Here is a 72,089-nt window from a genome sequence, read left to right on the forward strand (position 1 = left end):
ATCGTGGATGACTACTACAAAGAGATGGAGACTATTGATTAGAGCCAATCTTGTTGAAGAGGTGAGGTGACTATGGCTAGATTCCTTGCTGGCCTAAAGCCTGAGATTGCAAATCGAGTTGAGTTACAACACTACATGGATGTTGAAGAGATGCTTCAAACCGCACTTACTATTGAAAAGCAATTATGAAAGCATGAGACACCGAGGGGTGCTAGTTCAGTTTCTAATCCTGCTTGGAGAGGAAATTGGCAAAAACAAGATGATAGATTGTGGAATGGGAGAGATGCACGGTTCAAGCCAAATGAGCCTAAAACTTACTCCAAAGATAGAGGTATGCCTAATTCATTTAAAGGTTCTACTTCTACTAATCGAGCTCCATCTTCTTCTTCTACTTCTCCTAGTGCCATTAAGCAGCCAAAAGATATTACCTGCTTCAAATGCCAAGGAAGGGGTCACTATGCTCGAGAATGCCCTAATAAAAAGTCTTTGGTAATTCGAGAAGATGGCGAGGTTGATTTTGAGTCTGATAACGAAGATGAGATGCCTCCTTTGGAAGATGCTGATGATGTGCATACTCATGATGAATATGAAGAATACTTGGAGTATGGTGAGAAAGCACTTGTTGCTCGAATGGCTTTAAATGTCCAGTTTAAAGAGGAAGGACGTGAACAAAGAGATAACATTTTCCACACGAGATGTTTGATTGGTGGACAACCTAGTTCATTGATCATCGATAGTGGAAGTTGCACCAATGTGGTGAGTTCTTCCCTTGTTGAGAAACTTGGCCTACCTTGTGTGAAACATCCAAGGCCATACCGCTTACAATGGCTGAATGATAGTGGGGAGGTAAAAGTATCTAAACAATGCTTAGTTTCATTTTCTATTGGTAGATACTTTGATAAAGTTTTGTGTGATGTTGTTCCAATACAAGCTGGGCACATATTACTTGGACGGCCATGGCAGTTTGATCGACGAGTAAATCATGATGGTTTCCTTAACCAATATACTTTTGTGTTCCTTGGAAAGAAGTTTACTTTGGCTCCACTTCCTCCTCAAGAAGTCTACAATGATCAACTCAAACTTGCTAGTGAGATGGGTAAGGGAAGTGAGGTAAAATCATTGAAAAAGGCTGAGAGTAAAGAGGCCCTTAGTGTTAAAAGCCAACTTAAAGGCCCAACATTGGTGAGTGATTGCACACACAAGTCACGAGATGAGAAAGTGAGTTTATTCGCTAGGTTTCGAGATATCAAATTTGCTCTTTGTACAAAACAAACATTTGTAATTATTAGGTTTAGGGAAAACTTTATTTTGACTAACCCTAATACACATTTGCCTAGTTGTTTTGTTGATCTTTTGCAGGATTTTGAGGATGTATTTCCTTCTGAAATGCCTAAGGGATTACCTCCTTTACGAGGGATTGAACATCAAATTGACTTTGTGCCTGGTTCGAGTATTCCGAATAGACCAGTCTATCGAAGCAATCCTGAAGAAACTAAGGAGTTGCAAAGGCAAGTTGAAGATCTCTTAGAGAAATGGTTAATTCGTGAGAGTCTAAGCCCTTGTGCGGTCCCTGTACTTCTCGTCCCAAAAAAAGATGGTTCTTGGAGAATGTGTGTTGATTGTCGTCTTTCACAACAAGATTGCATGAAAATATCGATATCCAATTCCTCGATTAGATGATATGTTGGATAAGCTTAATGGTGCATGCATTTTCTCTAAAATTGACTTAAAAAGTGGTTACCATCAAATAAGAATGAAACAAGGTGATGAATGGAAAAGCGCTTTTAAGACTAAGTATGGCCTATATGAGTGGTTAGTTATGCCATTTGGCTTAACTAATGCTCCTAACACATTCATGAGATTAATGAACCACATACTTAGACCTTTTTAGGAAAATTTGTCGTTGTGTATTTTGATGACATCTTGATTTATAGCAAAACTTTGAATGATCATGTTGGGCATGTTAAATTAGTATTGGATGTGTTAAGGCATGAACGACTCTTTGCTAATCTTGAAAAATGCACCTTTTGTATGGATAAGCTTGTTTTTTTGGGTTTTGTGATAAGTTCTACAGGAATCCATGTGGATGAAGAGAAGGTAAAGGCAATTCAAGAATGGCCTATCCCTAAAACTATTTCTGAGGTAAGGTCTTTCCTTGGGTTAGCCGGTTTCTACCGCAGGTTTGTTCGTAACTTTTCCACAATTGCTTCACCTTTGACTGCACTTATTAAAAAGGATGTATCTTTTCATTGGACAGATAAGCAAGAATTAGCATTTAATGAACTTAAAGATAAATTGTGTAATGCTCCTATTCTTGTTTTACCTACTTTTGAAAAGACCTTTGAGATTGAATGTGATGCTTCTGGTGTAGGTATAGGTGGATCCTCATGCAAGATAGTAAACCAATAGCCTACTTTAGTGAGAAACTTGGTGGAGCACATTTGAACTATTCGACCTATGATAAAGAGTTGTATGCCTTGGTAAGGGCATTAGAAGTTTGACAACATTACCTTTTACCAAAGGAGTTTGTGATTCACACTGACCATGAATCACTTAAGCACTTAAAGGGACAAGGTAAGTTGAACAAGCGACATGCGAGGTGGGTTGAATTTATTGAATCTTTTCCTTATGTTATAAGGTATAAGAAAGGTAAAGATAATATTGTGGCTGATGCTCTATCAAGGAGGTACACTTTACTTAATACTTTGCATACTAAGTTATTAGGTTTTGAGTATCTCAAAGATTTATATGCAACTAATTCTGATTTTGCAAGCATTTATGACGCATGTGAACATGGTGCATTTCACAAATTTTATAAGCATGATGGCTATCTTTTTCGAAATAATAGACTATGCTTACCAAAGTGTTCAATGCGAGAATTGTTGGTTCGAGAGGCTCATAGTGGTGGTCTTATGGGTCATTTTGGAGTCACTAAGACTTATGATGTTTTACATGAGCATTTTTATTGGCCTAACATGTGAAAACTTGTTGAAAAAAATTTGCTCTACTTGCATTACTTGTAAACAAGCTAAATCCACTGTGATGCCTCATGGTCTATATACTCCTCTTCCTGTTCCTAGTTCACCTTGGACTGACATTTCAATAGATTTTGTAATAGGTTTACCAAGGACAAAGCGTGGACGAGATAGCATCTTTGTGGTTGTGGATCGATTTTCTAAAATGGCTCATTTCATTCCATGCCATAAGACTGATGATGCAACCCATGTTGCCGATCTATTTTTCCGTGAAGTTGTGAGATTACATGGAATCCCTAGGACTATCGTTTCCGATAGAGATGCAAAATTTCTTAGTCACTTTTGGAAGGTGTTATGGGGTAAGTTAGGTACTAAACTACTTTTCTCTACTACATGCCACCCTCAAACTGATGGTCAAACCGAGGGGTAAATCGAGTTTTGGGATCTTTGCTTAGAGCCATAATAGGTTTTACTCCTTTTGAGATTGTATATGGCTTTAATCCACTTACTGTTTTAGATTTGCTTCCTTTACCTTTGAATGAGATTGCTAATTTAGATGGTGAAATGAAAGCTGATTTAGTGAAAGAGATCCATGAGAAGGCTCGTAAAGCCATTGAGAAAAAGAATGAGTCCAATGCACATCGAGCTAATAAAGGGCGAAAGCAAGTCTTGTTTGAACCTGGAGATTGGGTATGGGTGCATATGAGGAAGGAACGATTTCCTTCTAAGAGAAAGAATAAACTTGATGCACGAGGAGATGGACCATTCCAAGTACTCGAGAAAATAAATGACAATGCTTATCGCATTGATCTTCCTGGTGAGTATAGTGTTAGTGCTACTTTCAATGTTTCTGATCTTTATCCTTTTGAATTTGATGCAGGTTCAGATTCGAGGACGAATCTTCTTGAAGAGGGGGAGAATGATACGAGCCAAGGAGGTGACACTCAAGGGGTTGTTTTTCCTAGTGGTCCAATTACTCAAAGCAAGGCACGACAATTAAAATTAAAGATGAATGCTTTTGTCCAAGACTTTGTTGCTACAAATTAAATTCATCCTGTTCGTGACATTGACAAATACGAGAATGCAATTCACTGGACCAATCTTGGAATAGTGAAAGCCCATAAATTGGTGGATTAATCTTTTATGTATATTATTATTATTATTATTATTTACTTAATTCTCATTGGTTGGGACACATCATTTATGAGTTAAGTAATTTTATTGGTTAGGTTATTATTTATTTATTTTCTTAGATAATTTTAAAGAGTTTTATTAGGATTCAATTACTCTTTAAAGAGTTTTATTAGGATTCAATTACTCTTGAAAGAGTTTTATTAGGATTCAATTACTCTTGTAATTTGCCTATAAATAGGCTTGTTTTCTACACATTGAGGGAGAATAAAAGAAAAGTATTTGTTTTCTTTCAAATTTGTGTGAGGCAAATTTTTGGGAGTAGAGTGATTCTTCTCTTGCTATTTAGTTTGGAGTTTGTTACTTTCGAGGGTATTTGAGTTGCAAATATTCAAATTTCTTTCCGTTCATCGGTGTTTCTAGAGGTTATTCTTCTAGGGGTTTCGTAGGGAGCCGCTCAATCATTGGCGTTTTTGGTTACAAGTTAACCAAGGGTTCCATAGGGCAAATCTATCCTTTTTATTATTTATTTATTTATTATTATTTTAACTAATTTTATTTATTCTCGTTTTATTTCTAATTTGTGTTTCTCTTGTGTCTAGATCTGGGATTCCGTATCACAAAGTAAGACATTGATTGATTCTCTGTCTATTGAACAATCAATCCACCAAAGTTCCTTTAGTTCGCTCAAACAAAACAAAGGGTCTCTACTTGAACTGAGCAAGCAACACATCGAAGTCTGAAAAAAAATATGAAAGGTTAGTAATTATGTTGACTTTCCATTCTTAAAAGCATCTATTCATGTCAAACATGTATCCGTCATTCTTATACAAATTTGAGTAACATAGGTTAGTACTACATGAATATGAAAGTGAACATTTCTTTAATGAACATACCTCGAAAAACCATCCGCATATTGTTAGAGATTTAACACTCCTTATGCTTATCAAAATTGATTTGAAACATTTTTTCTTCGTGGTGCAGCGACAAAGTGTTCGTTTATACAAATTACAAGAATAACGATAACAAGGAGGCTTTTCAAAGTCCCATGTCCCTGCTGTTAGAGAATCTTGTCTGAGATCAATCATCGCATCTTTCAAGAATAAACCACACTCACAGATACAAATCCGGCGAAAAGTAGTACATTTACAGTACCCTTGAAACCGAAAGGACGCTAATTTGCCTCTGTATCTGAAACATCTTAAACAGGAACCTTCAAAACTGAGAGATTGTAACTGGGGGCAATCGAGAATCACTAATTTATGAAGCACTTTCGCCTCTTTAATCTGTAAAGATTGTAACCCTTCGCATTTGGCTATAGTCAAGCTTTCGAGAAATGGCAAATTTGGCACTAAAGATGAAATAGACAGGTGGCTTACTGATACGAGATACAATGATTTTACTTTCATTGTGTTTGAATATGGTAGTTGGGTTTGCAATGGCTTCAAATCCAAATCAAAGGGCATTGGGAATTCTTGTTTACCAGCTGAGAAATCAAGTCGAAGTGTACCATTTCTAGAAATGCTAGCAGCTAAGATGTTTCTTCCATTACTGAACTCAAAAATGAAACCCCACTTATTCCTTGGTCTACAATGTGTATCAAAACCATCAAGAAAGCTTTGTATGGCTTTAATGGCAGCTTCCATGGTTACATCATGGACTGAATCCAACAAGGCCTCTTTCCAAAGGTGTTTCCAGTGAGTTGAAAGAAAAGAAGTTCGGACCGCAGATTCAAAAGGGAGATACGAAGTGATGTGGTGAAGGATATTGTCAGGCAAATTACTGATGAAATCATTAGGGTTCATACTAGTACTGTGCAAAAGGGAAAAAAAATTGATCATGTAAAGACTCAAAACATGTTTGATCATAAGCCATATCACAAAAACCCAAAGTGAAAATATACACAGGTTACCACTTGACTGACCTTTCTGGGATATTCACATGATTATACAGTTTCTCTTGATCATAATTCCATATAAACGATGGAATAATTTGGTGAAAAATGTCATCGTCTGACAATTGGTATCCGAATACCTATCAAATACAACAAGATTGATCTAAAATACTGAAAGTAGAGAAGAAAATATAGTGATCAAGTAAGAGTTGTTACCTTGAACTTGAAGTGTTTATTGGGATATTATCATCTGGTTCATGACTCTGTTTCTCTTGCTTAGTTTTCTTGTTTCTTCTCTTCTTTCCCATATTTTTGAGGTCTTTGTTCAGTATTAAAAGCCATATATGGGCGAGATGATTTTGAACTCTCTCGCAAAAGAGGCCAAAGTCTTTCTAAATATTATAATACAGCCTTTGTTAATAACTCAAATCAACTTTATGATATTTGTCAAGGAAAATTAGAATTTTATTTTAGTGGGGGCATGAATTATAAATTTTTCAATTTCCTTGTGATTTTATAAATATTAATATAATTTAATATGGATTGAAAGTTTAATTAATTGATAATTATTTTATTGATAATAAAAACATTAATAATAAAATAGTTATAATTATAATTATTTTATATTCAAGATTTAATAGAAATATTACTAATAAATAATTATTTTTATATTATATTATATTATTAGTTTTATAGATTTAAAAAATATGAAAAATATGCCTAATACAAAATAATAATTCTTAATTGTTTGACTTTTTGTAATACTCCAAACCCGTATCCGTCGTCGGAATAGGGTTACGAGCATTACGTACAATCGGAACATTTATAATTAATTTCATTAAAAAATCATAAACATAACTTAAACAACAAGTTTATCATTTCAAGCTTACTTGGACCTTAAGCAAATCAAATACCAATCATTTAACCTATTCAAAATACAATTAAACATACTCAAAACCTGCCAAAACAATTATCCTAAGTGCCTAACCAATGTACCTTCATTGGTACCACATTTTATATCATCAAAACTCATCAACAATGCGTCATCCAAATCAAAGTTTAAAATATGCCAAAATCACTCAATTTAGCCTAACATAAAGCTACTTAAGACATCAAGCTTTAAGTTTCATACACATATCAAGCCTTTGGTCAAAACACATACTAACATTTAGCTTCAAACATAAACATAAATTTATAACTCAATTTACATCACATTTACAAAACAACTAACAACCAAAGATATCCTAGGTACATGCTATTACAAAATTAAACATCACCACACTTGAAATCGGGATTGTTGTTGGATGCTGAGTCGGCGATCAAAAGAGAGTACCTAACCTGCGCACGGAAAACAAAATTGCACGCTGAGTAAAACTCAGTGATATTTCTATAATCTGAACATTTTAAGACATGATATGATACATGAAGTTCAAATTGAATTATATCATCATAATACTATCTAAACATACAATTACAAGATATCACCATTTCAATTTCATGCATTTCATCACCTTATTTCATGCTGTACTCAATTTTCACAAGTATTCACATTTAGTTGGTTTAAACATATATCTCAATTCACATTTCACATCACTTGCTATATAAATAGCTTTGCATAGATCAATCAATAATTTGATTATATTATGGCACAAACCAATCCACATTAAGCAACTTCACTTATTCGAATAACCACAACTATATCTAAAGCGTTTGAATTTATTTCACAACTTTAATAATCTAACTCAAGAATATATCATATCTTCTAATGAATAAATGTATATACATAAGTAAATATAATCTTCTTTAGTAATACCTATAATCATCCTTCTTAGATGATTCATAAAACCTTGTTGTATAGTCCAGTTGATACACAGCACCCAGTGCCTAGCGGATAATCCGCAAAAGAGTTTGCGCCCAGCGCTAGTCGGATAAACCGGCAAATGTATGGCCAACACTAGTCAGATAAATTGACAGAAGTTGCGCCCAGCGCTAGTCAGATAAACCGACGAATAATTAGTGAGCCCAGCTCTAGTTGGGTAAACTAATGATATTTGCGCCTAGCGCTAGTCGGATAAACCGAAGAATGTGTGCCCAGCACTAGTCAGATAAACTGACGAAAGTTGCGTCCAGCGCTAGCCGGATGAACCGACAATATCAATTACTCATTCGCAAGTCCATAAAATCACATTTCATAATCTCAATATCACTTTTCATAACTTAATACCATATTCACTTCAATTATCTATTAATCATCCATTAATTTATTCAATAATGCCACATTCTATCTATTTATGATTTTGTCAATATCCATTCAATAGAGCTTAACCAAAGACAAATAAAAACATAGTTAAATAATAATTAACAATTAACTAATTAAATTAAATAAATAGAGTTCGAGTTCAAAGACTACAAACTTACCTAACACGTAAACCCGAGATTTTATTTAATTCCATACATTAACCAACTTTATTCAACTTCAATCTCATCATTCGAAATACATCTCCATATATATCATTTCCATACTATCAATTTAAATTCTAATAATTTATTGATTCATTTCATAATGTCACATTTCATGTATATAATATACAATTTTTCATTTCATAACTTAATCATTTGCATATATGTAAATATAATTAAGATATCAAAGTAATAATTAAGTATTTAAATTAAATAAATAGAGTTTGAATTCAAAGACTACAAACTTATTTGGCTAAATTAAAGAATGACTAAGTACAAGGGCTATTTGATAGTTTTCTCTTCTCCTCGATTTTTCACTCATTCTTGATTTAAATTAATAATTTTATTCAACTCATTAATTTAGATAATAAAATCACTCCATTTTATGCAATTTAGTCATTTTAACATTTTACAAAATTTTCCTTAACTTTTATTTTTATTCAATTTAGTCCCTATGTCCGAATCATGCAAATAAACCAATTTTATTGAAAATTCATACCAGCCGTATTTTACTAGAATCAAATACAACCCACATTTGTAACAATTTCACATCTAGCCCTTGTATTTTTACTATTTCAACAGTTTAATCCATTATCGTTAAATTCATCAAATCACTTAATAAAATACTTATAAATAACAACTAATACCTCAAATGTATCATTTAACATCTAAAATCACAAATATTCATCAATGAAAAAAATTCAAAATCTTTAACAGTTTCAAAAACGAAGGCACGAACTAGCTGGATCTAGTTGCAACAATTTCAAAAAACATAAAAATTATTAGAAATAGACCTCAAAATCTCCACATGCATCAAATTTTGTTTGGTCGAACCACCCAAGCTCCAAAAATGGAGTTTCTCTCGTCCAAGAAGAAGAACATAAAAAAATATATGTTTTTTCTTTCTTTTATTTTAGTTATTACTTTTTATTTAATTTATTAATATTAAATTATATCATATAAACTAACAAAAGAATAATCACCAACCGCCCACTCATATATAATATGATATATTTACCATATTAGTCAATAGATTTACTTTTCATAGCTATTAAATACCTTTAGTTAGTAGAATTTAACTTTTACACTTTTTATGATTTAGTCCTTTGTGCTCAATTAACTATCCAAACATTAAAATTTCTTAACGAAACTTTAATATAACTTTAATAACACTCCGTAAATATTTATAAAAATATTTACGGCTCGGTTTATAGAAATGAGGTACCGATATCTCATTTTCTAAAACTACTTGACTTTAGGGTCTTACCACTTGAACTTAATAAGTCATTTATATAACATAAATTAGCATATCAAAAACCTTTTTACAACCATAATTGACTCGTAAATATTAAATAATAATATTTACGAACTTACTCATCAAATTTGTGATCCCGAAACCACTGTTTTCGACACCACTGAAAATCGGGTCGTTACACTTTTTTATCTTAATTTTTCAAATAGATATGAGTAATATTATTTGTTGAGTCAATATTTATGTTGGATCGAATTAATTTGATTAAATGAAATTAATTTTATAAAAAATAATATTTATTTTAATTATAAAATATATAATTTATTATAAAAATATTTATTTATTTTAACATATAAATTAAGAATAAATAGATTTATACATTTTAGATTAAACTAATAATACATTGATATTATCTTTTATTTACATTAGTGTTAATCTCACTCATTTAATTTTGTTAATTACAAAAATTGGTTTTAACATTATTAATTATTATAATATTTAAAATAAAATCATATATATATTATGTTTATTTAATTAAATATTTAATTTAAAAATTAGATTTTATTTTTTAAATTTATCCAATTATATTTATTTTATAGATTTACAAATTTATTAATCAATAATATATTATGTTATTTTCTACGTAGAACTCTTAAAAATATGACCAAAGCAATTAATTTCACTTTAATACACTATCATACATATATATATTAAAAAACCTAAATGACAATATTTATCATTTTGAAGTCAAAACCATTATGTCATGGGGCTAGATCTTTAGTCTGGCAAACCGCACGACCTTAGGCGATTTTTTGGGTTTAAATCCTGCCTAAGTCAGCCTACTCTTGGAAAATGAGAATTCTTAGTAGAAATTCTCTAAAGCAATGAAGCAAAGCGGAAGCAAACTTGAAAGATAAAAGAAGCTATGAACAAACAAAAAACCACAGAAAAATAACGCACGCCAAGTTTTTAAGTAAATGCTCTCAATAATATTCAATTACTATGAAGAATTACAATTGAGTGAATACAAATGAGGAGGAAGGCCTTTATTTATAGTTGAGTGCACCCAAAACCAACAGTACAATTTGAGTTACATCAACGGTCAAGATTAGAGCTTATCTACAATTAATAGTCCTAAAGGATTTAAACTGTATACAATCTCATCCTTTTAGGATTTACACTATTTACCCTGGTAACTCTAGTTTTACTAGAGTTTTTCACTGGGCCACCAAGGCTTCAAGTAGATCAACTTTTTCATGGGTTCCACAAGTCGAGTCAGTTCATGTGGGTTAAATGAACTGATACGAAATTAGGCGGATGAACGTGGAAGTGAATCGTAAAGTTTGTTCAAGTCACGGATTTGACTTAGGACTCTAAACATTGGAAAAGAAACTTGGATTTTGACACAACCTGAAACACAATTAAATCCAAGTTAGATAAAATAAATAACTAAGATAATTAAAATAGAATAATAAATCTACTATTAGAACAATAAGAAAGAAAATAAAGAAGATAGGTGGAAAGATAGAACGTGGTATGTAGAAGTCCTAAGAAGCCTTCGAAACATGAAGAATCCACAACCCCTTTCAAGCGGCTCTAATTTCCCCTTCATGAAAGAAAATTTGGCAGCAAAAAGTTTGAAGATGATCCACACAATTTGAAAAGATTGTTAAAACTCTTTTAAAAGAAACTCAAGAGAAATTCTTGAAAAGAAAAACTCAAAGAGAATTTATTAACTCAAAAGAGAAGTTGAATACTAATGAATTATCTAATTTGTGTACAATGCAAATGCCTATATATAGACTAGCTAAATAAATCTAAATAAAACTATTAAGTATACTAGAATTCTAATTAATCTAAACAATAAGTAGTTTTAAACTAAACTTTCTTGTTGAAATAAAACTCTTAAATAACTTAAACTACTTAATAATTATTAAAATTTTAGAATAATAAAATAATAAAATAATAAGAGCTAATAAATACAATATTGGGCTGATATATAATAAAAATTAAGCCTAAAACCGAAACCCAATATGATTTAAACTCGAATTAAAAGCCAAAAACTCGTAATTCTCGTCATAATCCCGTCTAAAAATTCTACTCACGCAGTTTTCACTAAAACAGTCATAACTTGAGCTCCCAAACTCAAAATCGAGTGATTTAAAGTGTGTTTTAAAGCTAAGAGATAGATCTTTGAACGCCATGCAGACATCTCAACCCAGAAATTCCAGGATCCCATCTAAAAAGTCGTCGTAAGACTACTGATTTCTCAAGCTTGAAAATTGGCATCTTCAGTGAATGGAATTTAATAAATTTCATCCCATCCATACATGTATCATGAACCCCGTTTAATAAGTTGACCTTGATAGGGCATTTTATGCGCAATGGTTACGTGCTTTGATTTGTGGCCCGTGGGATTCTCCTCTATCCATTCTCGCGACGCTCTTGTTACGTCCTCACAATAGCACTGCTTTAACTCGTCTCGAAATGTCTCGATGCCTTGGCTAATTCCTAACTACTCTCTCCGTAAGGTAGTTCCGTCTCTCAAAACATTTGTCTCAGCTTATATCTCTGTCGTCGCCTAACTTGTATTGTATTTCTCTATTGTATATCTCGATTGTAAAAGGTCACTGCTCTTACTTGCCCCCATTGTGACTTGCCTGGATTAGGATCCTCTTGATTCGCACAAATAGGCTTTAACACAATCACATTGAACACTAGGTTAACTTTGAGCATTCCGGCCAACTTTGGTTTGTAAGTCCCTTTGGCTTACCCGCTTGAGAACTCTGAAAGGGCCCTTGTGTCTTTATCAAGGCAATGGTAATTCAAAATGTGAAACACTACCAAAGTGTTTGAGATGTACCTAGCTCATAGCATTTACTCAATGTAATTGTCCAGTTTACATCACTACTTTTCCTCCAAAGTCTAATGCACAACCCACCTCTCTTATAGGTGGTAGCCCCACTGATAACTCAATAGGCTTCATATCGGTATTCTGCTCCTTTAGCATTTCCAAGGGGGTTTTCATAACACTTTCATCTACCAAGTCAATATTCCTACCATACGAAATATCCTTAGCTAGCTGGATTGTTGACAATACTTTGTTCTGCTTTTCATGTCTCAACTTACCGGTATAATACATTATTTTTGTCGAGTGTCCATGATGCATATATAGTCGACAAAAGGAACCAACATTAGTCTTGTCAAGAAAATTCAAGCCAATAACAAAATCGTAATCATCCAAGTGGATTACCTCAAAGTGTTCCTTGCCTTTCTATTGACTGATCTATAGCTTAACTTTTGTGCTACTCCCACAGTCGGGACATCTTTGGAACTAATAGTCTTGATCTTCTTAGTTGACTCGTTCATTGAGAAACCAAGTTTACCCACGACTTTTTTTGATATGAATAAGTCTAACACCATTGTATCAACATGAGTACACTTTCTTTGACTTGCGATGTTGATGTCTACATACATCAAATCTTTCTGCTTGTGATCATCGACCCAAGCTTTAAAGCCTCACTTTCTAGCTCTGCTTCAACTTATTTACTGTTCGCGGACAGCTTAGAGTACTTTGGATAGTCTTGCATCCTACGAGGACCATAACATAAGAAACACTTTACTGACTTCTTCTCATTCTCTTTGACTCTCTTGGCTACTACAGAACGCACAATTGAACCAAGTCTCATTGATGCTCTGTCTAGCTCATCGTCCCTTTTGATGGAAGAAAGCAAAAAATTCTTCGGATAGTCCCTCACCATATGCGGACCGTTACAAAGGAAGCATTTCATTGGCCCATTCGGTATATTGTTGGGCCTTTCATTTCCTATTTGGTGGTTTTCCATTACCATCATTCTTACTATTTCTATTTTCATCTTCCTCATGGTCTCCTCCACCATTACCCATCTTTTTAGCATTGGAGAATTTCAAGTTATCTTTCTTCAGACCAAGCCTGATAAAAGACTCCGCTTCGACCATGGCTACAGTAAGTTCCGTGATACCTTGTCGATCCAACTCTTACTTCACCTAAATCTTCAACCCATATTTAAACAAACAAAAATAGCTTCTTTCTCAATTAGGTCAGAGATTTGAAGCATCAATTCACTAAAGTCTCTAACATACTCCCGAACAGTACCTTGTTACGTAAGCCAGCGTAACTTACCTCGAGCCTCCTCTTCGGCATATTACGGGTAAAACTGCTTCTTCTATTCTTTTTGAAACTCTTCTCAAGTCCTAATTGCAGTACCACTTTGTCTCTCATCTGTGGACATACGACGCTACCATAAAAGATTGACATTAGTAAAATAGACAGCAACAATGTTTACCTTAGTGGCATCATCCTCGATACCTATCACACGGAAGTACTGTTTCATCCTCAAAGAAAATGGTCCACATTTCTTGCGGACCTCGTCCCCCCAAACTCTTTTGGCTAAGTAACATCCATCTTACGTTGCTTAAGAACTAAATCCAACATCTTTCTTCCCATAACAGCTCTACACACAGCAAGTTCTCCCTCGAACTCCTTAATTTTTGCTATCATAACCTCAGTTTCCTCCTTCAAAGCCACAAACATCACTTCAAGAGCATCATCTCTCTTAGTTAGCTTCTCGGTCTGACCATCCATAGTGGCATTGAGGGTCTCTTTGATTGCACCCTGATTGGAACTAATAGTCCCTGTCACAAAGTCCCTGAGCTGCTTTTCCATCGAGTCTAACTCATCGTTACGTCCTTTAAATACCTCGAGTGTTTCCTTTATGCCACCCATGGATTCCTCGAGATTAGTCACCCAACCTTCTAGAGACGACAACATATCCCTCGATCTACTATTTTTCCTAGACCTTTCACGGGTCTCTATCGGGACATTTTGCTCGTCTCCTCCTTTCGTCATCTCAACCGATGACTTTAAACACTAAACTGATACCAATTGCCACGGGGATAGATCTTTAGTTTAGCAAACCGTGCGACCTTAGTCGATTTCTTGGGTTCAAATCCTACCTAAGTCAACCTACTCTCAAAAAATGAGAATTCTTGTAAAAATTCTCTAAGGCACTGAAATAAAGCAAAAGCAAACTCAAAAGAAAAAAAAAGCTATGAACGAACAAAAAGCTACAGAAAAATAGCGCACACCAAGTTTTTTGAATAAATGGTCTTAATAGTATTCAATTACTATGAAGGATTGCAACTGAGTGAATACAAATAAGGGGGAAGACCTCTATTTATAGTTGAGCTCCCGCAAAATCGATGGTACAGGTTGAGTTACATTAATGGTCGAGATTAGAGCCAACATTTGTTGTGAATTCTCAATTATATGTGACACAGGTTTAGCTCGGACAAGTAACTTGATGTGTTGTTATAAATGTTTAGCCTGGACAAATAAACTGATATGTATATGTTCAGCTCAGACAAACAGTTGGTGTTGTGTAGATACCTATGTATCCAAGTTCGTTTACTAGGCTTTATCAGGCGAATAAGTTTATATGAAAATGAGAAATTGAAATGGGATGAATTGAACTTGATAATCCAAATGGCAAGTTATTAAATAAATTGAGCAAGAAACATTGATTTAGATAATGCCTTTGATAAATATGTGAGTATATTATCCCTTGATTGAATATGAATTAGAGATTGTTACCTAATGTGACATGAATTGGTATGTTAAGCACTTTATGGTATCTTGTGATATTGATTTTTAAGCAAATGCTTAAAATGTTAGCTTTTTCATTCGGGCTGAGCTTGTGCAAAATTTTAGACCCATTTTCGGATCAAGCTAAACCCAAGCCTATAAAACGAGCTTAAAATTTTATTATAACTCAACCCGACCCATGATCACCTCAAGTCCGAAATCACCAAATCCAACTTCAAACTTTCATACTTCTAAACTTTTGATTTGACTTTTTAACTACCTGATCATCTTACAAATTAGACAATAACTTCTTCTCACTGATCCTAAGCCTTTTACCACTTAGATTTTTTGAATGGCCTCTTTAAACCTACAACCATGAAACTTAATATGTTTTTTTCTTTTCTTTTTTCTTGTTTTATCCTGCAATGGTTTTCCCTTGAGGATATCTAAATGTTTAACGTTTTTGTTTTTTATTTTTTCCTTGTAAAAGGAAAATGGAAAACTATTTCAAATCCTTGACATGGCCTATCAATATCTTTTTCTACAAAAGTGTGACAGAGGCATTATAATAACGATCCACATGTTAGACATTAACACCGTTAGACCCAAGTATCAGATTAGATGATAGAATAAAAGTATAAGGGGGGCACAGTGATGATTTAGAAACTGTAGGTACCACATTGAAAATTTTGGTAAGGTACATAGGGCAAAGATGCCATTATCCCTAACCAATTTTATGTTTTAACGGCCACGATTTTCACCTCATTCTCAACTGGTACCCAAATCACGATTGAATCCACGTGTCGGATGGAAATTAAGGAGTCCATTAATTGAAAATCCTTCGGCAGTACAGTATATAATTTCTCTCTTTCCCATTTAAAGGCTGGGACGCTCTGAGTCGTTTTTTCAATGTATTCCGTACTACTCACTTTCACTTCAAAAAAATTAAAAAGGAAAAAAAATCGGTTGATTATCTCCGGTGAGTTCAAGCCGGGAAGTCTTACCGGCGATCTCTCCGGAAAAGGTATTAGCCTTGGAGACTCGCTCATTTATTGTAATTTTTAGGCTTTTGTTTCACACCATTGCTTGCAAAGGCCTCTTTAAGTTCTATGTAAAATTCAGAGAAAACTGAACAAAAGTTGGATTTTTTAACCTTATTTTTATAAATAGAAAGAAATGTTAATAACTCCTTCTTTTGAATCGAGTAATGCATGCAAAATTTGTGACTAAAGGTCTATTGATTTGATTAATTTGTCTTTTCAACTTCTGAAGGTGTTTTGGAGGGTGAAAGAAGCTTGGTTTTTGATTGAGTGAAGACGAGTCTGATTGTAAGGTTGGCGAGAATGGTATGATCGCAACTCTTTTCGGAGCTCTTTTTATTGCATGCAAATGTTTTGTTCGAGTTTCGTTGTTTTCTTGTTAATTTAAAAAAAAAAAATATTTCTCCTTTTCATTCCTCATTTCATATGAGTATTTGTTTGATTTCATAGCCTGTTTTGTTGTACTTTTCTAGGTATTGTTTTGAATATTGTTTTAATGAATTAATGTGCTTACATGGAGTATTTATTTTCTCACTAAGTTGAATGTTGTTAGTTGAATGGTACTTTGGTGCGCCAGAAATTTAAAAATCTGGATGGTTTGTGCTTTATATATGCATAATTGCATATATGATAGCTTCTATCGTGTTGGAGCTTTGAGAAATTTAGATTTTTATGTTTTAACAGTTATTGTGATGATGGTTTGTTTTAGACATATAACTGGTGATTTATACTTGGTTTCGTTAGGTTGGAATTTGAAGAATTAAAAGGCATTAGTAAAAATAATCTGATTATCGCTTGCCTTTGAAATGCGGTTGTGGTGATTAACCTTAGGTTCCTTTATTTCACAGCTTTAAGGCATTTAAATGTTTCTTAAGGATGCAGATATGTTGGTTAGTGTAAGGTTCCATTATTTAGTAGCTTTGAGGAATTTAAATGTTGTAATCAATGTTGCCGTGCTATGCATGTAGCCCAAATATGGAGATATACTGATTTATGTTAGTTTTGTATGCAAAGTAATCAGAATGATTACTTTCTTAGTCAAGAAGATAAGGTGCATTATGTGACGTTTGATTAGGTTCGAATTAAGGAATGTAAATACTTTAATAAAAGTAATGGTGACAATTATGTCTGTTAGACGTACAAAAATGTTAATTTATGCTAGGTTCTCTGCTGCTGTCAGAAGTTCAAGGAATTTGGATATCCTAATATAAGCAAATGACTAAATTGGATGATCATGCACCTTAGATATGTACATGCTGATTTATTTTAGGTTTAATTATGTTGAAAATTGAGGGATTTTAATTATTAATGAATGCAATGCTGACGGTTACGTGCCTCGGTAGGCAGACATGGTGATCCATGTCATATTCAAGCAATTTGGAGCTTTGGCATTAGCAATTTCCGTGACTGATATGCTGATTTAAACCATTTGCATTTACCAGCTGTTGGTTTTTCTGTATATTCCCTTTGGTTATGCACTAGTTGATGGTCTGAGAGTGAATCGATCATATAAGTTGGGTAGAATCTGTCTAAAATATGCACTAGTTGATGGTCTGAGAGTCAATCGACCATATACGTTGGGTAGAATCTGACTAAAACAGAAAGGACACATTTGCTTCAGAGAATATTAATTGAAAAGATTCTTGTGGTTACTACTGTAGACTTTAACATTATCGAATATATATATTATAAGAAAAAATCTAATAGTTTTCTGATTTAAAGTAAAATAAGTTCTCTAATAACCAAAGGAAGGAGATCCATATAAATCACTATTTTCTTTGTTACGTCAACTAATTTTTTCAGCTCACTTTTTCTTAAAATTTCAAGGTGAAAAGAGCTTTGTTTTTCTTTTGACTAGATTAACTAATTGAACTGTGGTATGTTTGTCCATTATGCGTATTGTCTAAAAGGCTGAGTTGCGCTTTGCTTAAAGTTTTGGACTTGCATGTTTGACCTAAAAGTATCCATCGTAGGGTATGGATACCCACATCTTGTTAAAATTTCATAGAAAACATGAAAGACAATGCCTTATGTAAAAATAAGATTTCTTTTTCTATTTTTTCTTGATCAAACAACAGTACTCTTTTATTGGAAAAATAAAAAATTACATAAACAATTATATAAATGCATGGACATTTAGTATGTTTGCACATGCTTTATGAAACTTCAGATGATTCTCATTTCGATTCTATGGTGTGGGGGTGCTTATATTCATAATATGTAGAATTGAAACCATCATGGTCTTGACAACTATTTTCTTTAGTTGCTTTTCGTTGTTTCAGCATCATCATTGTGCACAAGCTTCTACAAGGAAACAGCAAAATCTGTATGGTTAATAACTCATTTCAATGAGTGACACCGTCTTCATCTTGGGCTCCTAGTCTAATATGGGTTACACTTGCAGTTGTATAAGTTTTCAACAAATTGCAGATATCTGGCAATATTAGGTCCATCTAGGGAGAAATAAAAGGCAAGTTTTTGAACGTTACGAAGTTGAATAGGCTAGCTATAGCAGTAAAAGGCTAGCTATAGCTGTAAAAGGCAAGTTTAGCTGTCCTTTGCAAGTTTGCGCGCATCTTTAGGCAACTCTTCGAAGATTTTAATTGGCATGATACGATTGCAGAGAAACTTCTCTGTTGAGCTAAGCTAATTTGTTTATAATTAGCCTCATTATATGCATACCTGTACAATGAGCTATCTTGAAAGTCTTACCGTCAACGTCTAAGGGTGGAAATGTTTCAGAGGATTCTTTTTCTGAGCTTTCATTAAGATATGAAAGAAACTGGAAATTTTATCATTCCTGCTTAGAAGAGCTCGCCAATTGGATTTGAATTTTGTTCGTACAAGTAAAAGGTGAACCTTTTGGTTTTCACTTTTGATTATTTGTTTCCTTGTAGTTCCTATGTTTTTTTAGCAGCTAAGTCATACCCTGAAACTTATCCGATATCTCTGGTAGGATTTTTAAAATTGATTTGAAAATCCCTCAGATGGATCTATCAGACTTTAGCCAGTTTTCAAACACACACACACATATATATACACATATTTGTCTCTTACTGATTTTAGAATGCAACTTTTTGTGCTTGATATATATACATTGTAATTTTCTGATGACATGATTTCTTGAGGGTTGGGTTTGTGTTGTGACAGGGTTCTTATCCCTCACTTGTTAGTAACTCTTGTTGTCATATGATAATAAATGCTCCCAATTTGCACTTTGCTTATTTTGTATTATTGATTTTGGGCAGTCTTTCCAGCAAAAGAGTTTATGGATTCCGAGAGATGGTTCATTTCTATCTAACGGAGAGATGGGTTATGATGATTCTTCAAAATCTGAAGCAAAGCGGGGTCATCAATGGTTTATGGATGCCGCTGCATCAGAATTGTTCAGCAACAAGAAGCAAGCAATAGAATCCTTTAACAGCCAACCAGTTTCAGGAATTGCAGACGTCAGTGTTTCTCCTTGGCAAAATGCTTCGTGTTTTCAGTCGGTTTCTGGCCCATTTGGTGACCACCTATTTGGATCTGAGTCCATACGAACAGTCAACTTGGTTGATAGGAACATTTCTTCTGTTGACACTGGAAATTTGAATATGGGAAGAAAGGATTTTGAGGATCAATATGGTAATGGTTCATCTGCGGCTTTGTCTATGTCCCATACCATTGAAGATGCCTCTTCATGTCTCAGTTTTGGTGGATTAAGGAAAGTTAAGGTCAATCAAGTTAGGGATTCCAACAACGACATGCCAACATTAATGGGGCACCCGTATGGCGGAGGATTTAATAGCACTATTTCAATGTCTACTGTTTTCGGTAAAAATGGTAATGCTATATTGCTGGGCCCAACGTATCGAAGTGAGGATGAAAGTACCGGACCAATGGGTTCAACATTCAGTAAGACAGATGGCAATTTTATTTCAATTGGTCACACCTTTGACAAGAGAGCTAATGACTTTATACCTGTGGGCCACAATTACAAGGGAAATGAGAGTATCTTATCAATGGGTCAGCCTTTTGACAAGGAGGATGGCAATTTTATTTCAATCGGTCAGTCATTCGAGAAGGGAGATGCCAACTTAATTTCATTAAGCCCTTTTTATGGTAAGGGACAAGAAAGTTTCATTTCAATGGCCCCTGCATATAGTAAACCGAATGAGAGTTTGATTTCAATGGCATCCTCTTTTGATAAGGAAGGTGATAATATCATACCAGTGGGACCTTCCTATCATAAGGCAGACTGTAACATCACAGCCATGGCTCCTAGGCAAGACAAAGGAGAGTCTAATATTCTATCTATGCATCATAACTACAAGAAGGGTGAAAGCAATACAATATCTTTTGGGGGCTTCCATGATGAATCCAGGGCAAATTGCTCAGGTAGTATTATTAGTGGTTATGACTTATTGATGAGTAATCAGAATTCAGCACAAGCTTCGGAAGTGCCCTGCCAGCAAGTTTTGGGTGAGTCAAATCCAGATTCAAATGTAAATGGTGCCCCCCAAAATAGTTCTACAACTGATACGAACCCGAAGCATAAAGAATCAAAGACTTCTAAAAAGGTTTCTCCCAACAATTTCCCTTCCAATGTCAAAAGCCTGTTATCAACTGGTATGCTTGATGGAGTTGTTGTGAAGTATGTTTCTTGGTCACGCGAGGTGAGTTATTTCCTATGCCTTACCTTTTCACTGGTGGGATTTCACTTATGTAACATAACCTTTTCATTGGCAGAAAAGCCTTAAAGGATATATACAAGGGACTGGATATATGTGTGGCTGCAAAGACTGCAAGTTTGAAAAAGTAAGCAACTCGTATAGACTATAGTCACTCCACTTTTCAGCCCTGTTTTAATATGCCAACTAGTGTTCTTTGTTGCAAAGTTATAGGAAGAGATCTATATTACTAAATCGGAGTATCATTGGCGTCAAATTCAAAATCTATTGTGCAGGCTCTTAATGCATATGAGTTTGAGCGCCATGCTAATTGCAAGACCAAACACCCAAACAATCATATTTACTTTGAGAGTGGGAAGACCATCTATGCTGTTGTTCAGGAGCTCAAGAACACTCCACAAGAGTTGCTTTTTGATGCAATTCAAACTGTGACAGGTTCTCAAATCAACCAGAAGAACTTTCGCATCTGGAAAGGTAAAGCTGCTGTTTAGTTGACTGAACTAGCTATGTTGTTTCGGCTCCATACTCGGACCTGGTTATGAGGATATGATTCTCAAAAGGCTTTACAATATTGATCATATTTGTATCGAGCACACTCTTATTTAACATTCACACTTGAGTTCGTGAAATTAGCAGTCCATTTTTCTTTTAAACTTCTCTAGACTCAAATTCCTTGTTTCTTTTTTGCAGCATCATATCAAGCTGCCACCCGTGAACTTCAGCGTATATATGGAAAGGATGATGCTGCTGTGTCATCTTGAGATGAAGACTCAGCCTTTCAAATCTTGTTGTGAGGTGGGTCAGATCTGTGCACTGCAGCTTGTATTTTTGTACTAAACTATAGACTTGTTTTGGGATTTCAATAATTTATGCAGATGAATGCTTTAGATATCTTGGCTTTCCAATTTTTTCTAAATGAGACCTTTATTGATTTTGATTATCAGATTTGTTGTGAGATGTAGAATTTTACTTGTTCTGAATGTGTAAACCCGTAGTATTTTGGAATGTGGATCAAACATAAATGTTGGACACATTTTAAACATGTCTGAATAGGGGTCAAACACAAATGCCTGCTACAAATATTTTGAACAAAATGAAAGATACGGACAAGAAGCATCTTATTACGAACATTAGCTCAATCCATGAAGGGGAAAAACTTGTCGAGAAATTTTTGTTTTCCTCAAACAGATTCTTTGGTAGGTGACACCTTATTGCAGGTTAAATCCAGGACGACGACAAAATCTTGATCTGAAGTTATTGATGTCTGGTGATCATCAATGACAATCATTTTCAGATCATTTGATGCTTCTTCCACTTTGATGTTCTGATTTGATGAACATTGATCCTTGCTCTTACCCCACAAAACCATATAGAGGCCAATCACAATTACAATTGCTCCAATTATCCTACAAAGGTTGCACCATATTAGCAAAATTATCAAGATTTTCTATAATAGATTTAAATAGTAATTAGCAACTAGAATCTCTTATTTTATCATTTCAGTTAAGAGGTATAAACTACACATTTATATTTGTAAGTTAACAAAGAAGTTAAATTTGGTTTAAACTATTGAGAAGTTGAGTTTGAGCAACTTGAGTTCAGAACACTTCTAAAATTGAACCTTGATAAGGTATGTGATCAATCCAGTTATCCTCAAGTCTAAAATTATTATAATTGATTATAATAATAACATAATCGTAATTTAAATCCTATCAATATTGAGAAGGGGGATTGATATGTACCTTCCTAAGTAAAGTATTTCGGATAAGATAAAGGAGCTCAAAATTGCAACAATAACCATGCTCAGAGGATTAAATGCAGTCACAAATACGGGTCCTCTACTTCTCATTATTACTCCTTGAACATAATAAGTAATTCCAGAACAGATTACTCCCTACAATCAAACACAAGGGTCGTGAATAAAAAAAAAAAATACATAAATCCTAAAATATACTTCAAATGAACGGAGAGTATCTTACACTGTAAACTGCAGCCAACAATTTAACATCGAAATGAATAGACCACACAGCGGCATTGCCTGCTTCCATTGCCAGCGCTACAATGCTTCCTCCAATGGTGCCCGCCAAGCAGATAAACGCTGTTAGGGAGAGCTCAGCAGGGTATGATTTTAGGGTAATTGCCTATACAAGAAAGCGCAACACTTTTTTGAATTATTTCTTGTGGAAATCGAAGCTTTATGACGGGAATATTAGAGAAATGAAAACAAAGTTCTAAAATGACTGAGGAAATTTACTTGTAAAATGATGAAACCAGCCCAGCAAAAACAGCCAAAAATGATCATGAGAGCACCTTTGATTGGATCTTGCTTAACTGCTGATGCACTTGAAAATACATGATGGTTATTTGATTTAGTCCATGGCAACGGCAACATTGGTCCATTAATCAATGTCATCAGCATTGCTCCCCCAAATGTCACAATTGTGCCTAATATCTTTGCCTGGCTATGGAGTTTTCTTATGTTAACCTTCTCAAGCCTGCATCAAATTTCCCTCACTCACTTAATCCATTGCCTAACTCAACTTCCATATATACTATTTTTTATAATATAAAAACATTAAAATTTTAGGAAATTTGGAGGGCTAGGGGGAGTTAGGCCCCTGCTTGTCCCCGTCCCTTCCCTTTGGTGTACTCGAGATTTGATCAATTCATAGAAGTGTTGTTATCTTTGGGCATTTGCTGGTTCTCGAGTGCAAAAGGCTTTTCATAAGAGAGAAATACATTGTTTGAACTGAAGGAAGTATACCTTCGATTAATAAAAGTACCCAAAGAAGACAATACCTTTGATATAAGAATAAGTGGAAGTAGTAATCAAATCCTAATACGTAGAATGACACAAGTAAAACATCCTAAACTGGTTATTATATATGTTTTTATGTGTGTGATGATAAGTAGAATTTAATTACTTGACGATCCAGGCAAGCAAAAAAACAAATGCAGGAAGAACATTGGTCATGGCCGATGTGAAGGTTGCCGTAGTATATTTCATGCCTGTGTAAAGTAAGTTTTGGTCCATTGTTGGCCTGCAGAAAATAATTAATTATTCGCAATTAATTTGAATTTAGAAAGGGAAAAATCAATATATAATAATATTTAAACCCCCCAAAAAGCAACTTTGTACTTACTCTAATAAGGCTAGAAGCAGTATCTTAACAAAGACAGACAGGCTCATTTTTGGCCTAATTTTCCTGTGAGTAAAAGGTCAGACAAATGGGTTAGTTAGAATTCGGGATTCAATCTATTTGGTTTATGTAGAATTTTTAAAATCTGATATCCATTAAGTATAAGTTTTGACTTTTAGTGTGATAGTGTCTACAATCTCTTCACTTATTTGAACATCACAATATTTTTTATTTTTATAAAGAAATAAATGAAAAACTAGAGTGAACATCGGAGTTCAACCCGATTGGCTACTTCACCCATCCATCATTAAGAGGTACCATCCAAAGCTTTGAAACTCAACATTTATCATTCATTTTATATTTCATCATAAATTACTATTAGAAAAAACTGAAAGCAATCTCTTCCCTTATTACCTTAGCACTGCCATTTATGTAAAAATTAAAGGAAAAGAAACAGAATAAGAGAGAAATTTAGACCTTTCCAAAACAATGGCGAAAGGAGCAATGACAAGAGTGGCAATGGCATGCCGGTAGACAACCAAAACATGCTGGCTCATCCCTTGGTTTAAAGCAAACTTAGTAATTATAGACATGCCTGAAATCCCAAACTGCAAAAAGAGTACAGCCAAAAATGGCTTAGATTGATCTAAAATTGCACCCAAAGAACCCATTGACAATGTTTTTTTCTTCTTCTTTATGATCTCTCTTTTATCATTAATGGTGAATGATCAAGCACAACGTGGACTTCTTATATACAGGGCAATTTTCATGTAAAATATTTGTAAACATCCACACGTCTTGTATCAAAGTCTAGGGATTCCATTAAAACGAATTGAAATACCATTCTTGAAAGAATTTTTTAAAAATAAACAACAGAAAGGAAAACAAAAAAGCTCTTATTGTCACTAAAAAGTAAAAACATCATACAAACCAGCAGTCTTGTTTCTACATAAAACACAAACACCTAAACAATTGGCTACTAAGAGAGAGAAAACCTAGTGGGATTTGATTTAGTTATACGTAACATTGTCGAGTACAAACAAAACTTTTACATGGCTTTTGAGTCTTTTGTTGTCAATGTTTTAGAAAAAAAGTTTAATTCTTAATTTGGTATGGAAGTTTTACAATTTTTTTATGCGGTATATGTGTTATTTTTTGGTTCAGCTTGATATCTGTATTTGACAACAGTTATACATTTTGCTACTTGAAGATAACAATGTTAACTTTTTAGTGTTTAATTCAGATTTTTAGCAATTAATTTTCAACAAATCAACTCTAAAACTCGAATCAAATCAAATCATATCCATCATATTGTATTTGACAAATTAAACACAAAATTAAACAAATTTACAATTAACACTAAATTTAATCTATTAACAAAATCATGAAAATTCAAACTTAATAATATTAGTAATTAATTTTCATCAAATCAATCCTAAAACTCAAATTAAACACTAAAAAGTTAACACCATTATCTTTGGGTACCAAAATAAATAACTTTTGTCAAATAAAGCTATCGATTAAAAATAATACATGTAGCACATTAAAAAATATCAAATTTAGATATATAAATGTTATATTAAATCATTTAAAAATATTTCGAAATTAACTTAATTAATTCCTCAAGCCAGCATTAAAAGATGAATAAGTCTGAAGTTGGAATTTTAATATCTACTCATATTGAAGATTAAGTCTAATGAATTCTTATAATATTTTTAAGAGATATATCTAAAATTCCAAAGTTGAAATTTTAGTATATGTGAGAATAACTTTCTTTGTAAAATAAAAGAAAATAAAAGAAAGAAAATTTTGTTAAAGCGTCATTTCCTCTTTTATGAACATTGATATTTGTCATTTCTTTGGCATATGATTCAATGTTAATTTGGTGATGTAAGCAAGGCAAAAATGAATATATTCCCCTTATACCAATGGTTAGAATATACACCAACCCTCCCATCTTTTGAAACATACACAGTCTGAGAGTTCAATGCGTCAAAGCAAACAATAACTCGTATGAATCAAATTTAACACGTGACATCAAAAATTTGTAGGCCATTCAACTTCTAGTTACTTAATGAAACTTTCTTCCAAACCAGATCTCAGTTGAGTGAGACCCAAAACCAAACCTTTTATATATATATATTAAAGCCTATTTGGTACACCAACGTTGTAGGATTTTTTTTTTATATACAATATCTAAAACTATCCATAATCTCTCATCAACTCTTAAATAAGAGTGTTGACTTGAAAATAATCGCTAACCAAAAAGCTAATTAATAGTAGAAGTGCTTGCGGAAGTGTCATATCCCAAAAATCGGGTTAGTAGAAATTGGGTTAGCGAAATGTGAGAGTGGTCATGATTTGTTTTTGTGTTAAACATTGTGGAATTGTGTTGAAAAAAACTAATTTGTTGTAGTGGTTAAGTGTTAGTTATATGCGCTTAAGGTTTTATGTTCAAAACCCTTCCCTTAAATTTTTGGTATTTTTATTCCAACCCCTGACTTTGGATATTGGAGTTAAATATAATTTTATCACAATTAATGACAAAATGAGCTTGTTGGTTTAGTGGTCAAACTTTAATTTATTTTGTAATCTTATGTTCAAATCTTGTGCTATGTAATAGATGAGTTAATTTTTGCTTCTCCTTGTTGTGCTGTCCAAGTTGTCAGAATTTCAGTTAAAATCAACTTGGAGAAAATATGATAGGTGGTTAGAGAATGAGATTTAGTGAGATTTAATTTTTGAAATTATCCTCAAAAAGTTCCCAAAAATTTTTCATCCACTAATTCAAGATTTTTTGTTCTTCTCTTCTATTTTTTTCTTCTGTTTTCTGTTCTTGTTCTTTCTCTTTCTACTTTTTGTTTCTGAAAATATTGTTGGTTAAGGTAATTTATTCTCGTATTTTACATTTTTTTCCTTTACGTCGTTTCACGTTTCCCTTTTCCCGTTTACCTTCTTTTGGGTTTGCCAAAAGAACTGCTAAAGAAAAACTCTTTGTTCCTTGTTCTGTTAATTTCCTTTTTGAAGCTTTAATTGGTTATAAGCCTGCTACCTTTTTGTTATTAGCGTTGGTGTGGGGTTCGACAGTTGATTTTTCGTTGGGTAAGTTTTGTTATATGCATTTGTAAACTTCGTTTTGGGTGCATTCTTCATGGGATAATGAGTGATTTTGAAGTAAGGGTTCTTTTGAGTGTTTAATTGTTTCGTGTATTGTTAGGAGGAATTGGTGAGACGTATGATGTCCTTCTAGAGATTTAGGATGAATATTTGGTACTGTTGCTGTGGTTTTGGGTAAGTAAGCGAGTTCTATAAGGTTGATTTTCCAATTTGCTAACGCTTAATTATTGGTGGTTGAGGTCGATTTAGTGACTTTAACTTTTTGAATCGTTGCTAAAAGGGTCGTTTTAATTGACATTTTAGGTTCTAAAATACTCATTCGTGAATCGGCATCGAAAATTGAGTAGGTGTGTGATGAAAACTTGAGAAATCAGCGAACAACTAAAAGCCAAAATTGGGACTACCGACAACACACGGCCATGTGCTAGAGTCAATGGGGGCATGTGGGCCACACGGGCATGTGTTTCTGGAAAATTTCACCTAGACCCATTTGAATCTAAAATTTGTAATTAAACTTTCCGTAGGGCCCATACTTCTTAATTAAGGCTTGGAAACAACGCATCTGTTAATATGCTTCTGTGTATGATGTGTTTAAGGTATGTGAAATATATTTGCTTGATCTGATACTAATAGTTTTGATGGTATGTCATGATTCGCTATGTCTGTATATGTGTGTATGATGTGTGATTATGTTAATTTGTATTTCTAAATCGACTATATGAGCATGCATGTGACATTGTGGCATTTTTGGTTAAGGTGATATATAATTCTGTTTTATCTATCTGCAAAGCACAAAATCACATGCTTACTTGTAACACCCTAAACCCGACCTAGACGTTATGGTCGAATCCGGAAGTGCTACGAAGAAGGATTTTGAAATTGATGATACTTCGACAAAACGTCCAAGTTTTATAAAACAAATTTATATATATTTATTACTGAAACTGTTACATACTATCCTTTAAGGTTAACCAAATCATTTCACAACGGAAGTTTGAAAACCGTTTAGATCGAAACCACACTAGTGTTTCCAAAAATAACATTTGTTTGCTTAAAGTCGATATTTGTTGAATTGTCGCAGTTTAGAAATCATAATGCAACCAAACCCAAAAATTTAAACCAAACAGTCCAAAAAGTCTGGAGAGTCTAAAAATTACAAAATTCTCATGAAAGCCGAAAATTTAAGTAAAAACCATGAAATAATCATAAATGAAAACAGTTTCCCGTCGAGTGGTCACCGCTGAGCCTCCGTCGCACTGACCTGTCTATGTCTGTAGATTACCTGAACAGAACAGACAAACAGATGTGAGTTTAAACTCAGTGTGTAACCCAACAGAGACAGACATGCAACAATACAGAGTTTCATATACAGTCAGATACAGATTCTGACCTAAGTCCATCACAGAAACAAATATCAGAATCAAATGTACAGAACAAATGAACAGAATCCTACCCCTATCTGCTACACACCATTCCATCTATCCCATCACACCATGTGGGGTTAAGAACACCCACCCATCCCTACACACCATATAGTGTCGATGTGACATATAACCGATAATATGCAGTCAAGCTGCCAGAATGTAGGCAAAGAACCGCCAAACAGATCACTTCCTCTACATATACATTTTCCTCCCCAAACACAGATACATAATACATATGCAAAAATATCAGAACAAACATGCTTAACATGCTCGTATACAGATAACATATATACACAAACAGAACAGTTAGACATACATATCAGTTTCCTACACAGATCAGACTATCAAAATATCAGATTACATGAAGAAGGGTTTGGTTAGCCTTTATCGGCTCTACGGTATGCCCACAGTTGATCGGATAGACCCGTGCGACCTTAGGGAAATTTTCAAAATTTTGGGCCCACACGTCCAGATTGGCCTTGCTTGTGTGGCCTACATGGCCTGGCCCAAAATCCTGTGTGGCCCACACGCCCAACTTGGCCTATTTCGTGTAGCCCACACGGCCACACTCACACCGTCACATGGCCATGTCTTGCGTACGGGCACGTCTTTGTCAATCACACGGCTGTGTCTCGTACATGGCCAACCACACGGCCAGTCACATGCCCGTGTAGAGTCGACAGACTCTATTTTTGGCTTTCGCTGAAGCTCGATTTTCTATGTTAAGAGTACACACCTGGTTTGGTTTTGATGCGAAAACATTCCCGAGACCACCAGAACCTAAAATTGACAAAACAAACTCCTAAAATCAGTTTTAATTCTCAATTAAACTGAACCAATGAAATCGACAATGTTTCAATTCAAGTGCTCATCACTTTCCCATTGCCCTGAACAATTCCGACTATGATTTCACGAGAGGAGAGTCCCGTTCACTATTATCAAAACCCAAAAATTAAACTGTAAACAATAACATTAACAAAGATTATCACAAACAGTTGCCATTGAAATGAAGAAGAACTCCCCCCTTCGCTTACTTAAACACATGGAAAGACCAAGGGTTCGTATCACAGCGATTTGGAATAAAAGATTGACAGAATAAGAAACAGAAAAGAAAGAAAAAACTTTGGATGGGGAAGCAACACAAAAGAATGTCAGAGAGAATTGGGAGGAGAGGGAGAAAACCGTTATCACCCATGCTCATGCTAGGATTCGAACACCAGAGCTCCAGTAAGCTAACTCCTTACCACCCGAACTAGCAGGCTCATTCTGATATGAATTTACAAACAATGTTACATAAGCCTACCCAGCAGGGATGAGACTAGGATTAAAAATAACAGAATTTGCTAAAAGTAGAACTTGAACCCAAGACCTTACACACACACACTCGGAACATTTAACCACTGAAGCAGATACACATTTTGTCAGAATTTCACAAAGCAGAATTAAGTTATTCAAGGAGTTACATTACTGGTTTTTGTTAAGAATATGAATGCATGTTCAACATGCTTATCATTCTATTTCAGTTTATGCATGCCATGTCATATTGCACGGGGTTGAGATATTATGGTATGGAGGAAGTTCTGACAATTTAATGATCTGTATTATTTGGTGGTTTATCCACATTTCTGTCTGGCAGCTTGTCTACATTTATGGTGTCTCAACTACACACATATGTTGTTTTGGCAAATTGGCTGCAATATAGTGGCTTGTCCACATATATCAGATCTGGCAATTTTAACTACAATCTTTGGTGGTATCGACCGTAATTATTCTATTGGTGTGATTGAATGGATGAGTTCTTGGGAACTCTATTGGTGTGTAGCGGAGTTGGGTAGGATGTTTTCTGAAAAATATTGCATTGGCATAAGCACGCATTCTCAGTTTTACTCAAATTTACATTATGATTTGCTGAAAAATATTACATTGGCATAAACACACATTCTTAGTTTTGCATTATAATTATAACCAAGCAAGTTAATAAAATAAGGAAATTCATGCAAAAACAATAATAACATCCATTCACCAAACAAATAGTAGTAGTTAATGATTTATAGTCCTCCAAAATAAATCCCAAAATAAGTTCAAAAATATCATCAACAAAAAATCATCATATCAACATTATTCCTCCTCAGCAACACCCACCATTCATTATTCTCTCTTTTTTTATAAACACAATTGCCAAACTACTCTTCATTAGGGAGAGACAAATGATCAATATGTAGGGCTGTTTGCTTATTTATAACCTTCTGCACAACCTTGGTCTCTGCTCACAATTTGGCAACATGCCTCTCATTCAACTCACTATAGGAGGTGAGTTGATCAATCATTCGTTCTTGAATGCTTGTGGGAATAGCCTTAGGGCCTGAGCCAATGGGCACTCCTTGAGACTGCTCGTAATCTGGCAACATTCCTCTCATTTGACTCACTGTAGGAGGTGAGTTTATCAATCATTCATTCATGAATGCTTGTGGGAATAGCCTTAGGGCCTGAGCTAATGGGCACTTCTTGAGATTGCTCCTAATCTGGCAACATGCCTCTCATTCAACTCACTGTAGGAGGTGAGTTGATCAATCATTCATTCTTGAATGCTTGTGGGAATAGCCTTGGGGCCTGAGCTAGTGGGCACTCCTTGAGTTTGCTCGTAATCTGGAAACATGCCTCTCATTCGAATCACTTTAGGAGGTGAGTTGATCAATCAATCATTCTTAAATGCTTGTAGGAATAGCCTTGGGGCCTGAAGCAATGGGCACTCTCTGAGTCTGATGTACTCATTTTTTCTCTGCATCATTAGTATTAGAACTAGTAACTTCCTTATCTTATTCGTTGATAGCATGTACTCCTTCCAACCATTTATGGGAAAACTTAAGTTCTAGCACTGGTTTCTCGTATTGTTCTATAGCTTTAACAATTTGAAGATTCTTTTTATGCAAGACTTGAAAAATGAGAGAGGGGAAAGTCAAAATATATCTTGGGTGAACTTTCTCAACATTCTTTACAATTTCATCAAACATTAATTAACCTAGGTCAAACTTATAACCTTTTTCAACAAAATTACCACTCGTTTAGTAATAGAGTCTCTTTAGCTATCTGGAAGTCAGTTCTTAATGGCTATGATAGAGAGTGTAGCATATATAGTTGAAAAAGAAAAATGCAGGAAGGTTACCTATCTCAGGCTAGGATAAATGAGCATTATTTGTAATAGTAGTTGTAGTTTGATCAATACTCTACTCAAGGTCCACTATATTTTGAGAAAAACAATTCATAACCTTTCTGATCTTAGTAGGGACAAAATTATACTATTCACCACGCACAAAGAACTTATGGTACAACTTGCTATTTTTATTAGAAATACTCCTGAGCAAGTTAGCATAATAATTCCAAAACAATATTTCAAACATAGGGTTTTACAAAGCTCATAGTCCCTATCGAACCACAATTCTCTGGAAGAACATCTATCCCATGCTTAGCAAAACTATTCTCCTCAATATTTTACTTCGTATTGAAGTTCTTTTTTACAACAGAGACATACCTTTTGGAATAGGTAGGATCGAGGAATACTTTGTTCTTTAGTTCCATCATTCTCTCATTCTATTTTCTACCTGTTGTAGTAACTTTAGACAGAAGCTTTGGAACCCCAACATCTTTTATCTTCTTATTCCTCTAGGAGGCAGTAATAGGTACGTTAGGACGCTTGGTCTTGCCTTCATCATGGTGTTTAAAGGAATGTCTTCCTTAAAGCTAGAATCAGTAATGGTTTTAGACTCATCAAACAAGTCATGTGGATTATCTTCAAGAATCTTTCTCTTCTTGCTTGGCTTTGCAATCACATGGGCCTTTCTTTTGTCAATCTTCTTGGAGACAGCGAGATTGGCAATCTCACTTGCCACAACTGAGCATGTCCTTATCCTATGAAACTATGCATGGACTGAAGAAGTGGGCACTTCACTATTGATCTCAAAATCAGCATTAGAGGCACCTTTCTTAACATCTTCTTCACTGGTAAAGACATGTTCTTTTTTTTGGAAAAATTCGATTCAGAAAACGAGTTTCAGTTACAGCAGAAGTTTAAAATTTTAAAAATCGAGCCAATTCATGATATTTATAATAATAAACATTTTCTTGAAAAGTACTTGTGTTTTGTGCAAGAAGGATCTATAGTGTTCTCGACTTTCAACCAAATGATCTTCTTTGCTATCCTCGTAGCCCAAATTGCATCGAGTGTGGGCTTGAAGAAAAAAACCCAAACACAAAACCAAAAACGATTTATTACTTTCAGTAGGAAAATGATTCTCTCAATAGAAATCGATAGAAATTATTATTTCTAGAAAATAGAATTTATTTAAAGAAAATAAATTTCTACTAGTTTTTGGTAGAATAATAATATATGAAACTCATGTGTAAAACTTACGTCAATAGCTGTACCAATGCCATCTATTATAAGGAGAGAGACGCATCCTAGTAATAAGTATAATAGAAATAATATCTATTAATAGAAAAACACTCTCCAAGTCTAACTAGAAGAGGGGTGGCAGCACACCTTATTAAATTTCTCTAGGGTTGTCGCCCCTCACATGTAATGTGAGGCAGATTGGGCCTCCTATGTATTCGGTCAAATTATATGTGATTCTTGGACTTTTGGCCCAACACGTTATAATTTAATCCAACCCAATATTTGTTTTCTATTACCATAATAAATATTATTTATTTATTTAAGTTAACTAAATTAATGTCCTAATTAAATATTTTATCAACCCAATTCTAATTTTGTTGAAGTCATGATGACTTAATTGTAAAAGAATTTATAAAAAATATATTTAATTTTCATATTCAATGGATTCATAATGACTAATTAATTTAATTTCATTTTGAACTTCAATTATTTAATTATAATTAAATTATAATTTGAAAATCTTAAATTAATTCTCAAGACATTTCTATACTCAGTGAGAAAATACATTCATTTGTGAATGCAACCCATTCTCTAACTTTATCATTTCCATTCGTTTTTGTTTATTTGATTTTACATACAATTCATTTATGGTTTCAACGAGCTAGCAGAGAGATCGATTGAATATATGTAATTTAGGCTCAAATAATTTATAATTAAGTTCCAGTTTTTCACCTATTAATTATAAACTTATTTAGGGCCCCTTTGGATGAGCATTTACCTCAGTGCAGTGCGTTTAGATTTCTTTTTGTCTTACGCTATAGTATCACTACAATATCTAACTCACCTCCATCATTGTTTTTACACTAATCGCAGGTATACGCACCACCCATCCAGAGGAGCCCTTAGTCACGAAGTCGTTCGACAATAGTATCGTGACTGAGCTCTCCCTAATTACATATCATTATAATCAGTGCTCGTCCAATGACCTTGTCAGAAGTGTGTTACTCTAATGGGAGGATATCCTTAATCTCTTTAGGATAAATCTATTCTTCCTATATGATTCTATTTTATCTCATGGTAACCATTACATCTTCCTTCATCAAAAGCCATTACTATCAAATAGTAATTAAGTCATTTATTATAAAGACAAATGACTCGTGGCCACGTTTACTTTTCATTTATCATGTAATGCCGATGAGTAACACCTTATACCCAGTCTAGTCACCTGACCTGAGCTATAAGGTGTTACAACTGTTACACATCAATATCATTCAATAATTTGTCATAAATAATCAACCATACAAAACTTTGTTAGCACAAGTATTATATGCTATACAATCAAAATCGAGATATAATCGAGCTTACAAAGCTCTTAAACCAACTCGAAACAAACGAGGATTAATTTGAAACTTTTGTGAAAAGACAGGTAAAAGGTGAAAACATAGGTCACATGATCGTGTGACCAGGCCGTGTGGTACTATCACATAGTCGTGTTCCCAAACTGTGTGATAAACTAATCCCGTGAGATCCTAGGTCACACGGCCATGTCGCCAGGTTGTGTAACAGACCGTGGCCATGTGGATCAATATGCACCTACAATTAACAGACCACATGGCCATGCCTTGCACCCATGTATGGCACACGGTTGTGTGGCAGGCTGTGTCACAGTCTGTGTGCACCTAAACATGCCTTCTAAACTAAGCAATCACACCTATGATCACTTATGCCACACGTCATGCAATACCAACCATTTAACCTATTCAAATTCACCATGAACCTAATAATATACAAGAAACATCCAACCTAAATGACTAACCAATATACCATCATTGGCACCACAATCATTAAATCAACATCATTTTCCATAGCCACATTCATCAAAAAAAATTTCACCAATTACCTAAATACATAAGCAACAATTCATAAACAACATAACATGATAAGCATCAAATATACTTATACCAACCTAAGTCACAAGCCATCAAACAACCATTATATCTTGTATCAATACACTTACTTTTTACTCAAAATGGCATAAAATATAACAAAAATACTTATATACATCCATCACAGTAATCTTATTTACATGCCACTTATAGCTGGTCCAAAATAAGTAAATAGCTACCAAAAGAATTGACAGATAATTTGATCACCAAAAACAATCCAATCGGCAGCTCGTATCCGACAATCTACAAGGAAGAAAATGAAACAAGGTAAGCTTACTTAAAGCTTAGTACATTCTTATAATTAAACATCACATACTTGCCATTTAAAGCATAATAATTGAAACTATCATACAACTTAATATTCCTTGCCATGTTTCATTTTTCCCTACCATACCAAATGGTTAGTTATGAACAAATAGCATTATTAGCTTAGAGATATCATAATGTATATACCATTCACATTCAACCCATGATTTACATTTCATACTATAAGAATCCATTTCCTTTCAATTCATTAACCTTTTTTCCCCAGAGAACTATAGTAAATTAACTTTGGATACACGAGAAAAAATGCTCACACAAGCTGACTATCATGACATTAACCATTACTCGATACTGCTTACACAAGCTGTCGAGAATCTACAAAAAATACGAGATTCTAGCCACTAGTATGATATCCACCACCTGTACATAGTACTTGATAATTATAACACCAGCACAAAGTACCTAATAACTGTAATCACTAGCACATAGTGCCTGATAAACCCTAATGACATGTCCTTTGTATCCTAATCGTTCACTAAGCTCACATTGGCCTTAACTCATATGTCATAATATTTCCATCTTTATAACATTATACCATGTTCAACTTGATCATATACATTTCTTATGATTATACATTTCAATTCATACATATGCATTTGTCATACTTTACAAATCAATCCTCCATTTCCATTTTCATTACTTACCTTAATACATCATGTCAAATATATATATATATACACATATGTAATTTGAATTTAAACAATCAATAACCAAAATAAACCTAATACAAAATTTCCTAAATGAAACAACAACACACCACACCGAGGACTACTCGATGACTTTTCCTTTTTCATGGTTATCGACTGGTTGATTCGTTTCTTGATATATATAATAGTTTAACTCAATTAACCAATTCAAATACCTTAAAATATCTAAATTCATGTATTTGATCCTTTAACAAAATTTTACATTAATACCATAAACTTTTACCTTTTATTTAATTTAGTCTGTAAAACCAACACTTACACATTTATCACAATTAAACCCAATTTATGTTAGCTGAATTCTTCTTAACTCTTCTACAACTTACAATTAATGAAATTTTACGAGAATTTCACCCTAAAATTATTATTTTATCATATTAGTCCCTAAACTTAAAACTAATCAAATTTACTTTAGAAAATAGTCATATTTATCAACCAAACTTATAAGCCTATCATTTAACTTGAAACATAAAAAATCATTAATAGTAAAATTTAAAACCTTTAAAAGTTTTACAAATTAGTCCCTAGGTTAGCTAGATTAAGGTATAACGATATCAAAAACATAAAAATACTAAAAACAGTTTAAAAATGCTTACCATGCAAAGAAACCTAGATTAGTCGATTCTCCCCTAATTCTTCAATGGTGAAGTCGATCTTAAAATGTGAAAGTGAAGAAGATGATAACTTTTACTTGTTTAGTTTTTGTTTTTAATTGTTTAATTGCCATTTTACCCTTTAGTTTTAATTAAAATTCCCCTATTAACTCTCCTTGACCACCCACTATAATGTAAATAGGTCCAATTTCAACATAAATTCTTCCAAACATGAATTTATAACCATTAAACACATATAAACTAATAATGATTAACTTTTGCAACTTTTACAATTTAGTCCTTTTTCCTTAATTGACCATCCAAAACATTAAAATTACCAAGAAAAATTTTAATACAATAATCTACTAACATTGTAAATATTAAATAGATAATATGTAATAGCACGTTTATCAGTGGTGTTAGAAATAGTGGTTTCGGGGCCACAAATTCGACGAGCGAGTTCGTAAATGTTATTTTTAATATTTATGAGTAAAATATGATATTAAAATAAATTTTGAATTGGAAAATTATGCTATTTGAATGAATAATTAGGTTCAAGTGGTGTGTCCCTAAAGTCGAGTGGTTTTAGAAAATGAGGTATCAGGACCTCGTTTCTATAAACTGAGCCATAAATATTTTATTAAATATTTATTGAGTGTTATTAAGGTTTTATTAAAGTTTCGTTAAGAAATTTTAATGTTTAGATAGTTAATTAAATAAAAGGGCTAAATTGTAAAAGGTGTAAACCTAGTCACTATTGAATTGCAATGATTAAATGGATTAAGTATTAAATGAGGGAGGTTTTATATTGAAATTATACTGAATTGTATTATTAGTGGACGATTGTGGGTAATTAAGTGCTTGAAATTTGATTAATTTTACAAGGGTAAAATTTTAAATTTATAATTAAATGAAAATTTAAAAGGAAAAAAATGCCCAAAAATGCTATCATCTTCTTATTTTCTCAAAGAAAAATTGATTCTTCTATTTTTGGGGAGAAACACATTCGGATGGTAAGTGTTTTGATCCCATTTTTAATGATTTTTATGTTTTTAGACTCGTATTAGCTTAATCTAGCTAATCTGGGGGTCAATTTGTTAAATTGATAAATGTGTAGAATTTTACCATGGATGAATTTGACATGTTTTTGAAAATTTATGGTAGAATTTTAAGCTTGGTTGCTAGATAGGACTATTTTGTAAGGTAATTTTTGGATATTTTTATATCCCTAAAAACATGAGAAAATCATCAATTTTCATCTCAATCATAAAAAATCGACCTACCAAGTCTAAATTAAACTAATACAATTTAAAATCCAAATCTAAATGTAGGGAATAAATGGAATCCATGCTCAAAAGATCTAATTATTTACAAATCATTGTTCAATTACCATAGGCAGTCAATACCACTATTGAAACGGGGTTTCATCGGTGTCCTCGACACTCGAACACGCCTTTTGTTTAGCTTGCGACTAGAGCCTCTTGAGAGTCGTATCTTCTTCTTTACCCTTAATCATTTATGGATTCTCTTGCGTGGCCTACGAACACCTGAAAAATCACACCATTCCATGAAAGTTGCAAACTCATTAGCATGAGAATCTTTTGTCTGAATCACTGGGCACTTATACTCTTGAGCTGGTAAAACAACAACATATAATACTGTTTTAATTCGCAGGAAGAAGTTATGTTAGATAAAAATTTAAAATTTTGTCTGTAATTTGGATATTTGCATATAAAAATATTAAGTACTAAAATGTAAAATTAGTAAAACTATGAGGACTTGATATGAAATAATAAGGAATATGGGCTCTAATAGGGTTCTAAACAACTCGGCTAAATTTGAAATTGAATAAAAATGGTTAATTTGCATGTTTTGGGCTTAAGGACTAAATTGTATAAAAATAAAATGTTGGGATAATTTTGCAAAAATGTCAAAAGGACTTAATTGAATAAAATGAATTAAATTTTTTATAATTAGTGAATTGAATTAAACTATTATTTTAGATCAAGAATGAGTGGAAAATCGAAGAGAAGAGAAAATTATCAAATGGCCATTGTACTTAGTCATTGCTGTAATTTGGTCTGGTAAGTTCACATGAATTGTAATTGTTATAATGTTATTTAAATTAAATCTTTAGGATGTTGTTTTTAATGTAAATGAATCAATATATATGAGAATGTATCCACCTTAAGAATTCTTAGGATACAAATGACATGTCATTAGAGATTTCATGTTTTAGGTACTGGTCTTGAATGTCCTACCTATGGCTGAGGTCCTGCATTTGTTGTGGATTCTCCACAGCTCGTGTGAGCAACATCGTGTAGCTTACATTCTGACCCACAGCTCATCTGAGCAGGCCCACTTCACAGCTCGTGTGAGAATTCATGTAAAGGAAATGTTATGGTTATATGTAAAGGCAAACTTCGTGTGAGCTTTCCTGAGTATCCAGTGTAATTCTAGATGGTTCAACATGTAAGAAAAGGAATGGAACAGTAAGTGACTTAATGGAAAGGTTCATGACTATATGAAAGAGTTGATGCTTATGTAATGTATCTTATGAAATTCTACTTATGATGTAAATGATTTTATATATGTTGTTGATGAACCTATTAACATGTGAGTTTGATGATGCTGAATAGACTTATACTAAAGTCAAGACATTGGTATTGGTTTATGCTTAACCTTTAAATTGTAAGAATGAAATATTGTAATTTTGCAAATAGAATGAATCATGATCATATGGTAACGATGATGAAATAAAATGTTATTTTTATACATAATTGATTTCATATGAATCATGCACAGATGTACTAACTTGTGAGTTTGATGGTGCTATATAGGCTTCTACTAAGCTTATGACATTGGTAACGGTTTGTACTTTTGACATTGGTAATGGTTTGTACTTATTCTATAAATTTCACCATTGAAATGGTAGGTTATGTTTTAAGCTTATACGAGCTTACTAAGCATTCATTGCTTACATAGTTATTTTTTTCTTTATAGATAATTGAAAGCTTGACTGATTAGAAACTCGTCAGAGACCTATCACACTGTCCAGTAAACAATTCGATAGTTTTTGAGTAATTTTGTAAAGGTTTATAATCACATGTATAGGGTGCTTTGTAATGGAATTATGGTGTATCTGTTAATAGTGTTTTGGCATCTATAAGCTTTGGAAAGCCAAGTTGGTTTGGTGCATTTTGATGCCTACCAAGTTATGTGACTTCGGTTACTTTAAAGTGCTTGATTATAAGGTTATCTTGGCATGGTGATGATGGCTTGAAAATGGTTATTTGTGACCTGTTTTAGTTTATACTTGAATTAGGTTATCATTGTATGGAAATGGAAATGTTAACATGTATAAGTCTTTTGGTGTTGATGGTTTATGGAAATATAAATGGTTGATTTAGTATGCCTAGGTCTTTGAAGATGATGTTAGTTAATGAACTTATAAAGATTGTTAAGTAAAGTCTTGTTGACTACTTTAGGGTAATTGAAATGTATGGTGTTATGGTATACTTCTAATGGCTTGAAAGTGATAAATGTGGTATCATTTGGTAGGTGTTTGAATTAGATATTTATGTTGTTGTTAAACATATAATAGAATTAGTCTTTATGCATGGAATTAGGTAATGTTCACATTTTTGGTAAATGTTGTTTTGTTATAATTATGGTGACTTTGAATGGCATATTGGTTAGTTGATTTAGGATCTTGAAATGGCATATTGATGGGTGTTTGGATGTTGTTTTGGTCCCTTTAAAGTGTGCACAAATGGATTGATTGTTTATGCATGGTTAGGTTATGAAATGCCTTCATTTAGGTGAAATTTGGGTTCACACGGCTTGAGACACAGACGTGTGACTTAGTCGTGTAAGGCACATGGCCTGGCGACACGACCGTATGTCATCTGAGGTTTTCTCAGGGTTCAAGTCAGTGAGCTACACGGCTTAGCACATGGCCTGGCACACAGGTGTATGACACAGCTTGGCACACGAGTGAGGACACGGGCTCAGACACGGCCGTGTGTCCCTTGTTTGAAAGTTACACGGCTTGGCAACACATCCGTGTGACCCCTGTTTTATAAATTTTACATCTTTTCCTAAACTTTTTTATTTATTTCAAATTGGTCCCTAATTACTTTTAAGCTATTTTTACGGTCTCGAGGGCTCGATTTAGGGATAGTATGCGTGTGTATGAATGGTTTATGATGTGATTATATTATGGAATGATATAATGTTTAAATGTTTTTTATTGTACGACAATGCTCTGTAACCTTAATCCAGTGACTAGGATGGGTTAGAGGTGTTACATAATATTTACTAACATACCGGTTGGAATTGTGGTCCCAAAACTACTGTTTTTGACACAACTGAAAAATAGGTTGTTACACGATGAGAGGATATCAGTTACCCATTATTTGAGATTTGAACTCCACTATTGTGAATGATGCGACATATTGCAGAAGTTGTATACCCAATGTACCAACTTTCAGTTCCTTATTTATTTGCACTCAGGCTTTTACTTACATTAAAGGATACGAGTCACACATATGTAGTCTATCATCTACTCTAGATTAAGGTATGCCACACTATGAACATCACAAGTGAATAAATAAATAAACAGATCTAGGATTTATTCTACTTGGGTCTTGCCCGATGTACTGCCAATCCAGTCAGTTACATCTATGTCTCTATCTTTTGGAAGTCATCTGCTTCAATACTCAAGACAAAACATCTCCCCAACTAGACTTAATAGACATCATATTAGTCTTTCAATTGATTTGCTCATTTCTGATTAGGTTAAAGACATGTTTAGGTTCATCTACTAATACAAGTTGTCTTTCTGTATTATGATCCAACCACGTAATACCGCTTAGTATTAGTTAAACATTAGATAACCAGTGAGCCAAAATTTGCTTCCATTTTGATTTTCATGGAGAAACATTGAAGATGATATACAAAAGGTATTAGTGTAATTAATGTATATTATTATTAAACCAATTTGTTCGAAAAATACAAGTGTATATAGATGAAAATACTACACTTAGGGCATACATATCCAACATTTTCTTAGTGGCTTCTTCAATCTTTTCTTTTTTATCCACAAGTTCTTGAATGTTTGTTGTAAACTCATTAATCTCCATAAGGTTATCTAGGGAAAACAGTTCGACAATAGAGACAACCATACTGGCTAAAGTACTATCAATGGTAGAAACCTATTCGCCTTGAATAATAATTGCTTGCATTAGAGAATCAATCATTTAATTAGGAACATCGATATGTTTAGAGACTGGTGGATTGTTTAGCAAGGCATCTAGTTCTATTTCTGCTTCTAAGATTACTTGTGAAAGATTGTTTATCTGTGTTTTTAGGGCAGCTGTAGCCCATTCATTTACGTTTTTTGGTAAAGCTGGACTAGATAGTTTTGAAGGGTGTTGGGTACTACTAGCACCATTATAGCCTAAGTTACATCAAGTTGGGATGTGCTCAAAGAAGTGGGCACTTCCAATTTTCTACCATCTATAGTTTCAAGTTGAGGGTTTCATGTCCACTCATTAGTTGATCATTTTTGAGATTGTTGGAGCTTTTCATATTCTTTAGCAAAGGTGATCTTAGTACGAGCCATAGGTAATGAGCAAAACATGTTTCTTACGAGAAAAGTTAAGGTTGGGTAAAGAATTAAAAACTTGTTAACCTAGAGACTGCTGCAGATTTTAGGGATTTTAAGGATAGTAAAAATCAATAGTACACATCCTAGCTTGATATGATTGAGTATTTATAGGAGGCAAAAAGTTGTCACTTCCTAATTAACACACATTCTATGTCACTTCCTAATTAACACACGTTCTATCTAAATATGGAGAGAGAAAATCTATAAAGTATTTTCCCACAAAAAATTTAAAAAATTAGAGCTAAAATAATATTTTAATGGCTTTAAAATTTTCACAGATAAATAATAACAAAATTATCATAAAATATACCAAAATGACGTTAAGAATCATCGTATGAATGCCTTCCATAATTTCCAATGCTTTCAATCTCAACATATCCTAACAAAGCTTCTCAAACTCTCAAACCAATTGGACTCCAATTCTTTGGTGAACAAATTAGCTAACTAGCCTTGAGTGGTCACACGCCTCAACTCAACAAACTCATTCTCAAATAAAATGGTGTCTGATATCAATGTGCTTGGTTCTTGAATGTTGTACAATATTTTTTGAAATGTTTATGGCATTAGTGTTGTCATAATAGGTCATGTCAATCAGAAAATCAAACCTAAATTCCTCTAGCATTTACCTCATCCATAACAAATTAGCACTGTAGAGAGTGAGACCAAACCTTGTTGCTTCCCCAGTAAAAACATCCACTAGATTGCTTTCATGATCATCTATATTCCTAACCTAGTTAGCATTATTTTACCTTATTAAGAACATTGCACCATCTTTAGTAAACCAAATGCTAAGATTTCATGTACCATGAATGTAACTAATGATTCGTTTGATTTCTTTGATATGAGGTTCCCTTTGTAACACCCCAAAAATGTATATTTTTTATTTGTAAAAATATGACACAAATATCTGTCTGCTCCAGTGGTTAAATGTTCTAGGTGTGTGTATGAGGTCACAAGTTTAAGCCATGCCTTTGGCGAAATTTTGGAATTTTTTCTGATTAAAGCCTTATCCTTGTTCAGTGGGCTTAAGTTTAATTATTTGTAAAACCATATCAGAATGAGTCTGCTGGTTCAAGTGGTAAAGGAGTTAGAGTGTTGGAGGTTCTGTGTTCAAATCTCTGTGCGAGCGAGAATGTTAATCTTTTTACTCAGTTTCCTAGAAAAGTTGTGCAAAAGAGGAATTCTGAGTAGTGGATTGTTAGTGGGTAGTTAATTGAGAGAAGATAGGGGAGTTGGGATTTGAGGAGTTATCAGGATTATTTTTGTTTTTTTATTTTATTCTTTTCAAAATTCGTTTCTCTCTCTTTCTCTCAAAAATTCTGATGTCGACTTTCTTCTTCACTTTTCTTCTTCGATTTTTTGCGGCTTCCTGTTGGATTTTTCGTAGTCAATCATCGCTCTTGCGTTTGTGGCCCTTTTTCATCTGGTAAGTGATTTCTTTTGGCCTTTTTCCTTTGATTTGGGATCTAGCAATGTTAGTTTGTGGTAGTTAATCGATGTATCCTGTGTTTATGAGAAGATCAAGATGCTGGGGTTTCCCAGTCGGCGCTTTAAACGTGCAGATTAACGTTGCTCGTCCTAAGGTAATATTTTAGTCGATTTAAGTGGGTTGTCCATCACTTTTTGTTCAGTTTAATGTCATTCTAAGTGTTTAATTCTGGGTTCTTTTGGTCAATTTTAGGTGTTGGAGTGCTCGAGAGTGTTTTTGAAACGAAACAAAACCATGTGTGTACCCGAAACACAAAAATAAGAGATTCAGCAAAAAGCTGAATTGCTTACTGTTTGGACAACAATAGTAGACTAACTTTGAAAAATCACCATAAATTGTGGAAGTAAAATTAGAGGATGAAAAAAAATATGAGATTAAAATATTCGAGTCTAGTTTCTCATAGAATAAACGAAGTAAGCAAAAGAATTTCATGTTATGAGATATTTGAATTTTAGTGAGACAGAGTCAGAATGATTTTGGAATCCCCTATCCTGACTTTGTAAAATCATTAAAAATTTTATAAAAATAATTTTGGGTTATAATTTTTATTTTTAAAATCGTAAATGAGTCTATTTTCAAGAGAAACAGACGGGGACATCATCCGAATTCTGTACGAGAAGATAATTAATTTGTAGTACAGAAAGGTTGAAACTGTTAGACAACAGAACAGAGGAAACTTAAGAGAATAAACTGTACTTACTGGCTAAACCAAAAATTCTGAAAATTTTATGATAAGAAGATATGTGAGTATAGTTTCAGGGAAATTTTGTGGATCTTAATTCGAAATTCTGTAGCTTAAGATACAAATAATTGAGTAATAGTGAATCAAGTAGACAGCTTTGAAGGATCATATAAGTAAATAGTGGAGACACATATGAATAATTATCTAGCACAGGTTACAATAAAATGGATCACGAGGCCAGGGACAATTTGGGCCATGTGGGCCACACGGACGTGTGGGTCCGTACGGGTGAACATCATGGGCTTGTAGGCCTATTTTCACTATTTGACTGATAAGGTTGCACGGCTCGCCGAAGTCGATTGTGAACCTACTGTAGGGTCGGTAAGTTTACTTAAACCCCTAATTGACTGAAATGACTGTATGACTAATATGATTAAGCTTAATGATGTCCCACTAATTTGATACTTTATGCCCTGTTTACACGTATGATATTATGTTAGCATGTCATATCTGTATATTGCATTGTATTGGGTTGGGGGATTATAATGTTTGGAGGAAGTATACTGAAAAGCCTCGAGCCTTATTTACTGGCAACTCAGCTGCAAACTACTGTTTAGTGCCGTTTTCGGTACTACTTGGAGTGTAGGGATGGGTGGGTTGATTATATCCCCACATGGAGTGTAGGGTTGGACGGAGATGGTGTGTAGAGGCTAGATGGGTAGGATTTTTGTGATTGCATATCTGTTACCGCTACTGATGCTGTGATGGGCTAAAGCCCTACTGCATGACTGTTTTTATACTGAGATGGGCTAAGGCCCAAACTGGACTGACACTGATACTGAAAAGGGCTTAAGCCCAAACTATGATTATCTGTTTACCATCTGTTCATTTGTATGGGGATTACACACTGAGTTTACGTAAACTTACCCCTTCTGTTTAATCTGTATAGGTAATCCTTAGATTTAGACGGATCGGTGCGGCGGAGGACTCAGTGGTGGCTACACGACTTTTTTTACACTGTTTATTACCTATTTATGATTTTACTTTTATTTGGGAGTATTTTGCTGTAATTATGGCCTTTACGAATGTTGGTTTAAATTTGGTTTTTATACGATTTTATGATTTAAATCTGCTAGTGTTAGGTAAAACTCGGGTTTTCAAATGAAATTAATGTTTTATAAAAAATACCATGAATACGCAAACTGTTTAAAAGCTTCCACAATAAGAAAACGTTTTGAAATTGAATAACGATTTGTAAATGAATAAGGTTTTTGAAATGAACGACACAATTTGAAATTAGCATAAGATAATGAAAAAAAATGGTTAAATAGAAAAGGGGATTTAGCAACGACATATTTTTTGAAAAGCACTACCTTGTGACATTGCAAGTTTCGGCCATAACGTCTAGGCCAGGTCTGGGGTGTTACACCCTTGGATTGGACAGGTATCTTGTACACATTCCACCACTAAAGTACATATCAGAACGATTAGTCGTGAGATAAGAAGACTGCCAATCATACTTCTGTATGTGGTTTGGGAAGTGGGCACTCCCTCAATATCTACGCACAACTTCTCTTTTGTAAGCATAGGTTTCCTAGCTAGTGACTTCAAAAAAAATTGATAACCAATAAGCTAAGTAATAACAGAAATGGCTGCGGAAGTGGGCATTTCTTTAAGCACTATGAAAACACAAAGTAAATAGGGAAAATAAAGGTTTGTTTGTGCAATTCTATTTCTTTATGTCAATAGAGCCTAGCTCAATGAGAAGTAACCACTATCTTCAAACACTTACAACGAATGAACCTAAATTCATCACACCTTAATGATAATTTCCTCACTCTTGTACATTTGAAGATTAGAACTCTCACCATTAAATTCCCCCTAAGAACTTAGTTTGTAAAACCACAACACAAATGTTTTACAATTAAATGCACTCTTAAAAATAATGTTTCTTACTTGAATAGATGAAGTTTTCTTCAAAAAAATTTAGTACATAAACCTATACAAGTCTCTAAATTATATAGGTTTTTTGAGACTTGATAACATAATGAAGATCTATCACAATTCCTATTAAACAACAACTAAACTAGTTGAATACAATATAATAGTAACAAACAAGGTAAATAAGGACTCTTAGAAGCTAAGTCTTCAACTTTCCAATTTGATCCAACTTCCTTGATCTAAGGAATTAGATAGACTCGATCTAATCCAAAATGATTCTCCAAGTGATATGATCATCATTAATAGGCTAGATATAAACCACAATCTCAGTTTAGCCCAAATATCTGGTTTAATAATTTTCAATCACCTAAATATGGAAAGTTGCTTGTCAGTCGTAGTGATTAAGAAAGTGGGTACTTCCTCAAGCACATCTTAGTCATTCTATATTTTTCAACAAGGAGGATGAACACGCTTTAGAACATTCAAACTAGCGTCCTCCTGCACTGGCAACAGTGCCAATGCCAACCGTGATAAAACTGAGTCAACCAGTGCCATAGTTTTTTAATTACAAAAATGAGATTGTATACTTGTTTGATATTTTAAAAATAACCTTAAATCACAAAATGGTACTTAGTATACCCATTTTCCCAAGTTGATACCTAAACTTTTTTTTTGTCACAAGTGGTACCTAAACTATACTTCGTTACCCAAAATGACATTTAAACTATATTCCATTACCCAAATTACCACAACCGCTAAAAAAAACTTTTAGCCAATTATATTGTAGCACGTGACCATTTTTAACTAAAAATCCCCCCAAAAGTTAAATATTAATTGCTTAAACTTTTTTTTATTAAAAAAACCCTATAAACATATTTATCTTTTTTTTGTTATTCACTCAAGAACTCCGTTGACAAAAATTTAGTATCTTGTCGAAAAACTCATGGGTTTTGAATCGAGGTGAGAAATGAATTGAAATTGAAGTTTAAAAAAAAAAGAAAAAGAAAAGAAGCTCAGCAGAATATGGTTTTTGTCGTTGAAAACTAGGTTTGGGTAAGGTTTTTTTTTATGAGTTCTTGAATTTTTCGTCACCAAAATTCTTGGGTAAACAATAAAAGAGATGGATATATTTATAACTTTTTGAAGGAATTAATATTTAACTTTTGTTGGATTTTTTAGTTAAAATTGTCATGTGTCACAAAGTAATTGACAAAGAGAATTTTTTTTTTACAATTGGGATAATTTGTGTAATAAAATGTAGTTTAGATACTACTTGTAAGAAAAAAAATCTGGAAGAATGAGTATAATTTAAGTACCATTTTATTATTTAGATAAAAAACGAACTGTTTTCTTAATTTCGTTTGTGAGAGTTTAAAATATATACATTATATAATAATCCAAATAAAAATAAGGATTTAGAAACACTTAACAACTTTTTAATTTCACTGGTAATGACTTGAAAGTTTGAAGATTTTGTCTCATAAACAAAATACTTTAATTGTAAAATTTTCAATTCAACTTAAACAATATGGGTTTCTACTTAAAATGAATCATTCTATAATTAATTCACCTTTTAAGTGGTTAGAAAAATAGAAGTCAATTTTATCCTACATATTTAGACTAAATTCAAGATTTGAAGTGAATATTATTAAAAAGATTTTATTTAAATACCACCTCAATTTCAACAAAATTAATCCTAAACTACAAAATAGATATAAAGAGTTGTATTTTATATATATATATATAAGAAGAGGAAGGGCGTGTTCAAACATATTGTCTCATGTCAAATTTGGAACATATCAGCATCCCACTTTATCAATTTTTGAGTAACTACCCCTACAAACTTTGGCATCCTAATCAGTGTACATTCGCTGAACCTTTTTGCTTTTACTTCCGATTCTTACATAAGCTGCCATGGTTTTCATGGATGACTTTATTATTAGGTTAAGCTCATTTTAGAAATAAAATTTAAATAAGGAATGCATACTTTTAGTATTAAATAAATATTTTGCATATTATTTTAGTTTAAATAAGAGCTTTGTCTAAATTTATTTTAATTTAAATCTAGTTATCGGTTTAATTATGCATTATAATATTGATTCTAATTATAATAATTTGGATGCATTGATTTATAATTGCAAATGTAATTATATTTGTAATTGTATTTATAGCCTCTTAAAAACTTGAATAAAAATAAAATAAACCTAAATTTTGATTTCTTTTATTTATTTTAATTTGGTAAGATTTATGTTACATACAAATTCACTAAAATTTTAATTTCCAATCCATTTTATCCGATAACAGACTAATCTACAATTGGAAGTCAGCCCTCCACTAATTTCTTTAATGGAAAATTTAACTTGGTGGGATGCCAAAAGTTGGTTAATAGTTTATTGTTGATTTTGCATCTTTTCTGTGGATTTATAAGCTTTAGCCGATGGAATTTAAAGTCAAGAAAATTACATATAAATTAAGCAAGCATAACTCTTGGCCTCAAATGTTGTTTTGATTTGGTGGATGGAATTCATGGCTCTAAATTAAAGCATAGTAATTAAAATGTTAATGTGATACACCGTCACACATAGATTACCCACCTAATTATGTGTCTTAATTATCATGGATATTAATTTGGCAGTGTTTTATAAAATTTGATAATACTGTACGTGTTATGTAATTGCTTAAATTACAATGCTGCTTTGGGTTTTATGGTATGTGGACTTTGTTTAAATTTATTTTATTTAAATCAAATTATTAATTCAATCATATTTGTAATGTTAATTATAATTATAATTATTTGAATATATATTTGTAACTATGGCTATATTTGTAATTATATTTAATTTCTTTAAAAAATTTATTAGTATAGTAAGTGACATGTGATTAGATAAATTACAACGCGAAAACTATAAATTCAATTACGTCACTGGTCACTACACAAATCGTAAAACTATGGACTGTCTTTCAAGCTTCTGGTTTTTTAGTTACTTTGCCTGCTATTGCTGAAGTAGTGCATCATCACGTGGTGGAGCAATATAAGCTAGAAGAGGAACCTAGCTAGCCAAAACGCTTATATATGTGGTCCACATTCCATGCAAATAAGTTTGGCTTTTGAAATGCTTTCAATAATTTAAGCGTTGAATATAGCGGTGTTAGTCAAACAAAACACCGCTAAGTGTTTGTTAAATTTCTACATTTAGTAAAACTTAAAATAAGAGCAAGCTATCATTCAACAATTTGAAATTCCTCATTTAAGTTATCCTTGCGTTAATTTGTTGACCAACATCAACCTGAGCTGATTAAAGTTTTTATTCTTTAAATACACCCATTTCTGGCCTAATTATTAGTAAATTTGTTTTAGTCACCCAATTGATCTATAACGTTTTGGCCACTTGTGCGCAGAGGTATTCATGGGCCAAGCAATTCACCCAACTCGGTTAACTTGACCCGATTTAGGCTGATTTTGGGATTAAAATTTTTAAACTTATGCTAGCCCAACCCAACCTATATTGTAGAGAGCCTATGAAATCATCAATCCGTAAGCTATCAATATCCTTAGCTTCCTTATTGCAGTTACCTTGATAGCAAATCTCTTAGGAAGATCATTTTGCAAAGGCTTGATAGCTCCCAACAACCTTGTTGAACGCATTGGCCATAGCTCGATAAAGTGTATTTAAATTAGGTATAGCAGCACCTATTGGCATCTCCGCATTAGGCACTTTAGGGTTGTTTTCACATCTTCTCCAACAATCTAAGGTAGAGGTGCATGGCTCTCGACCTCCTCATCTACTCCGTGATGAGAATCAGAAGACATTTTCAATCTATTCACAAGTAAGATGGAAACAACATTAGAGCCTTAATGCAATTCAAATTTCTAACTGGCATGTACACTAGATTCTTTATCTATTCATACTTGATTAGAACTTAGGGTCGGCTAAGCCTAGGCTCTGATACGACTAAATGTAACACTTTTTACCTAGTCTGAAGACCTAATTGGACAAGGAGAATCACATTAGTTGTCGAAACGATGACGGTCGTTCTATCTTTTGATATTTCATATTCAAATATGACTTCATAACAATCAAAAAACATTTCAAGCATCCATAAATCATTAAAAATAAAAACAAGTTTAAGGTGGGTTGAAAACGTTATTCGAAAGCCCAATTAGGAAAACAACTACCTAAGTATCGATACCAAGATGATTATGGGTATCGATCCTTCGACTAGACTTTAAAGAATTTTAGGTTCGATTGTAACACCCCTTATCTGGCCCAATCGCCGAACTCGAGTAATAGAATGTTACAGACAAATGCGAAACATTAACTTACCAAATAATAGTTCCAAAATTCAATTCAATATCAAATAGTCATATTTAATCATGTATAACATGCAATTCAATCAATTTCGGGTCTATATCGAGCTTACGAAAGCTTAAAATCAACCTAGTAACGAACAAGGATTAATTTGAAACAAATACATAAAGATGGGAACATTCTGCAAACAGGGGTCACATGGTTGTGTCCCCTGACCGTGTGAAAGGCTAAGGCCGTGTGGGAAAAAAGTACAAATATTCAAATGATGTCACACCACCGTGTCGCCAGGTCGTGTTACAGACTATGGCCGTGTGCAGTAAAATCTCCCTAAACGTGCAGTTCACACGGTCGTGCCATATGACTGTGTATGGCACACAATCATGTGTCAGGTTGGTTTACATGAAGAAACCTTTCATAACAAGGTTTTTAACCCTAAATCACTTATGCCACAAGCAACACATTATACAAATTTTCAACCAATTCAAAAGCGTTGATATCATACCAAAACATTACTTATAACAACCAACCTAAGTGCCTAACCAATATGCCACAATTGGCACCTCAATTCAACAATTCAAGTTAAAAAAAAACACCACGTCAAACCATTCTAATATGCCTTTTAAGGAACCTCAAAACAATTGACATGACATACATCATTTATGTAACACCCCAAACCTGGCCTAGACGTTATGACCAGATTATGAAGTGTTACGTAATTTGATTGAAAATTTTAGCTTTCCTAAATTTTGATAATAGTCATAAACATTTAAAAACCCGAATTATTCGAAAACATATCTTATCCAATTTTATTATTGAAAACATTGTTTGATTATATTTTTTAAAAACTTATAATTTGCAATGGAGACTCCTTAAAAAGTGATATTTTGGAAAACACTGTTTGTTGTTTGAAAACCATTAATTTTGCAGAAAAGTGAATATTTTCGATTAAACGCTTAAACGATATTAAGGAAAATACAGAAGTAAAGTTCTAAACCCAAAACAGTCCAAAATGTCTAGAGAGTCCAAAATTTACAGAACTCTAAAACCCAAATTTAAATAAGTCAAATTTAAGAAAATAATGATTTAACCGAGCTCCCAATTGCACTAATCTGCCTAAGCCTAAGGGTTTCTTGAAAATAATAGTCAAACAAAAAGTGAGTTTTTGAAACTCAATGTGTAACAAATAGCTCAAACCGATAATTTATATCAAACAGATTTAACAGTACAGAGTTTTAACAGAGTAGTATAGATACAAATATATTTCCTACACTCATCTGCTACACACCATCTCCAACCATCCCCAACACACAATATGGGGTATGAAATACTCATCCAACCCTACACACCACTTAGTGTCGTTAAGACACTTACATAATATTTGTAGTTGTGCTGCCAGTATAATGCGCGAGGTATCGCGGCTCACAGAAATACTCCTACATAATATAATCTATCTTAGAAACATATATAATTAGAGCAGAATTCTTACATGCTACAGTTTTACATGCATGCCATATTAGATACAAATCACATTCATAACATTTTTCGGGTTTACATATCACATGGCATCTAAAAAATAGTTACAGATAACAGAAGTTACACTAGTAGATGACTAGATTTTATATGTTACAGTACATTTAATCACATACTGACCCTACTAAAGACCCACAATCGATCGGGATGACACGTTCGGCCCTAAGAAAAAGTCTTAAATTTTGGGCCCACACACCCATGTGGCCCACACGGCCCAAATAGCCTTGACCGTGTGTCACACACGGTCTAGCACACAGTCTGCCACACGACCATGTGGTATGACAGTACCCAACTTCGTCTTTCGTCGTTCACTGATTTTTCAGTTTTCCGTTACAAACAATCCCAAACCTAAAATAACAATTAACACAAGTAATCTCAAAAACGATTCAAGAACTCAACCAAAAATCAATCTCAAACGAAGTAACTAAAATCCTACAACACACCCGAACCTTTACCACTTGAACGAACAACAACCACACTCAGATATAATTGGTGGAGGAATATCAAATTTCTCCCAATTCTCCCTGTATACGAGCATTCAAAAACATTTACACACAATAAAAAACTACCTCCTTCGCAAGGGATAAAGAACCCAACTCACACAACAACTAATCCCAAATAAAAATTCACCTACCTTGAAACTTACCGAATCAGAATAGCCAACATTGAAATTGAAAGCAATGTAATTACGAATAGAGCATAATTGCAAAGTAGGAGCAAAAGAACCAGAGTTTGACTTTAATTTTGTTTGTTTGAAAAAAAAACAACAAAAACTTGCAAAAAGGGACGGCAGGAAAAAAATCGTGAAATATGATGAGACTTTTAGGGAGATTTTTTTGGAATAAAAATAAAAATAAAAATTAACTACCCCCACTAACCCTATTGCAAAAAAATCCCAACAACTACGGTAACCTACAACCAACTTACAACTCAGAATTTAATTCCTAACCCAGCACCACTCCATGCCCCATTGACAGAAAACTACAAAAAATAACACTCTTTCGTTCCCCCCAAGATTTGAACCCAAGACCTCCAACTCTCCACTAAAGCCCTTAACCCTTGGACAAATACATACGTATGAAAAAATCAAACAAAACAAAAGCCAAATATTTTTGGAATGTTACAATTTAACCATTTATAACACCCTATAATAATGATTCAATATCAACAATACAAACATGCACAAAGCCTTACCTAATTCATTCAAAGCTAGCATGTACATACCATTCATTTACTAAGTATATTTCAAACATGCCAATTAATCTTTAAAAGCAACATTACATAATGACCAAGTCCAACTTTATCACTTTCAAAAATTAACTTCAAAATTCATGATTCGAAAACACAACTATATAGATAACATATAACCATTCAAAATAGAAACCATAGTCAAGAACCAAAATACCAACATTCAAGATCGACAAAAAAATGAATCGCCTATATACATGCCATAAAATCAATTTTTAAACGATAGAAAGACTACTGAATCAATATTGGGATAGTGTGAGCTTCTAGATGATCTGCCTGACATGTTCTACAAGTTGACACTACAGGGAAAAAGGAAACAAGGGAGTCAGCATTACAATTGCTTACAAGTTCACAGGTATTAAAACCAAGTAACTTACCTTAGGTTATAATTATACACTACATGCTACCTAGCTTGGTAAAGTTTGCTTATCATGGCAAATCACATAAAAAAATGTGAGTTCAACATTTATCATACTATATATTAACTGAATCATATAATATTTCAATTCACTTAATTCAAAATTTTAGTATCATTCATAAAACAAACATCGTTTAATCAATTTATTATCTTAACCATATCATACAATCTATTTACTCGTAATACATCTCATTTCAAATTAATGCCAAACATTATTTTTCATTTTATTGTTTGAATTCTCAATCAAATTCATATTAAACCATATAAACTTCATTCCCATTTCATATCAATTCATATTTATACCAAATATATATATATATATATATATATCAATTTCAATTCAAATTCAATCCCTACTTCATTTCATAATACGAATTACAAATCACATTCATCTCAATTTCCAAATTCATGAATTCATTGAATATAATCAATCTGTAACAACCTGCTAGGTGAAGTCTCTGTATCTGGTAATTGTTTGGTGTGTTATTGGTAAAATAAGGATAGATATGAGTAAGTAAAGTGTTTGTTTTGACTAAGTATGTGATTTTGTGTGATGCGTCATTTGGCAAAGTCTTTGTTTTGGCGTGTTACACAATCAATGTTCCTAATTCATTCCATAATTTCATATTTCATGTGTCAATGCTATCAATAATTTTGAACCTAGTGTCTCATTGGTATAACAAGAGAAAATTGGCACCCAGTGCCTCATTGAATTGTAGTCGAAGTAACCCTAAACTCTTCCTATCCTATGGCATGCTAACTATATCCGACTCTACTCGAACAGTTATGTAATGCCCTGACTTATTTATTCCTATTTCTATAAATATCTGACACAAATATGTATCTGCTTCAGTTGTGGGTGTGTGTATGAAGTCTTGGGTTCAAGTCCCATATTTGATAATTTTGTTATTTTTTATCCAAGCTTTACCCTTTTTAGTGGGCCTATATAAAATTGTCTGTTAATCCACATTAGAATGAGCCTGCTGGTTCGAGTGGTAAGGAGTTGGTGTACTGGGGGTCCTGTGTTCGAGTCCCTAAGTTAGCGATGATGTTATTTTTACTCGATTGTGTGTCAGTGTTTCGATGGAGTTGGGATTCTAAGGTAGTTGGATGTGAATTAGTGGGGAGTTAGGATATTAGTGGGATTTTAAAATAGATTTTATTTTACTTCTATTTTTTATTTTTATTTTTTCCCAAAATTTCCCTCATCTCTTTTGATTTTTTTCTATGACTGGGAGAATTCTTTCTTTTTCCTTGCTTCTGAAATTCTGTCAAAATCCTATCAATTAATCTCGATTTTTTAGTTCTTCAGTGTTCTTTGTGCGTTTCTAGTAAGTGTGGTTACTGTTTTGGGTTAGGGAATCATTGATTAATGGGGTTCATTTTGTGTTTAGGAGAAGATTAGGTGGCTGGGGGCTTCCAATTGGTATTGTAGTTGTACGAAATCATCTTTGTTCGATCGAAGGTAAGGCTTTTTATGGTTTGAAGGATTGTCTGTTTTGAGATAGTTCGGTTTGGTATCAGTTTAAGCGGCTAATACAATGATTTATTGGTTAATTTTAGGTACTGGTGGTCTCGGGAGTGTTTCCGCATCAAAATTGAACCAGGTCTGTACTCGAAGCGTAGAAAATTGAGCTTCGGTGAAAGCTGAAAAATCTTGCTATCGACGCCACACTGGCGTGTGCCTGGCCGTGTGGTTGGCCGTACGCGAGATATGTCTGTGTGTTTGATGAGGGCATGGTCATGCGCAAGACACGTCTATGTGACGATGTGGGTGAGGCCATGTAGACCACACGGGCTAGGCCAAGTTGGGCGTGTGGGCGACACGGGCATGCCACACGGGTGTGTGAGTTTTGGGCTAGGCTGTGTGGACCAGATAGGCAAGGCCAATCTGGGCATGTGGGTCCACATGGGCAAGCCACACGGGCATGTGTGCCCAAAATTCTGAAATTTTCCATAGGGTCATACGAGTTGTTCCGATCGATTATGGGCTTACCGTAGGGTCGGTTAGGGCTAAGCAAATCCTAAAACTATGTAATCTATTAGTCTGATATTCTGTTCTGAATATGATACTGTTATGCATGACTGATTAGTCTGATGTATATATATATCTGATATCTGTATTTGAGCATGTGAACATGATAACTCTGATTATGTATATCTGATTGGGGTGGAATTTGTATATGTGGAGGAAGTGTTCTGTATGACATCATCGCCTATATTCTGGCAGCTTGGCTGCACATTATATGACATGTGTCGTAATGGCACGATATGGTGTGTAGGCATGGGTGGGTGTTTTTAACCCCACGGTGTGATGGGATGGTCGGAGTTGGTGTATAGAGGATTAGGGTAGGATTCTATATTTTTTATCTGCATATCTATTATGTTATCCGAATTTGTAAAGGGCTTAGGTCTAAATCTGAATTTGTACCTGATTGTGTATGAGTTTACCGTATGTATTCCATGTCTATTTCTGTTGGGTTACACACTGAGTTTACAAAAACTCATGTCTGTTTGTCTACTCTGTTCAGGTAATCCACAGACTTAGACGGGTCAGTGCGACGGAGGCTCAGCGGTGACCACTTGATCGAGAACTATTTTACTTAGTAAATTACATTTTTATTTATAATTCTGGTTTCATTTGAGAGTTTTTAATTTTTGGCACTCTCCGGACTGTTGGTTTTGATTTTGGTTTTGGATGCGGTTTTTGACTCTTTCATTGCGATGCATGATGAAAACACAATTTTACGAGAACAAAGGTTTTTCTGAAAACACAAACTGGATTTCTAAAATATAACAGTTTTAAGACTTCCGCTATAAATTATTTTTTGGTAAATAAATGAATTAAATAACACTTTTGAAAATGGTTAGAAACGAATATGATTAATGAATCTTGAATGATTTGACGAAATGATCCTATTTTCAAAACCCTATTTTGTAACAACTCCAAATTCAGCCATAATGTCTAGGCCAGGTTTGGGGGTGTTACAAGTTAATAGGGTATTCATTTCATATTTCATTATCAACCAATACCTCAATTCACATTTATTTTCATCATAAGTACATTTATCCAACATATGGAAGCAATAAATCATCTCAATATATGCTCAATTTCACATTATAACATTATACTATACTATCATATATATTCAAATTAGTCATTATCACTATCAACTAGTCTAAATCAAATCAAGTCACTCATTTCATCAAATCATCACTTCATCACATAATACATCATATTTCAGTCCAATTTAAGGTCAATTCCATAATTATTTCAATTTGCAATTCATTGTATTCAATTTAATTCTCCATCTCACTTTTTTTATCGAATCGTAAACAAATAAAATTTCAATTAAACATAATTACAATTATATTTCTAAATGCATAAAAATTCAACACAAACATACCATATGAACTTACCTGGTCTAAACAACAAACAAACAACTATTTAAGGGCTAATCAACAATTTTTGTCATTTTTCTAATTTTTTCAATTTGGTCCAATTTTTGATCTATTTAATAATTCAATTCAATTTATCAATTCCAAATATCTTATATAATTCTATTATAAGTATATATCATTTTAATTTTGTTATTTGAATGCTCCTAAACATTTTTATTTTATTCAATTTAGTCCCTAAAATAAAACTTATCATAACCCATTTAAATTATGTCCATCTACACCTCCTATTATCACAATTTATAAAAATTCATACCAATTTTAAGATATTGAAAATTTAGTACCTAAATTGAAACTAACAAAATTTACTTAACAAATGAATCCTGTTTCATTTCTCAGCTTAAAAATCTACCATAAACATTCAAAATCTTCAAATAACATCAATGAAAACTTTGTAAATCCTTGACATTTTTTTAAATGGAGGTACAGGTTAGCTGGACTTAGTTGCAACGATCTCAAAAATATAAAAATTACAAAAAATAAGTTTGAAAAAGCTTACCATGTAAGGTCTTAGGCTTGAACGAAGCTTGGATATTCAACAATGGTGCTTTAGGTTTCTCCTATTCAGTGGAAGACAAAAAAAAAATGAAGATGATGGTTTTATGTTTTTATATTTTTAACCTTTATTAACCTTATTTTAATATTAAAATTAACATGCAAATGGCTAATTATGAAGCATTAACCGTCCAAGCTAACTCATTATTGCCTAATTGCCATTTAAGTCCCCTAAATGATGTCATTTAAACCTTTTAATCAAAAAAATAAATAGCAATCCACTTTTATGATTTTTATGATTTAGTCCTATTTCCTTAATTAATTAATAAATCATCAAAATTACCTGACCAAACTTCAATCCATTTATACAAAAAAATCCATAAATATTTAATAAAAATATTTACAAACTCGGTTTATGAAAATGAGGTTTCGATACCTCATTTTTCAAAACCACTGACTTTCGGTACGGACCATTGTACCTTGACTAACTAACCAATTAATAAAATCTATAAAATCGAAAATCACAATAACATCATAATTAACTTGTAAGTACTAAATAATAATATTTATGGATTCACTCGTCGGAATTGTGGTTCCAAAACCACTATTTTCGACACCATTGAAAAACGAGTTGTTGTGTTGATGTTTAGGTTCACCAATACTCCAGGGATAAGTACCAATACTTGGTCCCAAGTACTGTTACTTGGGTTCTATGTACCGATAAATGCTTCCTTATTTTGAAAGTTGGCTACTATTTGTAAAGGTATTGATACCAAAGATCTAAGTATCGGTACTCCAGACAATAGGTATTGATACTAAGGCTTGAGGTTCCATTACTCAAGCCCAACATTGCATATTCTAAGCAAAAATAAACCAACCAAACATGCACCATAATACCAAAATGTGTTAAACCTGAAACCAAAGCATCACCAACATATTTGGCACTCTAATTCACAATCTAAACTAACTTATTAGGGAGCATGCATCAACTAAACTGACCATCTTAGTAAATTAAGGAATAAAACAATCATACTTTGCACATTAAAACCTTAACAAAATTGAAATCAAAGTCATATCAAGATGTTGTATAAGCCAAAATTTGTTTAAAGAACTTTCATGAAACTTATGTCGTTTTATGCCATAGTAAAACACTTAAATAACAATTTATCTTAGGTACATGCCGGTGTTATATCTTAAACTAGGTTTAGTCTTTAAGAAATAGATAGTGCAGAGACTCCAGCAAACTGATGTTGCTTTACAAATAAATCCCTCAAGAACTTCACTCGTGATCTGCGTATGAAACAACAAATCCAAATGCTAAGTTTTCCTCTCAATGGTGTTCAAATAAATTCTAATAATTACTATATAGGTAACCTAAATTTTCAACATACTAACAAGAATCATACAACATTTAGTCTAACAATAAACATTTAATCAACACAAAGTTTAAGTTTGATTACTAAGTAAGAGATTCTCATTAAGCACCAAATCTATAATATTCAATATGACTTTATTACAGTATTATCAACAAACATTACAACTTTTTATTCTAACAAACAAATCAACATTCTTTTTAAATTTTAGCCTATTCAACCATATACGAGAAAATCATGTCGAATACATGAGTATCCATCCAAACCCCGTAAAAATATGATAATTATGTTTAGCGATACTCCAATGTGTGAAGCATGAATTAGCCAAGCATACTCCATAATGCGTAAAGCACAACAATACAACACTCCCAAGTATAATTAACTATGATCTCAATACTCTATGGCATGCCAATTATACCCAAATAGTTTCCAACACCATTTACAAGGGTCAGTATTTATAAATTAAAATTTGTTTCTCATTTAAACAAATAACAAGTTCATGATTCATTAACTAAAAAACCACATTCACAAATTATATATGCAAATATATATATATTAATAAAAAATGCAATTTAACATATTTGAACAATATTTTTAGATGTTAGAGAACATAGATTGAGGTTTCAAGCATTCAACACCTAAAATCAATCAATCCTCAATGATCTTTGCTTTCCCTTTCGCTTTGGAGGATTCTACAACATCTTTCGCTTCATTAACAGGACCAAAACACTATTACAAATAAAATTATTAACAAACAAACATCTAAAGACTCTATTAAACTAATATGACTGTGATTCAATGCAGCAAAACCTCTCGCTTTGATACCCAATCAAAAATCCTATCAAAAGTAAACACAATTTCTTCTAAAATTGATTTCCAATGATTTAGAAACTAATTTTTTTATTGTTATCACCCTAAACTACCTAAAAACTATGAAAATCAATCAAAGAATTGAACTCTCCACTCACTAGGCAAGGTTCGATGAAAATAGGGATGGGAAGGGATATTGGGTTTCTTTTCAAATAATGAAAAATCCATTTATTTTGGTTAGAAAATCATGGAAGGGATTGAAAAATCATACTTTATTACCTTCTTGGTTTGGTGAATTTGGTGCAAGATTGGAAAAAGAACAAAGAATAAAATTTTTCTCTCTTTTGTTACCCAAGTTGATAGCACAAGAGAGAAGAAAATACGTGAACCTTTGCTTTAATTAGGCTTTGGGTTATTAGCCATTAGGTATTTAGGGTAACTGCAACATAAACCCCTCTCTTCTTCCTAGATAAAAAATCTATTACTTGGAAGTTGTATGACTGAATTTGAATTTTCTTACAAATTTGTTAATAGCCTACTTTAATCAAATCCCAATCCAAACTAATTAATGGATATTGTCATTGTAAATTTACTTTTTACCAAATTATTTGAATAATTTGATATCAATTCTTAAAAAAGTTCATGGTAAAAGTTTCAAAGACATCGAAATTTTCAAGGCATTACATGACCATTCATCCTTTGTTTGGTTCTTTTCTTCTAATGGTATGAATCTTATCTAGCTTTTAACTCCTAGAGCTCAGAATTTTCAAAATGACATGTGTTGTAGTTGCTCTTTCATAGTTACCTTAAGTTTGAATCCTTTCTCATTTAGCAAGGATTCATTCTCTCGAAGTTTCTTCAAAAGCTTTTGGTTCTCCTTTTTCAACATAGAGATTTCTTTAGTAAGTCTCAAATTTATTTTGCAAAGTTGATTCTACTTCTCAATGATTGTCTTGTAAGTGTCCATGAAATCTTTAATGGATTTAGCATCACTGTCACCACAATTGTCTGAGTCAGTTGAAACTTCAACTACATAATTACTCAAGTGCTCCTCATCTTCTTTTATTTCAATAAAAGAATCATTAAAACTTCAAGTCATGTGCAAATATTTCTTCTTGGTTTGTAGTGTATTGGTATACTTTACTTGAATTTGGCCATATATCTAGTACTCATGGCACTGAATGCCTTTATTTTTCTCACTAGGGCCTTTTTCATGGACAATAACAACCTTCCATTTTCCTTTATTTAAGTTATGACTCCTCTTAAATTTTTTTGTCTTCCTTGACTACTCTTTCAATGCCCTATTAAATTTCTTTGTGAGAATGAGCTTCAAATCTTGATGGTAGTTTCTTATTCAATTGCAACTAAGGATGCAATTTGCAAGGCCATGTTCTTTTCTTCTTTAACCTTATTTTTCTTAGGCTCTTTATGGTTAATCTTAATGGTTTATAGAGATTTAATGAACTCATCTATCAATGTATTTTGCCTCTTGCATAGTAGTCACATTGATAATAAAACATTCAAGTAAATACCTCAAAATCTTTTGAACCAACTTGGCATTTTTATACTCCTCACCAAGAGCAAAGACTTGGTTTGATGTATCTTATAGTTTTGCATAGAATTTAAAGAATAACTTATCTTCAAGCATTTTGAAAGTTTCAAACATGGTCAATAACATCTGAAGTTTGGATAGTTTGACAATAGAATTCCTATAATGTAGTATTTCCAATATTGTCCAAAATTTATGAGAAGTTGTGCACTCATATATATTTTTAAACTCTTGAGATTCCATATCATTGAAGATGACATTCAGTGCTCTGTAATTTGCATTAGCTAGTTTACCTTATTTTGTGGTCTATATGGTTTCTAGCTTTGGCATTTTCACTTCACTAACATCAGTAGTTTGAAGCTCCCAATTAGTAAGCATAGCTCTTCACGCCCTCTAATTTAGTAACTTGATAAAGACCCTCATATGAGTTTTCTAATAGTCATAGTTGGATCTATCAAGCATATAAATTCTTTAAATCAAGCTACCTTACATATAACACCCCAAATTTTAGGCCTAGAAGAAATAGGTTTTGAACAAGGGAACAGTTAGGAGACTGCACATAAATATTTAGTTGTGCAAGGAAGTGACATAAATGAATGTCTGCTTCAGTGGTTAAGTGATTTAGAAGTGTTTGGAAGTGTCTGAAAAGTCAGGGGTTCAAGCCTTGGCTTATGCAAAATTTTTATTTTAAGTAAATAAAATCCTTGGATCTATATAGTAGGTTCTTAAATTATTGTGGTTAAAATAAGATACAAAGGAGTTGTTGGTCTAGTGGTAAAGGGCAAGTGGAGTGTACATGGGGTCTAAGGTTCGAGTGGTGGCGCATCAAAAGGGGAGTATTTATTTTGCTGCCTAATTCGTGTGGGTGGTAGGGTTGGTTTGAAATACTGCTAAATGGAGTTTGAGCTGGTCATAGAGAGAATTAGGGAGGGATATTTGGAGAGATTTGATGAGAGAATACTGGGATTTGGGGAGGTTGTTGTTGTGGAGAGATAATAGTAGAAAATTAAGGGATAAAAAGTTGATGGAAAGTGTGTAGCCGAATTGGAGGAGGGATTTTGGGGATTTGGGGTTGTTACAGATTTGGTGAGAATTAGAATTCGAGTTTCATTCCTTTTCTTTCAACCTTGGCCAAATACAGCTTCTCTCCTCCCTCACCATTTTTCTTTTCGATTTTCTCTCCTAGTTGATTTCCCCTTCTTCCTTTTTAAGCTCTGTCGAATAGCTCTCTGCTTTAGCAAGGGTTTGTTGATCAATTGGGAGCGCAAGGGTTTTCTCTTTCTCTCACTCAAGTGCTCTTCATTGGCCGAATACTGATAGATTAATCCCGATTCTCGGTTCTTTATACGCTACATCTCAGATCTGCAATCTATTTTATCGTTGTTGGTAAGTGGTCATGGTATGATAATGAGTCATCTGGTACTTTTTGAGAAACAGTATTGAGTGGTAAGTGGGGTGCAATTGAGATGGTTTGTCAAGTATGAGTCTAATATAAAGATGGTGACTTTTGTGTAGGTAGTGGTCGAGTTTGATTGGCATATCGCATGGGAACCGAGGGTGCGATGATCATTCATTTTCGGAATAAGAGTGTTCGGAACGAAGGGAATCTACAAATCGCATCAGGTGTGTAAACACCCCACTGTAACTGCAGAACGGCAAAAGCCGAAAAGCTGAAAATACGCTGTTTGAGACCACACGAGCGTGCGATCGCTCGTGTGCTAAGCCAAACCCATGAACCATGGGTGATAGACTGTAGAGGCTTCCATTTGCATTTTCATGGGCTTAAGCCATAATGGGCCACGTTGGGCCGGAATGGGCAGTGTGGGCTCAATGGGCTCGTGAGTCCCACACGGATGAAATTCATGATTTGTGAAAAATACTGGACTGGGCTATTTAGATCTCATAGTCGTGGCAAAATCTGGGCTGAACGAACCACACGAGCATGTGGGCCCACTTGGGCAGAGTAATGGGCCTTGAGCCCATTTACACTGTTATGACCAATTAGGTTACCTGAGTTGTTCGAGACGACTGCGGACCTTTTAAGAGGTTGATATATACACCGAGACCCCAAAATAGGGTAAAATAACCAAAATACCCCCATAGGGTAAAATAATCAAAATACCCCTATAAGGTAGAATGATCGAAATACCCCTATAGGGTAAAATGACTGTTATACCCTTAGGAGATGAAATGACTGTTATGGCCTTCTGTTATGTATGACTGATTTGCTCTATGATATGTATGACTATGATTGAGCATGACATTTTGCATACACGTATGAGATTATGTCACGACATATTGCATGGCGATGGGTTGTTATATTTGGAGGAAGTGTGCAGTACTGATAAGGTTGTACGTGTAACAGCCCGATTCTGGGCCTAGTCGGAATAGTGGTTTCGGGACCACAAATCCGACGAGGGAAAATATGGTTATTATTATATTTTTATGGTCTACAATTTCACGAAAAATTTTCGTAAAAATTTCGTTCGAAAATTTCGACGTTTGGGCACTCAATTTAGTCAAAAGGACTAAATTGTAAATAGTGCAAAAGTTGAGTTCTACATCTTAGGGGTGTCTAATTGTTATGAAATTTTAAATTGGAGGTCTTTATGTGGTAATTAGACCATTAGTTAGTTGATGGACAAAAATAGACATAAGAAATGGGTGAAATAGATTTTTTTTAAATGGGGGCATTTTAGTCATTTGGTTATTAAACAATTAAATGGGAAAAAGATGGCAAAATATGCTCATCTTCTTCATGGTGAACGAAATCAGCAAGGGGGAAGCCATATTTAGGGTTTTTAAGCTTTCAAGCTCCATAGTAAGTGATTCTAAGCCCCGTTTTTAATGTTCTTCGTATTTTTGGAGTCCCGGTAACTTGGTTTAGCTTATTCTACCATTAATTCGTGTTAGGGTTCATATTTGGAAAAATATCCATAGGTGAAATGTGTTTATTTTGCTGTTTTATGGTGGAATATGAAGCTAGAGATTATGTTAAACAACTTTTGCTAAACAATTTTAAGCAAAACGTAAATAGACATTATCGGTAAAAATAATTAATATTCAAAAGTATGTGTTGGAGTGGAATTTGATGTTGCCATAGAAGGAAAAATGTTCAGCATGTTATAAAACTTAAGAATAAGTGATGAAGTTTAATTTCGAGCTTGGGGACAAAAGTGTAATTATGCAAAAGTTTGGGGCAAAATTGTAATTTTCAAAAGTTGGGTGGTGGATTATTTTAATAAATGTGAATAATAAACGAGTTAAATTTGCTATTATAGATCAAGAAAGACGTGAAGAGTATATCAAGCGGGAAAAGAAAAGATAGTAGAGTAAAGTGCAAAATTACGATATTTTGCACCGAGGTAAGTAAACACGTGACTTAATGTATTATTTTGATATTATTTGATATATGTTGAGATTTATTTGGAATTAAAATAAATGTTTGGCAATATCCTAAAAATGTTGTTAAATCGGAAAGGTGATAAAGGGTTGCAATATATGGGTTATGGGTTGAACACTTAATAAGCGGAGCATGTTGTATATAAAAGGGGTTGTTGTGTCTGATTCCCGATTTATGGGTGGTGCTATGTGCGTGATCCACCATATCTTTGAAATGTGAAAGGGGTTGCTATGTGCTGATTCCCAGGGGTTGCTAAGTCTTGATTCCCGATTTCATTGGTGGTGCTAAGTGCGATATCCACCATATCTTTGAAATGAAAAGGGGGTTGCTATGTCTTTGATTCCCCGAGGGTTGCTAAGTGCTGATTCCCGATTCATTGGTGGTGCTAAGTGCGATATCCACCATATCTTTGAAATAAAAGGGGTTGCTATGTGCTGATTCCCAGGGGTTGCTATGTCTTGATTCCCAGGGGTTGCTAAGTCTTGATTCCCGATTCAATGGTGGTGCTAAGTGCGGGATCCACCAATAACGGCTAACATTCAGTGTTCAACGAAAAAGTGTGGAAGATGAATATTGCCATATGGTGGAAAATTTTATGGGGTAAATATTGAGTTGAATACTAAATCGACCCATGTATGAGATGGGAGAAAATATCAAAACGCAAAAGGAACGATTTAATTATAAACCTGTGTTGAACAACAAAGAATTGGGTAACTTTGAAAAATCACCATAAATGGTGGAAAATGAATGGGAAGCTGAATAATATATGAAATTGAAGTTGAATGTATCTATTCTCATATGAAAGAAATAGAATAAGCAAAGGAGTTGTATTTTGGAGATATCTGAATTTTATCAAACAAATGGATTGATTTGAGATCCCTGTTCTAACTTTGGAAAATTACCAAAATTGAAAAAAATAATTATGGCATGAAATTTATATCCCTGGAATCCTTATTGAGTCTATTTTTATTAGAAACAAGCGAAACCATTACAGAGAGTTAAGTGAATTTTAGTGAGTAAGGGTCGAACTGTTGAAGCGTGAAACAGGGAAGGTTTAATGAATAAACTGTACTAATTGGCTGGGTTAAAAATTCTGAAATTTTTATGGTGAAATGGTATATGAGTCTAGTTTCAGGGAAAATTTACGGAACTCAATTTGGAGCCCTGTAGCTCCAGATAAAAATAAATTAGCGACTATGACGCAGAAAAACAGCTTGCTGGAAATTGCCTAAACAATAAAGTTATTCATGAATAAGTTTATATTTTGGTGTAGTTATGGGAGTAATTACTTATTTATCATGTGTTTACTTACTAAGCTATATGCTTACTCGATTTTATTTTTCTCTTGGTTATAGTGACTTCCAACAACTCGGAAATTGGAACAATTGCACAATCATCTACACTATCCTTCACATTTGGGGTATTTTACTACTAGTGTTCCGAAATTTTATGGCATGTATAGACAATTTATGTAATGTGGGATCATCATGTAAATATATGTTATGATTCCCTTTTAAATGTAGTGTTTATTAATAGTTAAACTATATGTGTGTTTATACAAATGAAATTGGTTGGTATATTGGAATGTGTTCTAAATTTGCGGGAGGTTTAAGCAAAAATAAGTAGGAATCTTTGTAAATTTTTAAAAATTTAGTAATACCTCATACTGTCTTAGGTAAGGAATACGGGTAAGGGTGTTACATTTTAGTGGTATCGAGCTACGATTTAGTCGGTTCTCGGACCAATAAAATACGTGTGGAAGTCGATCTATACATGCCATAAAATTATTGTGATAGTGTGATGATTTACGCAATTTAAAATTTTGTTTTATATAGTAAATGGATCCCGATCAAGTGTGGCGATGATGTTGAAAGTAACGCTACGGCTCTCGCAAGGGACCGCGAGAAGAGAGTAGACATGAGACACATGGACGGGATGAGGCTCGGAAGCCTTCCTCCGAATGATGAGTGATTGGTATATAGAATATTGCCGTAAATCCCAATGTTCCTCCTCCTCCACCCTTCCTATTCCTCAACCGGTCCCCGTAGCTCCACCTGAGTGCCGAATTGGTGAGATCAAGTAAGCCACTGTTGATAGAATTCGAAAGCATGGGGTGAAGATTTGAGGCCAATGTTGATGATGATCCTAAAAAAGCCGAGTTTTGGCTTGAAAATACTATTCGTGTATTTGATGAATTATCTTGCACCCGAAGAATGTTTGAAATGTCTTGTGTCTTTATTGAAGGATTCGCATATCGTTGGTGGAAAACATTGATATCGGTGGTTCCAAAAGAAAGAGTTACTTGGGACTTCTTTCGGAAGAATTTAGAAAGAAATATGTAAGCCAACGATTTATTGATCAAAAGCGCAAAGAGTTTCTCGGGTTGAAACAGTAGAATGTCCGTAGCGAATATGAACGGAGTTTGTTCGGCTTAGTAAATATGCCCAGAATGTGTGCCTCGGAGGCTATTATGTGTAAAAGATTTGAAGAGGGCTAAATGAAGACATCAGATTGCATGTTGGGATTTTAGAGTTAAAAGAATTTGTGGTGTTAGTTGATCGGACTGTAAAAGTCAAGAACCGAGTAGAGAAAAGAGAAGGGCGGAGATGGAATCTCGAGATGTAAGGAAGAGGACAATGGGCGTAACATTTCAATCTCATCCAAGAAGTTTAAAGGATGGATCCACGACCAACTGGTTCATTGGGTATTCACGCAGAGACCGAGGGAGGTCGATTCGAGCTACAACTCGAGCTACCTCAGTAAGTGTGGGCAATGTAGGAAACACCCTACCAATGTCAACAGTGTGGCGAAGCGACATATTGGTGAGTGTTGGGGATTTAAATGAGCTTGTTTGGTGTGGTTCCCAAGAGCATTATGTAAGAGATTGCCCGAGAGAAGAGAGGAAGAAAATTTGCCAAGAGTGGATCGGGTGATATTGTTAGTAGAGGAGACCGCCGAGAAATGTGGGAAGCAAAGTCGATGGTAAAAGTGTGATGAAAGATGCAATTGGAGGATCGAAATTAGGCGCTGCCGGGACTTATGCCATACGTGTTCGAGAGGATGCCTCATCTCCCGATGTGATTACTGGTACATTTTCTCTTCATGATATAGATGTTATTGCTTAGATTGATCCCGACTCTACTCATTCATATGTATGCATGAAATTGGTATCTAGTAAGAAATTGCCTGTTGAAAACACCGAATATGTAGTTAAAGTATCAAATCCATTAGGCAAGTATGTCTTAGTTGATAAGATTTGCAAGAATTGCCCCGATGATTCAAGGTCACTTTGCTTCTGGCTAATTTGATGTTGTTACCATTTGATGAGTTCGATGTTATTTTGGGGATGGATTGGTTGATATTGCATGATGCCAAGGTGAATTGTAGACAGAAAATTCTTGAATTAAAGTGTGAAAATGGTGAAATTCTCCAGTTGAAACAGAGGAGCCAATAAGTTGCCTATGGTGATTTCGCATATGTCCGCTCGAAATACTTGAGAAAGGGATGTGAAGTTTATCTTGCTTATGTGTTGAATCTTGATATAATCGGGTCAAGCTTGAATCGGTCTTGCGTGAGTCCGTGAATTTCGGATGTATTTCGGAGGAATTGCAGGTTACCTCCGATTAGAGAAGTTGAGTTTTCTATTGATCTGCATTACACATCATCGCACCGATTTCTATTGCACCGTGTCGAATGGCTCCGTGAGTTGAAGGAATTAAAAGCTCGATTACAAGAGTTGATGATAAAGGATTTGTGAGACCGAGTTTTTCTCCTTGGGGTGCTCTGTGTTATTTGTGAAAAGAAGGACGGCTCTATGAGACTTTGTATTGACTATCGTCACTCAATAAGGTGACCATAAAGAACAAGTATCCTTTGCCGAGAATTGATGATTTGTTTGATCAATTAAAAGGGGCAACAGTGTTCTCCAAGATCGATCTGAGGTCTGGTTACTATCAGTTGAGAGTTAAAGAGTCTGATGTGCCGAAAACCGCCTTTAGAACGAGGTATGGACACTATGAATTTCGGTAATGCCTTTTGGGTTGACTAATGCTCCAATTATTTTATGGACTTGATGAACCGAATTTTTCTACTGTACTTAGACAAGTTCGTGGTGGTGTTCATAGATGATATTTTAATCTATTCTCGGGATGAATCGAACATGCGAAACATTTGAGAACCGTGTTGCGATTCGAGAGAAAAGAAATTGTATGCTAAATTCAAAAAAGTGAGTTTTGGCTTCGTGAGGTTTGATTCTTGGGACATATAGTTTCAAGTGAAGGTATTCGGGTTGATCCAAGCAAAATTTCAGCAATTGTTGATTGGGAGCCACCAAAGAATGTGACCGAAGTTAGAAGCTTCACGGCTTAGCTGGGTATTACAGACGGTTTGTCAAGGATTCTCGATGATTGCTTCTCCTATGACTAAGTTCTGCAGAAGAATGTCAAGTTTGAATGGACCGATAAATGTCAACGAGTTTTGAAAAGTTGAAGGCATTATTGGTGAGGTGCCAGTGTTGGTGCAACCTGAGTCCGGGAAGGAGTTTGTAATTTACAGTGATGCATCGTTGAATGGCCTTGGGTGTGTGTTAATGCAAGAGGGCAAAGTAATAGCTTATGCTTCGAGACAGTTGAAACCGCATGAGAAGAATTATCCGACGCATGATTTAGAATTGGCTGCCATTGTTTTTGCTTTAAAAATTTGGCGTCATTATTTGTATGGTGAAAAGTGCCGAATCTTCACTGATCATAAGAGTTTGAAATATTTGATGAGTCAAAAAGACTTGAATTTGCGGCAACGAAGATGGCTCGAGCTAATAAAAGACTATGAGCTAGTGATTGATTATCACCCCGGGAAAGCTAATGTGGTTGCTGATGCCTTGAGCATAAAATCTTTATTTGCTTTGAGAGCTATGGGTACGATGTTAACTTTATCTGATGATGGCTCAATGTTGGTTGAATTGAGAGCTAGACCGTTATTTCTTCACAAATTCGGAATCTCAAAAGAATGACGATGAAATTGCAAGCCAAGAGAGCTCGATGTGAAGCGGTGTTGACTCAGATTTTCAAATTGGTTCGATGATTGCACGATGTTCGGGGACGAATATGTGTCCGAGAAATGATGAGCTAATTCGGACTATTTTAGGTGAGGCACACGGTGGTGATTTATCATCCATCCGGTAGTGTGAAAATGTACAATGATTTGAGGAAGTTGTATTGGTGGTAGGGCATGAAAAGGATATCTCGAATTTGTAACAAAATGTTTAATCATCAACAAGTGAAGGTGAGCATCAAGTGCCATCGGGTTTACTTCAACCGATAACGATTCCGAAATGGAAGTGGGGCAAGATCACGATGGATTTCGTGACGAGATTGCCTTTAACTCCAAAGAAGAAAGATGCTATTTGGGTAATTGTGGATAGATTGACAAAGTCACCCATTTTATTCCGATCGCATTGATTATTCACTTGACAGTTGGCGGAATTATATGTTCTTTGAAATAGTGAGACTACATGGGGTGCCTAAATCTATTATATCGGATAGAGATCCGAGATTTACTTGAGGTTTTGGATAAAGTTACAGAAGCTTTGGGTACGAAATTGAATTTCGATCGCATTTCATTCATAAACCGACGAGCAATCGAAAGGGTGATTCAAGTTCTTGAAGACATGCTCGGTGTTGTATTTTAGAAATGAAGGACGCTTGGGAGAAATATCTACCATTGGTTGAATTTGCTTATAATAATAGTTATCGATCAAGTATACAAATAGCACCGTATGAAGCATTATATGGGCGTAAATGTAGAACCCTTTATATTGGACCGAACTCGGTGAGAATCGGATTCATGGAGTCGACACGGTGAAAGAAATCAAGAAAAGGTGAAAATAATCCGTGATTGCCTAAAAGGCGCCTCGGATCGGCAAAAGTCGTATGCGGATTTAAAGAGAAAAGAAATTGAGTTTCAAGTGGGTGATAAAGTGTTCTTGAAAGTATCCCCATGGAAGAAGATTCGAGATTTGGTCGTAAGGCAAACTAAGTCCACGTTTTATTGGACCATATGAAGTTACCGAGAGAGTTGGCCTCAGAGCATATCGGTTAGCTTTACCGCCAGAGTTGGAAAAGATACATAATGTATTTCATGTGTCGATGTTGCGACGTTATCGTTCGGATCCTTCACACATAGTTTCTCCTACTGAGATTGAGGTTCACCGGATATGACTTATGAAGAAGAACCCATAAAGATTTTGGCTCGGGAGGTCAAACAGTTAAGAAATAAAAGTGTAGCCTTAGTGAAAGTGTTGTGGCAAAAACATGGAATGGAAGAGGCTACGTGGGAACCGGAGGAAATTATGAGGAAACAGTACCCAAACCTCTTTTCCCAGTAAGATTTTGGGACGAAAATCCCTAAAGGGGGAGAGTTATATGACTGATTGGGCCTAATCGGAATAGTGGTTTCGGGACCACAAATCCGACGAGGAAAATATGGTTATTATTATATTTTTATGGTCTACAATTTCACGGAAAATTTTCGTAAAAATTTCGTTCGAAAATTTCGACGTTTAGCACTCAATTTAGTCAAAAGGACTAAATTGTAAATAGTGCAAAAGTTGAGTTCTACATCTTAGGGGTGTCTAATTGTTATGAAATTTTAAATTGGAGGTCTTTATGTGGTAATTAGACCATTAGTTAGTTGATGGACAAAAATAGACATAAGAAATGGGTGAAATAGATTTTTTTTAAATGGGGGCATTTTAGTCATTTGGTTATTAAATAGAATTAAATGGGAAAAAGATGGCAAAATATGCTCATCTTCTTCATGGTGAACGAAATCAGCAAGGGGGAAGCCATATTTAGGGTTTTTAAGCTTTCAAGCTCCATAGTAAGTGATTCTAAGCCCCGTTTTTAATGTTCTTCGTATTTTGGAGTCCCTAACTTGGTTTAGCTTATTCTACCATTAATTCGTGTTAGGGTTCATATTTGGAAAAATATCCATAGGTGAAATGTGTTTATTTTGCTGTTTTATGGTGGAAT

At 33.9% G+C, this 72,089-nt stretch overlaps 3 protein-coding genes across 4 annotated transcripts; 1 reads left to right on the forward strand and 2 right to left on the reverse strand.

The window, feature by feature from the left end:
• Positions 1–4,605: 4,605 nt before the first annotated feature.
• LOC105771056 (F-box protein At2g39490) lies at positions 4,606–13,690 on the reverse strand. The gene is made up of 5 exons (XM_052630316.1): positions 13,561–13,690; positions 12,966–13,104; positions 12,654–12,768; positions 6,031–6,140; positions 4,606–5,918 (listed from the first exon to the last, which is right to left on the reverse strand). The coding sequence occupies exons 1-5, from the start codon at positions 13,688–13,690 to the stop codon at positions 4,892–4,894; spliced, it is 1,521 nt and encodes a 506-aa protein (XP_052486276.1). The 3' UTR covers positions 4,606–4,891.
• A 2,533-nt stretch (positions 13,691–16,223) lies between these two features.
• LOC105771057 (uncharacterized) lies at positions 16,224–21,985 on the forward strand. Of its 2 annotated transcripts, XM_052630722.1 has the most exons (7): positions 16,224–16,359; positions 16,608–16,681; positions 18,639–19,228; positions 19,624–21,030; positions 21,104–21,172; positions 21,321–21,519; positions 21,736–21,985. In XM_052630722.1, the coding sequence occupies exons 4-7, from the start codon at positions 19,684–19,686 to the stop codon at positions 21,804–21,806; spliced, it is 1,686 nt and encodes a 561-aa protein (XP_052486682.1). In that variant the 5' UTR covers positions 16,224–16,359; positions 16,608–16,681; positions 18,639–19,228; positions 19,624–19,683; the 3' UTR covers positions 21,807–21,985. The 2 variants fall into 2 exon arrangements, with proteins under 2 accessions (XP_052486682.1, XP_012447917.1); XM_012592463.2 differs by lacking the exon at positions 18,639–19,228.
• Positions 21,986–22,050: 65 nt separating this feature from the next.
• LOC105771058 (WAT1-related protein At2g39510) lies at positions 22,051–24,888 on the reverse strand. The gene is made up of 7 exons (XM_012592464.2): positions 24,663–24,888; positions 24,189–24,251; positions 23,970–24,086; positions 23,300–23,540; positions 23,025–23,186; positions 22,788–22,939; positions 22,051–22,451 (listed from the first exon to the last, which is right to left on the reverse strand). Exons 1-7 carry the CDS (start codon positions 24,854–24,856, stop codon positions 22,226–22,228), a joined length of 1,155 nt encoding a protein of 384 aa, XP_012447918.1. The 5' UTR covers positions 24,857–24,888; the 3' UTR covers positions 22,051–22,225.
• Positions 24,889–72,089: the final 47,201 nt, after the last annotated feature.

This window comes from Gossypium raimondii, chromosome 5, assembly GCF_025698545.1.
Source record: "Gossypium raimondii isolate GPD5lz chromosome 5, ASM2569854v1, whole genome shotgun sequence".
In the NCBI taxonomy this organism is placed as follows: Eukaryota; Viridiplantae; Streptophyta; class Magnoliopsida; order Malvales; family Malvaceae; genus Gossypium; species Gossypium raimondii.

Coding starts and splice junctions, on each gene's coding strand:
- LOC105771056 (XM_052630316.1), bottom strand. CDS start 13,690: ATGGTCGAAGCGGAGTCTTTTATCAGGCTTGGTCTGAAGAAAGATAAC. Junction 13,105..13,560: donor TAGAAATAGTAAGAATGATG/GTAATGGAAAAC, acceptor TATCAAAAAAAG/TCGTGGGTAAACTTGGTTTC. Junction 5,919..6,030: donor CATGTGAATATCCCAGAAAG/GTCAGTCAAGTG, acceptor CCTTTTGCACAG/TACTAGTATGAACCCTAATG.
- LOC105771057 (XM_012592463.2), top strand. Junction 21,173..21,320: donor AAGACTGCAAGTTTGAAAAA/GTAAGCAACTCG, acceptor TCTATTGTGCAG/GCTCTTAATGCATATGAGTT. Junction 21,520..21,735: donor GAACTTTCGCATCTGGAAAG/GTAAAGCTGCTG, acceptor TCTTTTTTGCAG/CATCATATCAAGCTGCCACC.
- LOC105771058 (XM_012592464.2), bottom strand. CDS start 24,856: ATGGGTTCTTTGGGTGCAATTTTAGATCAATCTAAGCCATTTTTGGCT. Junction 23,541..23,969: donor TTGCTTGCCTGGATCGTCAA/GTAATTAAATTC, acceptor AATTTGATGCAG/GCTTGAGAAGGTTAACATAA. Junction 22,452..22,787: donor GAAATACTTTACTTAGGAAG/GTACATATCAAT, acceptor CAACCTTTGTAG/GATAATTGGAGCAATTGTAA.